The sequence below is a fragment of the Populus alba genome, chromosome 6 (genome assembly GCF_005239225.2).
Source record: "Populus alba chromosome 6, ASM523922v2, whole genome shotgun sequence".
Taxonomy (NCBI): Eukaryota; Viridiplantae; Streptophyta; class Magnoliopsida; order Malpighiales; family Salicaceae; genus Populus; species Populus alba.
Window position 1 is genome coordinate 4,975,534 of NC_133289.1, and position 71,246 is coordinate 5,046,779.

At 33.9% G+C, this 71,246-nt stretch overlaps 7 protein-coding genes and 1 pseudogene across 9 annotated transcripts; 4 read left to right on the top strand and 4 right to left on the bottom strand.

Moving 5' to 3' along the window:
• Positions 1-2,203: 2,203 nt before the first annotated feature.
• On the top strand, positions 2,204-2,524 carry LOC118032518 (egg cell-secreted protein 1.4). The gene has a single exon (XM_035037228.1). It carries the CDS (start codon positions 2,204-2,206, stop codon positions 2,522-2,524), a length of 321 nt encoding a protein of 106 aa, XP_034893119.1.
• Positions 2,525-7,402: 4,878 nt separating this feature from the next.
• On the top strand, positions 7,403-10,822 carry LOC118032623 (heparanase-like protein 3). Its single transcript, XM_035037386.2, has 9 exons — positions 7,403-8,066; positions 8,285-8,321; positions 8,440-8,623; positions 8,717-8,865; positions 9,040-9,270; positions 9,363-9,552; positions 9,631-9,756; positions 10,103-10,202; positions 10,278-10,822. The coding sequence occupies exons 1-9, from the start codon at positions 7,806-7,808 to the stop codon at positions 10,692-10,694; spliced, it is 1,695 nt and encodes a 564-aa protein (XP_034893277.1). The 5' UTR covers positions 7,403-7,805; the 3' UTR covers positions 10,695-10,822.
• A 268-nt stretch (positions 10,823-11,090) lies between these two features.
• Positions 11,091-19,450, bottom strand: LOC118032624 (probable anion transporter 6, chloroplastic). Its single transcript, XM_035037387.2, has 15 exons — positions 18,881-19,450; positions 18,569-18,714; positions 17,294-17,393; positions 16,965-17,017; positions 16,180-16,254; positions 15,750-15,830; positions 15,413-15,474; positions 14,570-14,637; positions 13,992-14,107; positions 13,807-13,843; positions 13,041-13,136; positions 12,820-12,961; positions 12,670-12,722; positions 11,878-11,964; positions 11,091-11,424 (listed from the first exon to the last, which is right to left on the bottom strand). The coding sequence occupies exons 1-15, from the start codon at positions 19,280-19,282 to the stop codon at positions 11,323-11,325; spliced, it is 1,620 nt and encodes a 539-aa protein (XP_034893278.1). The 5' UTR covers positions 19,283-19,450; the 3' UTR covers positions 11,091-11,322.
• A 1,947-nt stretch (positions 19,451-21,397) lies between these two features.
• On the top strand, positions 21,398-23,281 carry LOC118032517 (protein SRG1). The gene is made up of 5 exons (XM_035037227.2): positions 21,398-21,692; positions 22,101-22,348; positions 22,541-22,868; positions 23,110-23,181; positions 23,270-23,281. The coding sequence occupies exons 1-5, from the start codon at positions 21,462-21,464 to the stop codon at positions 23,279-23,281; spliced, it is 891 nt and encodes a 296-aa protein (XP_034893118.1). The 5' UTR covers positions 21,398-21,461.
• A 744-nt stretch (positions 23,282-24,025) lies between these two features.
• Positions 24,026-27,987, bottom strand: LOC118032618 (arogenate dehydrogenase 1, chloroplastic). 2 transcript variants are annotated; one of them, XM_035037382.2, is made up of 3 exons: positions 26,661-27,987; positions 24,911-25,910; positions 24,026-24,648 (listed from the first exon to the last, which is right to left on the bottom strand). In XM_035037382.2, exons 1-2 carry the CDS (start codon positions 27,764-27,766, stop codon positions 24,935-24,937), a joined length of 2,082 nt encoding a protein of 693 aa, XP_034893273.1. In that variant the 5' UTR covers positions 27,767-27,987; the 3' UTR covers positions 24,026-24,648; positions 24,911-24,934. The 2 variants fall into 2 exon arrangements, with proteins under 2 accessions (XP_034893273.1, XP_034893272.1); XM_035037381.2 differs by having other exon boundaries at positions 24,026-24,594; positions 26,661-27,986.
• Positions 27,988-32,861: 4,874 nt separating this feature from the next.
• Positions 32,862-39,471, bottom strand: LOC118032620 (CBL-interacting serine/threonine-protein kinase 23-like). Its single transcript, XM_035037383.2, has 15 exons — positions 38,733-39,471; positions 38,408-38,470; positions 38,238-38,309; positions 38,024-38,131; positions 37,784-37,864; positions 37,630-37,683; positions 37,416-37,541; positions 36,597-36,686; positions 36,362-36,481; positions 36,139-36,273; positions 35,622-35,738; positions 35,201-35,257; positions 35,045-35,119; positions 34,142-34,226; positions 32,862-33,170 (listed from the first exon to the last, which is right to left on the bottom strand). The coding sequence occupies exons 1-15, from the start codon at positions 38,916-38,918 to the stop codon at positions 33,145-33,147; spliced, it is 1,395 nt and encodes a 464-aa protein (XP_034893274.1). The 5' UTR covers positions 38,919-39,471; the 3' UTR covers positions 32,862-33,144.
• A 4,360-nt stretch (positions 39,472-43,831) lies between these two features.
• The window catches only part of LOC140954267 (uncharacterized), a 28,485-nt pseudogene continuing 1,070 nt past the window's right edge, over positions 43,832-71,246 (bottom strand).
• On the top strand, positions 61,965-66,232 carry LOC118032615 (cuscuta receptor 1-like). Of its 2 annotated transcripts, XM_035037377.2 has the most exons (9): positions 61,965-62,381; positions 62,470-62,625; positions 62,730-62,804; positions 62,901-63,059; positions 63,146-63,220; positions 63,374-63,544; positions 63,769-63,918; positions 64,044-64,193; positions 64,274-66,232. In XM_035037377.2, the coding sequence occupies exons 1-9, from the start codon at positions 62,018-62,020 to the stop codon at positions 66,058-66,060; spliced, it is 3,087 nt and encodes a 1,028-aa protein (XP_034893268.1). In that variant the 5' UTR covers positions 61,965-62,017; the 3' UTR covers positions 66,061-66,232. The 2 variants fall into 2 exon arrangements, with proteins under 2 accessions (XP_034893268.1, XP_034893270.1); XM_035037379.2 differs by lacking the exon at positions 64,044-64,193 and having other exon boundaries at positions 61,967-62,381.

Below are 71,246 nucleotides of genomic sequence, written 5' to 3' on the forward strand. Positions count from 1 at the left end.
GATAATCAGCTGGATCCTGTATAGATGTGATCTTAATTAACATATATTATTATATAATATATATGCATTTACTGAGCTGATTGAATATTGAGAATAATAGTTATATTTTCAAGTACTGTTATATATTGATATTTCTAATCAATTCGTCTTTTTAATTCTCATAAATCGCCCGTCTTAGATTCAAAACAATACTTCAAGGAAGTTTTACAGATTCAGGTGCATGGCTTGCTCCGACCCCCGAGAGATATGAATTGGCACGAGACTGCCTAAAAAAAGGAAATTACATATATATATATATATATATATATATATATAATGTTGAGAGTAAGTCTTACCAAATCTCTTTTCTCTATCTTTAAAAAAGAATTAATTAAAATCAACAATGAATTTATAAAAAAGGCTAATTTACTAACAGATTTAAAAAACATAAGGATTAAATATATATTTTATAAAATCACAAGAATTAACTATTAGTTATATTAAACAATAATAACTAACTAAATTATAATTAACTTTATGAAAAAAGTCTATTCATAAATATGGCGTCCCTTGCGGGATTGCTACTCTATGTCAACTTGTTTCGAGGACTTATGCGTCGACGTATGCTTGAATCCTTCTAATTTTGGGCCATAACTAGCTAGAATGCTAGCAATGTTGTCAACTCTTACGCGGCATTTAGCATGGGGTTGGAAAAAGTCAAGGTAAATTATTAATTATAAGAACATTTTTAAGTGTATAAAAATGATTTTTAAGGATGTTTGATGTATTTATAAATGAAAGATTAAATATTAGTAGAAACAGAGAGAAAATATAATTATATTATCAGTAATGATTGATGGGAGACAATTAAAAATTGTAAAATATTAAATCTTAACTTTCATTTTCCTTGTACTCAAGACAATTTTAAAAACAAAATCAAACCATTTAATTTAATTTAATGTATTTTAATTTTTTAATAATTTTTATAATTATAGAGTTAAAAAACCATGTTCAGCCAAAAAAATTAAATTAAAATTAAAAAATATTTAGTCATATTATGGTTGAATAAAATATATATTTAAAATGTGTTATAAAATATATATATTAAACAAAATCTACCATTTAATCTCATTATATTTGACACATCATAAACGACTAAGTATTAGTTTTTATTCTAAGCATATTCTCGATATAAATAAATATTCTATTCTATATATATATATATAGAATACATCAATAATATCCAATAACAAAATGTACATATCCACGAAAACATAGATAGACAAGAATTTATATAAAAAAAAACATAAATAAAAATAAAATGACATTAATTTAACAACCCAATTTCGGATGTAATATCCATTCATAAAGAAAGTTAAAATTCAAGGAAATGATAAACAGTATCGATTTTTCAATATAATCTTACTTTATTTGATTTTATATATGACAAGTTTAGGGATTCTTTATCTATATTACCTTCATATCTAATTCTATATATGCCAATCCTATACATGGTACTTATGATTTCTACACCGCAGATAGTGTGGGATCGTCGTAGAATTAGACACTAGATTAGAGCTTTAGATCTTAGATTGGATGGGGGGATATTTGAAGTCTAAAATGTTAAAAGGTACTTTGTAACTCCGTAATCAATTAAAGAGCTCATGGGAGGCATATTAATTGATATACATGCATATCAAAAAACAATAGTAGCCCCTTGTAATATATATTTATATATATATATATATATATATATATATATATATATATATCATAGCCTTTGTAAACAATATTTTACATGTTAGAATAATATAAATTATATTCTGAAATCTTAAATAACTATTTAAATTTTTGAGTTGAATTGATTATTTAACATGATATTAGAATCTTGATGATCAAATTGTCACAAGTTCAAATTATATCATCCTTATTTATTTGATAAAATTAAACATAAAACATGTACTGTAAGTCTATACAAATTTCATATTAAAAAAAATTTTTTTATTTAAAAAGATATATTAAAAAATAATATAAATCATATCATAAAATCTAAAGTTTTATGTTAAATTAATTTTTTAATAGCCTCTACCACAAGCGCCCGAAACTAGTATAAATCCCCCTTAAGCCACACCATTTTTTCTACACAATCCACAATATAGTTAAACATTTCAAAAACAGAAGCAATAACACTCCCAGAAAAAAATTCCGATTTGCCTTGTATACAATGTCAACACAGACCATAGCAATTCTGTTGGGATTTTTGTGCATGGGAACGTTGATCCCATCTGGGTTAGCCCAGAATATTCCAACACCTCCATGCTTTTTACCTCTCACAATTATACCAGGGTGCTCTAAGGAAATTTTAGTGGCCATTTCCGCTGGCACTGGCCGTATCGGTCCTGCTTGTTGCAAAGTCATCAATGAGCTTACCGATGTCTGTTGGCCTCGACTGTTTCCTTCCCTGCCTGCCACCGGTAAGTTTCTTCGAGGCATCTGTTCTCGCAGTGGAATCAGCCCTGCTCCGGCGCCGGCACCTAAACCGTGATCGTGTTGATTGAATAAGCAGCATATAGTGTGTGGCTTTCTAAAATAAGTGTACGCTTGCATCTTCAAGTGAGTACAACATCCTAGCTATTAACAAATGCATGTAATACATAATAATAGGCTGATTAACGATGGTGATGATAATCAGCTGGATCTTAGATGATCGATCTTCATTAAGAAATATTATATGATATGTACTTCCTTAAGTTAATAAAATCTTGAAAATATTGGTCATATATATTTTCAACTGTTGTATTGGTATTTCTAACTTTCTTTTTCAGATTTTCTTTGAATTATAATTAAGAATATGAATCGTGGTACTTGACTTGAAAATAACTTGGTTTATAACAGCAATAAAAATTAATAGATTGCTTCTACAGCTCAACTAATTAATGTAGATAAAGTAGTAAATATTCTCATAAACTATCCATCTCAAATTTAGACTATATCATGTCCATCATCATCAATAATAATAATAATAATAAAAAAACATCATGAGAAATATAACTCAAATGATCAAGTCTCGAGTTTGTTTTTCAAAAATCACTAATCTCAGGGATTCAGGGTTACTAGAGGTTTATATAATGATTAACTTTAGAGTCTCAAGAGATTAATTGAGATACACATAAACTGATCTGAATACCTGTAATTTAAAGAAGAAGAAGAAATAAAGTTCCAGATACCTATGCAATAAGCTTTTCATTCCATAGAAGGCTCAGATTATTATGGTAAATAAAACACGTTAGACCTTGTATTAATATGTTCAGCCAAAACATTCCAAATTTTGCGTTGTATCCATGGCAAGAATATCTACACGGGCCCATGAAATTCTTTTGGCATTGGCATGCATTGAGGCTTTGGTTTTGTATGGGTTTGCTAGAGACAATCCACCTGAAACCCTTACAAATAAACCAAAGAATGCAAGCATTCCTGACTGCTAGCTAGGCACCTTTCGAAAGTGTAGTAGGGTTTCTTGATTCAATCAACGCAGCTCTTTCCGGCGATGGAGATTTTGTCGATATTGCAGTACCTGATTGTTGCGAAGTCGTGACTTCAATCGATAAAGAATGCTTTTCTTTCCTGTTCCCGGCGACCTCTTCAGCTCCTTCTATTATTGAGGGCATTTGTGATATATTATTGGACGTAAGAAGGTCGCACACCATCTCCGTCAAAATGAAGCATCTAAATTTCCATAAGATGCATGAACATTTATGAGACCTAGCTCGTAGCAAATCTCTACAATAAAGGGTCTGGTTCCTTGTGACAAATCAGCTGCTAGCTATATAAATATTGGATTAAAAACAGTTTTGTGAGATTTCTATATTAATGGATGCATTTATGCCTCTGATTTTGCAGGGAAATAATTGCCTTAATGAATAATATTATAGCACTTTTTTAATGTTAAATTGATAATTTCCAATAGAATATTGCTCCTCAATCTTTTGCAATTTTAGTTTTAGAATGTATAGCTTATAATTTGTGTCCCAGCAGTGCCTTACCGGATGTTCTATCTATCTCCTTTGTTTCTTGCTTATCAAAACCAATAAACTTGGATGACGGGTTTTGAATGAGCTGTAATTGAAATTAGAGGGTCCATTCAATCAATTGTCTAAAATAAAGTGACTAAAATATTATAATTTTTAAACCCGATTCTCCAAGTCATTCTAGTGATTCGTTGACATACAATTTAGCCTTGCTCAAGATGAAATTTTATTTTTCTTAATATAAATAGATGTTGACGTGGATAACAAACTCGTGATCTAGTTAATCTAACCAAATTCAAATCTGAGTAAATTTAAAAAGTTTAATTTCAAGGATTTTCTTTTAAATTTTTTATATTTCAAATTATGTTATTTTTTTTTAAAATGATATTATTTTAGGATAGAATCTAAATGACCATCAATATTTTATTTAAAAATATTATTTTAATATATTTATAAATTACTAGATGAGCCTGTTATCGGAAAATAAATATTCAGGTGGATTCACCAAATGGGCTTTGGTTCTATGTTTAAACTTGCAGTCTCTTCATCAAGCTTTGGGCTCTCTGTGGTTTCTCGATCGGATCTCTCTCTTTGTAATTTCCAACACATTTTCATCTTCCCATTGCCCTAATTAGACGTTTGCATTATTTGTCCAAAACGACCTGTTTGCCTCTCGACTCTTGCTTTGTTGCCCGTAAATAATCTGGTCAAATCTTTCAATGGATACACAGATGTATACCCAACCAAAAGAAACGAATATTAGGTATTAATAAATCCAAGAAATAAGGTTCATTTTCAATGCAATAATAGGCCAAAGAAGACATTAATAATGTTTATCTCCTCTTGAAGCCCCAATTTGTCTTGCATCATGGGTGTGGGCGAGGATTAGATGGAGACATGCCATGAAATGGACTTTTAGTGAATGATACATTACAATTACTCTCACCTTCGAGGATGAAGATGAGTTAATCTAAAGTTTCCATGGGCTAAAACTTGTAAAAGAAAGTTGGAATTAAGACAAATTCTTCATCATAATTATGACATGCAAGAAAATTATTCAACTCCCTTCTTCTAGTTCAAGAACAATAGATCACAAAATCCACAGGTCCCTTTTGTTTTCTTGGGTTCAAGACTACGATAGAGGCAAAATTGGATTAATTCTCAAGATACTTGATAAATTAACAATAAAAACTGGTAGAAATTAATGTTGCCACCATTTAATTTAATTCACTAGATCTCTCCATAACCCAAATATAAAATAAAATAGTTTGTCATGATATACCAGAATCAGCCAAATTATCTTGGATTAACTATTACTTTTGTATTTTAAGCATCATATCAAATTATGTAGTGATTGCTTCCTATCTCGAGATGGGTATATTCTGATGGAGATTAAAAAAAAAGAACAAAAGAACAAAGATAACATGCTTCTATTCGCTGTGTTTTTTTTTTTTTTCAAAATAATAACTAAAAAAAAACCCGACATGGATAGAATCTTGAAAGAATATCTTTCTACACACGAAGCTTTCTTTTCAATGGTCATAATATTCTTACCAGTTTTCACACATATCAAAATCATTTTCTTTTTTTCAACGAAATTTAAGCCATCCCCAGCCAGATTTAGGGCCAGAGGAGAGAGTGGCGAGTGGGAAGCGTGTTCACTTTATGGTATACTTTATTTCCACGCTTTTCCCTTTTCAGTCAAAAGCAAGGGGCGGCAGCGCGGTGGCAGCGCCCTCGGAGAAGAGGAGATCTTGATCCTATAAACAGCAGTCATTTCCTTGTATTGGGGGATTAGAAATGGGCCATGAGAGGCAGTGTAGTGGGCAACAGCTTCACAGAGTCATATTTCCAATGGTATTAGGTATGGAATAAAACTTAATGCCACCAAACCTAGATTTCTCCCTTTAACTAACATTGAATGGATTAGGTCTGGGTGGATCCCCTTTTGCATGCAGAAACCGATCCCCATGGAAACAAGATAAGGTGGGGAGGATGCTTCAAAGCCAAACTAGTAGTTAGAAGAAAATGCAGCAATGGACCCAGCTCTGTGAAAGGGAAATACAAGCCTTAGGTTTATAGCATACTCGACAAATATCCAGTCTTAGGACACATGGCTTTAGATTGTGTTGTGAGTTTGCAAAAATTAGGTGTAACTTATCATCACATATTCTGATGTTTTGTTTGTTAACCAAGACACCTTCTATGATTGGTAAGTGAGGAAACTTGTTTTACAAAAATATATTAAAATAATATTTATTTTTAATATTAGTATATTAAAATAATTTTAAAAAAATCAGATTTTTATAAAAAAAACAAATTATACTGCAGCCCGAATCGAGCATTTAGTGCCTGTTTGGCATTGCGGCCAAACCGGCTTTTCACCAAAATTCAATTATTTGTTTTTGCTAAAATTGAGTGCGGTTTGTACTTTTTGGATCGTTTTGATGTGCTGATGTCAAAAAATAATTTTTAAAAAATAAAAAACATTATTGCCATGCTTTTCGGCACGAAAAACTATTTGAAAAGCAACCGCTACCACACTTCCAAACACCTTTTTAATGAATTGGGTTGTGCTCTTTTTTTTTTTTTTTTCTTCCTTTTTTTTTAATTTTTTAAATTTTTATAAAATTGGATTCTATTGATTTATGTGTCCTTTGACATTTGACAACAAGTTTTGACAAATGCTTTGCCCATTCCATAAAATAAAGGTGGGAAATGGTATAAGGGATTGAGTGGCCAATTGAAAATTTGAAATACCAAAGTACAAGTAGATGCCATATTTGCAACTTTTAAGATCACATCACATGCACCTCCACCTTGTTCTATGCTTTGCTTCCTCATGTTTTTCTTTTTCCCTGCCTGTCCACTCTTCTTCTTCTTCTTCTTCTTTTTTACAGTAATTTGCACGCCATGGTTTTTTTTTTTTTTTTTTTTGACCTTCTTATATTGGTATAATTTTTCGTGCATGGATGTGTAGATTAGAGCCATCGGTTATGGTGGTAAAAAAAAGTACGAACGGCAGAGAGTAATAAGAAAGAGAGAGGGGTTATTTTAGTAATTTCCACCTTAATTAATAGTTTTTAAATAAAAGATTAATTATTACCCTCTCTTCCCAAGTTCCAACATAATTAATAATTAAAAGTGTGTTGGTTAACGTGGTTTAATTTTAAAATGTATTTTATTTGGAAAAATATTAAATTAGTTTTCTTACAAATTATTTTGATATGTCATGTTAAAATAATACTAAAAATATTACTTTAATATATTTTTAACTAAAAAGTATTTTAAAAGAGCATCTTTTTAATTCGAAAACTACAGAGTGTCACAAAAACTTAAGAACTAACCAAACAAGTGGGTCTCCGGATCACACACATTCATAGAGAAGCAAGGCACAAAGGCCCTTGAAAATTGATCGGCAACTAGCCGCTTTCATGAAAAGCCATGGCCCACTTTGCAACAAACCTCTCATTATTCTGACCTGCAAGGTTCCAAAGGCAAAAGATTTGAAGGAAAGAGAACCAAAGCTTGAATGTGATTACAAGTTGCAATGTATTTGCCTATCAAACAAAGCTTCAATAATTACCAATAAATTTATTTTCCTTTATAATATCGTCAATCATATTTATATCTTACTTGTGAACGTACGTAATCTAAATTTTTTCTATCCCTTATTAAATTCTGTGGCCTGCTGTGGCAAAACCTCTGGTAACCCCACATCCTCTGCCACTTTCATGGCTACCTTACCCATTTATACAGAAAGCCTTGGATCTTGAACTTGTATTTGCTTACAAAAAGATGAGTTCTTCGCAGAACAGGGAGATGGGGTTGTGCTTCCTGGTGTGCATCGTTAGCTGCAGCTTCATTTATGTGAGTTCACAAAGTGCTGTGGCTGGAAACGATAATAGCAGTGTTAGTGAAGGAACTGTTTTCATTGATGGAAAAACTTCCATTGGAAAGATTGATGAAGATTTCATTTGTGCCACCTTGGATTGGTGGCCACCTGAGAAATGTGATTATGGGACATGCAGCTGGGACCAGGCTTCTCTCATTAATCTGGTAATGATCCATTTTAGTCTGCTTTTCTGCTTTTGAAGTTGTTTTAGATATCTGATTATGATGTTGATAATTGAAGCTGAGCTTGTAATGCTTGTCCTGCCCTGTCCTGCACTTCTCCAAACTTCACTGGCATTATACTATTACATATGAGTTCTTAGGAAATTATTCTCTAAACATTTATTCTTTTTGAAATTTGTTTTATATTTTCTCTTATGCAGGATCTCAACAACAACATCTTGTTAAATGCCATAAAGGGTAAGAGTCCTTTGAAGCAAAGCAACTTTTTCTTCTTCAATTTCATGTTTTATTTAGCAAGAACTCTTTTTAATGCTTTTTAGGATTCTAATTACTTTTTCTTGGCGCAACGGTCCAGCTTTTTCACCATTGAAAATCAGATTAGGAGGCACTTTGCAAGATAAGGTCATTTACGACACTGAAGATAATAAGCAACCTTGTGTTCAATTTGTTAAAAACACCAGTCAGATGTTTGGTTTCACTCAAGGATGCTTGCCCATGTATAGATGGGATGAACTAAATGCCTTTTTCAAGAAATCTGGGTAACAACTAAGAACAATACTCTCTCCTGTTTCTTGTTAACCATACTTTACAATTTCTAGGAGTTGAACCACATCTTACTTTTGCAAATTCAGGGCTGAAATTATATTTGGGTTAAATGCTCTCGCTGGCCGGTCCATAAAATCTGATGGTTCTGCAGTAGGAGCTTGGAACTACACCAATGCAGAATCGTTTATAAGCTATACTGTCAAAAAGAACTACTCTATTTATGGCTGGGAGCTCGGTAAGAACACTCTCCATTGCTTTCTCCTGATTAATGCTAATGCTTAATGTTTCATGAAATCCATAGAAGTATCATTGATTATTGACCATATGGGAAGTGGGAACTGACTATGATCAATTTACATTGCTGAGATTAATTTATCTAAACCAACTGTAAGTAATTTTTGCTGAACAGGAAATGAATTGTGTGGAAGTGGCGTTGGAACAAGAGTTGCAGCGGCTCAGTATGCTTCTGATACAATTTCCCTGTATAACACAGTGAAAAAGATTTACAGCAGTATTGAACCGAAACCACTAGTTATAGCACCTGGAGGATTCTTTGATGCAAATTGGTTCAAAGAGTTTGTAGATAAAACAGGCAATTCTGTAAATGCGATCACCCACCACATATACAATCTTGGTCCAGGTATCTCTTTGAAGAAAATGATTCAACTTCTGTAGCCTTACACCTTGTACAGTAGGTCTAATCTGACATGATTATATCCTTTTCTTGTGCAGGGGTTGATACACATCTCATCGAAAAGATCCTTGATCCATCCTATCTTGACGGTGAGGCTGATACATTCAATAGCCTCCAAAGCACCATCAAGAGTTCTGCAACTTCAGCAGTTGCATGGGTTGGTGAATCAGGTGGGGCTTACAACAGTGGCCGTAACCTTGTTACCAATGCGTTCGTGTTTAGTTTCTGGTAAGTGAGGACAAAATTTATAACAAAAATCTTCAGCTTTTCTTGTGTGGATTTCTAAGTCCAGGGATGTCAAAACAGGTACTTGGATCAGCTTGGGATGGCATCAGCTTATGATACAAAAACATACTGCAGACAGTCATTGATTGGTGGCAACTATGGTCTACTTAACACTACTACTTTTGTTCCAAATCCGGATTACTACAGGTATTCCAATACTGGTGTTCTTATGCTGGCAGGTGATCTGAAAAAGTTAGATATTAGGATAGAATCAAAGAGTGCAGTGAATTCTCTTTTTATTATTATTATTATTTTTTAAGAAATTCCTTTGCCTGCAAAAAGAATGAAGATGAAGTTTTAAAATAGGCATACTAAATTAGGAACGATATTCCAAATTTATGCTGATTATGAAAATAATTTGATCAACCCTGGCTTCATCAGCAGTCAGAACAGGCCAAAGATGAAATCCCTTGACTCCCATTATGGAATATCTATTATAACTCGGTCTTACGAGGTCTCTAAGAAATTCTAATGTTCGCTATCTTTGATGCAGTGCTCTTCTTTGGCACCGATTAATGGGAAGAAACGTTCTATCAACCAGCTTTTCTGGAACGAAAAAGATACGTGCTTATACTCATTGCGCGAAACAATCCGTAAGTTAATTCCATAACACAATCATCACACAAGTGGAGGCCTTTATTATCTAATTTGATTAATAATCTTTGCAGAAAGGGATCACATTACTGATAATCAACCTTGACAATAGCACAACTGCTGAAGTCACTGTAACATTCAACAGTACTTGGAGATTGCACCAGAAACACAAGCACAAGCTCCACAAACCTCACAGGTCTCATAAGCTCCACAAACCTCACAGGTCTCATAAGTCCCATAAATCAAAGGTCATTCAGCTACCTCAACGGTCCACAAGTGGGATAACAAGAGAGGAATACCATCTAACAGCTAAAGATGGAGATTTACACAGCCAAACAATGCTACTTAATGGGAACATTTTAACTGTAAATTCATCTGGGGACATCCCTTCCTTGGAGCCTTTACATGTAAATTCATCCAAGCCAATAATGGTTGCTCCTTTCTCTATTGTATTCGTTCAAATGCCATATGTTCTCCCTGCTTGCAGCTAGGTAGCAGCACTACATGGAACTGAATTCGGTTCCACGTAGTAAATAGTGATCCGCCAAATAAGACAGAATACAAGCACATGTTACATTCTTTCTTGGCGAAGAATACAATGACAAATGTTTTTGGTAAATTATTATGCCATGGTTTATTTTTTATAACCAGTGCCCATGTTATGGACCAGAATACAACATAAATCTCTTTACTGCTTTGTGGCAGCTGGTCCCGCAATGAACTGCCTTTGGACATTTCCTTTGATTTATAGCGTAAAATGCAGAGTAATATTGGTGTAACAGAGTTCTTGAGGTTTAAAGGCATAACGTAAAATGCAAGCCCTAAAGGCTAAAACACAGCTACACGACAAACATGTTAAGTATATGTTTTTGGTGGCCAACCAAGACTACAAAGTCAACTATGCATTTTGCTTGGTGGATTGCACTTGAAGTCAATATACATAAGGTATTTTCTGTGTACAGAGATATACAAATGACACTAACTATTGGTAGATGAGGCAATTCCCACCAAACGCTATGGAAAAAGGAGTAAAATGTATAACATAATGAATGGTGTGCTCTCTCTTTCTCTCTAATTTGGATGCTTCATTCAAGAAAACTGATCCAAAGACAATCGAAGTCAATCTGTGTTGGAGAAGTTTTGAGGCTTGCTGCTGGCAAATGCCAACCATACAATCGTACCAGTCAAGTAGAAGAAAATTGATGGTGCGAATAAAGAAATCTGCGGAGCACAGATATGAGAAACAAACAGTTAAAGGAAGAAGTAAATAACAGCTTATCCAGAGATTATTTACTTGAAAATAGATGTAATGTAATGTAATCAATACTAAATTTCATTTTCAGTCCCTAAAGTTTTCAAATAAATTACTTTAGTCCCTCTATTTCATTTTTTTTAAACAAATTGGTCTTTATTTGAAAGTTTTTTGGTTCTTATAATTTTTTTTTATAAGACAAAACTACAGTTTAGTCTTTAATAAATTTCTTTATAATTACATCTTTGCATGATTACTCTTAATATGTAAAGGTTCATTACATAGCTATTTTTTTTTAATATAAATTATAATGATCCATTTTATTACAGTTTTAAAAATTACAAAAAACAAACATAAGAATATAATGGACCATGATCCATTACATTCAACCAAATATTCTGTAAGAGGTAGAGGTAACTTACACTCCACGAATGAGTTGTATCAAGAAGATAACCAGTCAAGGCAACACCTACAATTCCAGGTATTGCTCCAACGGTGTTGGTAATGCCCTGCGTAGGAAAATTAGACAGATAGAATGAATATAATGGTTAAAGGAAGGTCTTTTTCTTTAAAAATTCAGGTGTCGACCTTGAACTGACGGCAAGCTTACAGGAGTCAATTGATCATGGATCCAAAAGAATATATTATGTGCTTGACCTGGAGCTAAAATTAGAAACACTACCACAGGAATGTTTCACGGAAGTTTAGTCTAGAACTTCCAGTTCAATACAATTTTGCATAACAGCATGAAGAATCTACAGGCAGACCGGAATGCTCATTGGTGATAGGAGCAAAATCCACGCCAATAATGGTTTTATTAGATAATTTAGAATGCTAGACTCGCGATCAATTTTATTAAGACAAGTGGCTAGCTGGAAAAACAAGATAACAGATCACTGAGAAAAACCCACTAAATGAAGTGAATCAACATGGTTTTTTATTTTTCAGTTTCCAATTTTTCACCTGAAAACCCTACTCCACTTTGCAAGAGGTATATTATTGGGTATGTGGGTTCTACAGATCCATGTCATAAAAAATGATGCACAAGATTCAGGAACCATGTGCTGAGTTGATTTGAAGTAGACATAAAGTGAGGAACATGTGAGAAATAAGCTAATAATCCATGTTTATGACACCTAAGATCAATCTCACCAGGAGACTGATAAGAAAATGCATAGCATATGCAACAAAATTATGATTTGCAGGCCACATACCAACAGTATACTTGCATATTCAGGAGACATGTCTTGATGTGTACAGTAAAGTCCTGCAAGATAGATCATTGAAATAGAAATTAACCTAGCACAAGTCAATTTGTTCCAATTCACAAAATGAATTAAATAGGTTCTTAAATAGTCCAGTACCTGACAAGGCAAAGCTTGAGAGGGCCAAGCCACCAGTGAGAATCCCCACAATCTCCCAGGGTGGAAGTCCTAGATCAACAGAGGAGAGCGTCATGCAAAGAGCAGGAGACAAGAAGGCAATTGTTTGGCAAATCTTTCGCACCTGCAAGGTCAAAAAGGTCAAGCTTCAAGGTGATGCTTATAAATGTGCAGAACTATAATAGATGTCTGGTTTTACAGACCGTAGTGGTTTCAACTCCATTAGCAATTAAGTTGTCAGCAAGCTGTGCGGCAAAGCTAGTCACAAAAACTGAAGCCAAGGGAGGAAGGATGGAAACCTGCAATGGTTAAAAGTTACTTCATAGGAAAATAAAATATAAAAAAAATGTTCAAATGCATTTAAACAATCAAATGACGGATGACTATCTAATATTCAGACTTTTTGGAATGGCAAGGCATTCTCAAGTTTGTCAAGTGTTATCACCAATGCTTTACATGTTAAGCTCCCAAGTATTTAGGGTACTAACTAATCATTTTACCAGGATAATTTAGCAGAAAGCATTCATATTGTACTCGCTTTCAGAGTACAAAATTTGGCCAAATTACTGCAAGGAAGATTAATTCCTCTCAGATAAAAAAAGCATGCTGTCTTGATATCACCAAAGCTTCTGATATGTTATTGGACCTGCCTTTCACTGTAGCAGTGTTTAACATCGAAAGATGCATGAAGATGGATGATTTCAAACCAGAACTTATATTTCAATCAAATCGTATCTAGGATACCAAGACCAAAGCATGAGATGTTGAAACAAGCAATTTCTTCTACAACAGCGCTCTTTTTCTTTTTGGAATGCAAGACTCCCCTAATTCATTTCAAGACGTGAGAATTTAATTTGTCAAATTTTAAGCTACAGAATTATTCTTTATATTTACAATACAAGTACTATAAATGACTAAAGTGTGAGAAGGACTAAAAGTTGTAAGACAATCGTACATCTTCAAACTTACCCATGCAGCTTCTGTCAAATTCAGGCTCAGCTCCTCACTGCATGGCATATCGATTGAAAGTTAAGTTTCTTTTCCATTACAGCCATAATGACAAGCACATTGAAGATATTGATATAGAAGATTATAAATGCTTTTCTTCCAGAACGATGAGAAAAGATTTTCAGAGAGTAGAACTGCAAAGATACCTGAAATAAGAAGGAAGCCAAGATAAACAGTTATAGTGACCCCAACTTCCACAAAAGTGAGCATATATCATTGCCCATACAGATGGGGTTCGGAAAAAAGCCTTCCATGGCACATCCTGCCACAATAGAGCCAGTAAGGAAAGTGAGGGCAAAAGTTAACACAAAAGTTTTAGGAAGGTTCTTTTAATTTTGTTATCAGGTATCATACAGTTCACAAAAATAGGAAAAGAAATAAAAAACCCCAACATGTTTAAACTCATGTAAGAACAATCAATAATATGAGAGTGATGGTAATGGCATTCCTAGTGAAAAATGTTTCAAACCATTTTGTTACAAAGAACAGTCAACAATAGTACGTTGAATTCAGGCAGACTTATTGGCTATTGCCATTGACTATACGAGTATTGAATGACCCCTAAGCCTAGTTACTTGGGTTTAACTTGACAAAACAGTGAAACATGCCACTTTTCAAGAAGTATTGCGTTTAAGATACAATCAATAGCTTAATCAGTACCTTTTCCATCTTTCAAGTTTCCAATCTTATATAGCCGAATAAAGAAAAGGAGAAAGCATTGTACCTTCAGTGAGCCACCCAATGCTGCAAGAGAATTACTAAATGATTTTTCCATGTGGATAGATTGGGGCCCTGTCAAACATATCAAGGAAAAGTCCACTCATGACTATGCAGAAAGGATCTCACGGAAAAACAACATTTTCACTACCAATCATTTTTATGTAGATCATATCAGTACACCACCTAAGAATTGAGCCTTTCCTAGGATGACCCTCCAATGAGAGGTCAATACTGCAGTTGAGCATAGAAGGTCATCTGAAGACTCGGGAAAACATGCTACTGGTGTAAAAGTAATATGCTAACTCCATTTAGAAGATGAGATAAATCCTAGTGGATTGTCTCCGAGGCAACAAAATTGATCAGTTCAAGTGTACCCAGTTGAAAAGAGATACAGAGTATGCTTTGAATAATACGGAGGACATATTTTTTCTGACAAAGCTGATATTTGGCCTATAAAGTGGGTTATTCTCTAGCAACTCAATATGACAATACGTGAACTATTGTTCGAGGCTACCCATACAATAGGGTGTTTCAGATATGCCACTCCTTTAGCTTAAATAATCTGTATCTTCTGCTGTGAAATTGCTAAATTTGTATAAATTAGGGAAAATATTCATCATACATGCAACATCAGGTAGACTAACCAAATAATTTACATCAGAAAGGCAGTGTAGAATAAGGTATTACCAGTACATGAAAAGAGATGCAAAAGAAGACACCATATGATTTTGGCAATTATATAAAAGTAGTCAACCAATCATTACCTACTTATCAATAAACTAAGAAGCTTTATTCATCAAATCAAGAATAGAAAAAAAAAAAAAAAACAATAGAAGTTAATGCTTACGTGAAGCAGGCTTGGTAGCGTGTGAAGCTTGCCCCTCTTCAAGATATTGAAACCCCAAAAACCTTCATAATTTTTGGTGTTGCCACAAGTATGAAGTCAACTTTCATTCAGTTGTTAGCATTAGCAACTTAAAAAACTGAATATAATCAAATAAACAAATGCAAGTATTAAACAGTCAATTCCGAATCACAGTGAACCAAAAAGCCATGAAATATTATCTTTTTATTTAACATTGAGCGAAAAGCCTTTTTATGCATCACCAAAGTGTGAAATTCCTTCTGTTCAAGGCAGAAGCAGGTAAGCATTGGAATCCAAAACATTAGTGACAGATACTTACCAGGCTAACCCAAGAAAGCCAAATATATAAAATACAGATGCCCAACCAAAATTCTGAATAAGGGGCGGAGCTAAAAGAAGCCTGCATGAACTTTAAAACTGTTAGAAATGACTAGCAATTGAAGCCAGGTGCTCACTTTAACTAAAAAAAAAGACTCAGAAAAAAGAAAAACATTAAGCATAACTTGAATTTGTCTATTAAATGTGTTTCACAGACCTAACACACTTAATTCTATCAGTTGCAATTTAACACCAGGAAGATGAAAAGCTGTGTTAGTTTCTCTAATAATTGACAATCACCTATGCCAATGGGTTGAATATACTCTATGGTCAATTTTTACAGTTAACATTCTGTAAATAAAGTGGTAAGCAGTTTCCTGATCAGTAGAAAAGAATTGTTGCTATCACAGACCAAATTTAGAAAAACATACCCTATAACACTTCCTACACTCAGTCCCCCAAAGACGAATGCTACAGCTCGTGATCGCTCTTCCAAAGGTATTGACCTGCATGCAATGTTGGTCAATACCAATCAAAAGGAGAAAATAACTCTACATCATCTCTTCAACAGAGATTAGCTTTCTACAATACAAGCAACATAAGAAAGCAATCTATGGGGCACTATCAGTCAATGAGGATGCAAAATATAACAGGTTATAACAAGCCAAGGAGCACAAGTTCAGTAGCAGAGAATAAGAGAACAGGACAGAGCCTACCACAAAATAGGCAAGACAAGTTTCATACAGATAACAAGTTAATATGAAACAGAAGAAAGCCAAGAAGAACCTCAAAAAGCAGAGATGGGAGACATCAGTGTCTAAGTGTAAACAAGAATTAATATATACAATTAAGAGATTATTATTGTACATATATAAATTGTTAAGAGGTGGGCAGGGAACTCTATAAACCACAGAAGAGTCATAATGTTCCACATAACAAAATTAACTTCCAAATATTCCACATTGAAATCTCTATGAAGTTTTTCACAAGACTACCAATTTTACTCAATAATGTAAAAGAACGCAATCTGGACATGAGCATGAGCATAAGAAAAATCAAGAAAAGTGCAAAGGAATCCAACTCTAATGAAACACATGAAAAAAACCAACCAAAAACCCGACACAAAAACATAGTCGTGGTTGATTGTGTTTCAGCAAATATTATCTAAAAGGTTCACTAAAACATGCTCCTATAGAGCTTTGGAAGTCATACATGCCTGGCAATGAGGTCTGTTGCTGCTGATGGTGAAACTCCTTCTCCTATTCCAACCTAGATATGGAACATGTAAGAGAAAAGCTCAATAAGACAAGAAACAAATTTAAGCAATTTAACATTGAGTAAAGGAACATCAAAGCAAAATGCACAAGAGTATTATGAAAGACAGAGAGAGACGGACTAATTAAGAAAGGGGGAATCTCTAAAGTATTATCAAATGCTTATGACACATGCATAAGTACTAAACAATTGCAGCTTCATGAAAAGATGTACACAAGTTGGACTGAAATACTAGTTCAACACATGGAGTATGGGAGAAGCTGCACATACCAAAACCCTTGACAACATAAGTCCGGGCATATATCCAGCAAGAAAAGGAAGAAGTGCTGTGGCCACTGACCATGTCAAAACTCCAAACTTAAGAACTTTTCTGAAAAATAAATACAAATAAAAAGGAAGGCATTAGGCATGTATCATACAATTTGCACCAAGCCCAGAAGACAGGTGAAACGCTTGCAGTGCATTGGATCTCTAGAAAATTAATTTTACTCCATAAAACAATTGGTTTCTGGAGTCCTCTCTTTCTGAATTAGAATGCTAGAAAGAGTTGGGTGTCTATTACGGCATTATCCTCAATCTTTAAAGAGACCCTGTACATCCATTAAAACCATGAACTGCCCAAGTGGAGTCAGCCATATTTCCATAAACATATACCTTTTTTACTGCTTTAATAGATAGGATAATCATAGAGCAATCATTCAATTACATTGAGCTGACACAATAACTTGTGCAAGAACATAAACTGTTTACAACTTGTACATTTAAGCTCTAGAGGGGATGGATTAAGTATGAAATCTAAGGTTATAATGGAACTGTTTGCTGTTCTTATTGCCCAAAACTGCTATAGTTGAGGTGTCACATTTAGAGTTTAGAAAGTCAAATGGAAATGAAGTATATCAATGCACATCAATGAAAATGGGATGTATCAGCATCAATGAGCAGAAAGTTAGGATCATGATCAAACAAAAAAAATAATTTTCTCAATCTTAATGGAGGGGCTACTTGAATAAAGCAGATAAATTGATAGATTGCAATGACCTAATATTGATTTTTGTTAAATCAGAAGTAGCTCCACCTTTCTTAAGGGAATTTGAGCTCGTAAAAGTAAATATAGCACTCAACTCCAACACCTAACACCTCAATTCAACCCAACACATCAATGACAACAAGTTAAATTAACCATATAAATCTCTTCTTCTTTCCTGCTATGTTCAATCATCGGATAAACTTACTGTGATCGAAAACATTCTTCGGCCAGTAACCAATCATAGAAGATCATTCAACTAGATCTTAATCAAGAGTTAGCAGAACTTATACCAGTTTAAGTAAGTATATAGGAGGAAGAAAAATAGCTCAAGGTCAAATTCTGCACAGGAAGATACTAATATAGCCCTCCTCATGCATCAAAGGATTATATCCATTACCGGAGCTTAAACAAGAGGTTTCTCACTGCTGGAGTTTAGAAAAAAGTAGTTTATTAATGGAAATGACAGAGTCTTCTAACATGAAAGACCATGTAAATACAGCGAGCAATGAGGGACTAACCTCCCACCAAAAATCTTGGCAAGCCAACCTCCTGGTAATTGACTCAAAGCATAACCCCAAAAGAAGGATGACTGCACTAGCCCGGCCGTTGATGAATTCCACCCAAATTGGTGTGACATAGGAATTATAGCAACACTCAAGTTCACCTACCCAATTTAGCAAATTGATCAAAATTAACAACTTTAGCCACAAACACATGACCAAGTAGCTAACATTAGCAGCACCTTAAAAATCACTCCTCTTTTTGTTTCAATCCGACAAGAAAAATTACCAAGGCCTATGAACATATCAAATTAGACCAAATACACTTACCTTGTCCATATTGCAAATAACGAAGGCAAGTGACGTGGTGCCAATAAGCTTATATCTCTGAGGAATATTCTTCCATGGAGGCCAATTCCAATCAAAACCCACTTCACTAGACCCACCATCATTCCCCAATTTTTGCTCAAAATCCAAACTTGAAACCCTCTTGGGGTCCAACTCATCAACTCCTTTTAGTCCGGTGAGTACATCAGGGACCCTCTCACTTTCTGTCACATTCTCTTTCTCTTTAATACTACACCAAACCCTGAAAGTCAAGCTGTTTTTAGAGTGGAATAAACGTAAAGAATTGGCCTTGAATGAGTTGGTCGTGTTCAAGAGTGAGGTTTGTGTGTTTGTGTGGTGTGAGAGAAAGGAAAAGTTCTCTGCTTTGAAGGTCAAATTTGCCATTTTTTTTTCTCGATGGACGAAAAGGAACTATAATTTCTGGAAGTGAAGTGGATATAAAGAGATATAAAATGTTAGCAGCAGCATGTAATGTGTCGAGTTTATGTGATACCCAAGTGAATGGAAGCCATGGGAGATACCCTTTGGCATATCATTTGCAAGGGCCTGAGGGGGCCACGGAGGAAGATGGCTTGTGGCTGTTGTTAGTTAGAGGGACCTACACCAAGTTTTGTGGGCTTCGGTTCGGTTGCTACTTACCTTATATTTACAAAATTTTGTCAATTAAAAAAAAAAAAAACTAAAGGGAAAGGAAAGTTATTATGCCCTAGGACAAAGTATATTCATATTGTAATAATTTAATTATTATATTGTTACTTGAATATTAAAATTTTGAACTTGAATTGTTTTTTTACAAATTATATAATGTTAAGTTGGTAATTTTAGTTTTTTTTAATATACAATAAAACTACTCGTTTAATTTTGGAATTAAATAACATAATGCCCACACTACTTAATGATATTTTTATATTTTTAATTTTTTTAAAAATAATGTAATTATCTTAATGCTTTTAAAGATAAAATCAATCTTTTTTCTTCTCATTTTACATTTTACATTGTTTTTCTTGTAATTTTCAAGAATATTCAGAAACATTGTTATAAATTATATTTATTAAATATAATTAAAAAAAAATTCTCGGATGGTGTTTGTAAATTATCGACGCCTTAACACGGTGCTATGACTTGTTTTTCAAAATTTCAAACCCAACTAGAGAAGCTTGAACCAGTTGTGGCTTAAAGATGAGCAAAGATGGCTCTGAAATTACCTGTCCACAAAGAGAAGCTTGGTACTATCCTGGATACACACAAATTTGAACCAATGGTGAGGTGAGACCCTAAACTCCCTTAAAAATCACAATACTAAAAGGAAAGAGAAGCACACATGATCTGGTTCTTCATCTTCTTTTTATCAGGAAATTGCTCTGCTGTGATACCTTGGAGTGCTGTCTTCCATTCTATCATCTTATTATAGCCATCTAAGAAGAGTTTTCTTCAAACTGCTACAGATTAATATGTGTCCAGAAAATCCAAATGATTTCAGGTTAACTCTATATTCTTGTTTGAGATCTTGCCAAATACGAATGCTGGCTGATATTTCGTTATTCTAATGTAGAAACTGAAGATTCTGAGTATTAAAAAAAAGATTTGACACAAATCAGATGAGATCTGACCAATAAATTATATTAATGGTCTAAAATATATTTTGGTCTTCTCAAGTGTGAACATGCAAACTAATATTTTCCTAAGCAATTACAAATGTCCAATTGAAAGCAATATCATCTTTCTACTTTTTTTTTCTTTTTCTAATAAACAGAATAGGTGGTGATGAACTTATAGTTTAGCCAGCATTTGTATTCTCTAATGAAAAACAAAAACGTAAAGGGGTTAGAAAATTATCCAAAATATCAATAAAAATTGATTTAAAATTAAACAAATTGAACAATTTTTCTAATTTGTTGGATAATTTGGGAATTTAAAAAAAAAAAAAAACAATTTAATTTGGTTTTAGTTTTTCGAGATAAACTGAACCAAAAAGTAATAAACAATAAAAAAAAACTTATTATAAAATAAAGTCCCATTATATCAAAATCTATGAAAACTAACTCAACTAAATGTTCATTAATTTAAATTTATTTGATTTTAACAAATGTAAAACCAATCCGAACAATCAGTTTAGTTCTTTGATTTGATTTGATCTGGTTTACATTTTTTAAAAAAGAAAAAAAAAAACAATCAGTTAGAATATTTTTTATCAAAACCAAGCATGTTCATCCATGCATAACTGCGTTAGATCACATGGTGAACTGGGACTACAAAATCATGTTGACTCCAAGAATAGAATAGTGGATGAAGGCAGACAAAATTGAAGGGGCTGCAAATGTGAGTGCCATTCCCCATTCTTTGACCACAGCTACCAAAAAAAAAAGGAAAAAAATAAAGATCAGCATCATAACAACAGATCAAGTTTGAATTAAATAGATCCTAAACCGCAGATAAATCCATGATCTTCCTTTGCTGTACAATATAATCCACTGGAACAGCTGAAGTTTTCACACCCTTTTTGATAAAACCACCTTTACTGCGACCGAAGCAAGTAGTTTTCTGCAGCTGCTGGTGAGATAACATGGCTGCCAAGGCAGAGTTGATATCAAATTCAGTCCAAGAAATGGCTCTCAACGGGAAAGAACCACCAGTGAAGTATTTCTGTAAAGGAAATGATGTTGGAGTCCTTGATGCTTCTGTTCCGTTAATCGATATTCCAGTTGTTGATCTTGGTCTTCTTACATCTCCATCAACCAGTGCACAAGAACTCGAGAAATTTCACTTAGCTGTCAGCTCACGGGGCTGCTTTCAGGTCCTTTCTTTTCTGAACTCACTCTTGATACAATGTCTATTTCAATATGATTTCAGCATCAGAAGGATAGTTGGAGCGTGAATAAGGAGTCGCATAAGATAGCACAAGATTTGTAGGATATAATCGATACTGGTCAACTGGATTGATGAAGTGATATTTATTCTCTAATTTACGTTATCTGGATTGAGTATTTTAGCCAAGCAAGTTTAGGTCTATCTGCATTTCAGGTTTTTATCTTGATAACATGATTTAACAAAACAACTGGATAGTTATGAAGACAACCCGGATTTTATATATCCTCTTCCATCTAAATTACATGCTTCATTGTGTAAATAAAATCGAGCATGTAGAACTGGCTTACTCTTACAGTTGCTTCATAATCAGAATTGATTAATTTCAATGTTTCAGGTAGTAAATCATGGGATGACAAGTTCCTTTTTAGACAAAATTCGTGATGTAAGCAAGCGATTCTTCGCATTGTCGATGGAAGATAAGCAGAAATACTCCAGAGAAGCTGACAGCATTGAAGGGTATGGAAATGACATGATTCTTTCAGACCACCAAACGATCGACTGGTCTGATCGATTGTATCTTACTATTAGCCCAGAAGACCAGAGAAAGATCAAATTTTGGCCCGAAAATCCGAAAGATTTTAGGTAATTGAATCACACTACTACCAAATTATTCACTGGATTTTCAGTGTTAGGAGAAAAAATGACATATCTATTGAGTTTCAGCACAATGAAGGTAGTAAAACTTACAGTTGATAGTGAGGCAATTTCCATCCAATGCATGGTTAAGACTTTGAGAGAAGTACAAGCTAACTTTGTTCCTAACCATTTCTGCAGGGAAACCCTAAATGAATACACCATGAAGTTACAAGAGATAAATGAAATTCTCCTTAGAGCCATGGCAATGTCATTGAATTTGGAGGAAAGCAGCTTCTTAGACCAGTATGGAGAACGACCACTTGTGGCTGCAAGGTTTAACTTCTATCCTCCATGTCCAAGGCCTGATCGAATTCTTGGCGTTAAGCCACATGCAGATGCATCGGCGATTACCTTCCTCTTGCAGGACAAAGAAGTGGAAGGTCTGCAATTCCTGAAAGACAACCAGCGGTTTAGAGTTCCCATCATTCCACAAGCTCTTCTAATCAATGTCGGAGATCAAGTAGAGGTAAATTCTATTACTTTCAAGTGCTTATATTTCTTGTTAGCAGGAGCGAATGGCATTACACTGTAAACTCTCTCCCCAAATTCAGCTTTAATTATTCATATTTCACTTCACAAGATATAGGCAACTAATCTCCATTACGGAATAGGTTTAGCTTGTGCTTGAAATATTTCAAGCAATTGAACCTATAATATAAGTTCACAATTGACAGACTTACGTAACTGGTAAGCAATGATACACACAGATAATGAGCAATGGAATATTCAAGAGCCCAGATAATGAGCACCGTGATCTTTTTATGTATGGTGAAATCACTGTACAGAGTTATTATTATTTTTATTAAAAACAACAACAAACAATGCATACCGGAAGTTCTAGCCCTGGGAATCTTTGCGGGAGTTCAGAAATGTGCATAAATTTTCTTTGTTCATAAATCTTTTAACCAAACAAACCCAAAACCTAAAAACTCCCAGAATTAGTTAGGCTTCAAGTTGACTATAAAAAGATTTTTCATGGGGAAGACTAAAAAAAGAAAATATATGTAATTGCAAAAACTACTTTGCAAAAGTCCAATACTCTGCAAGAGGCTATGAACAATCCCCCAAGTATTCTGGTGCAAGCAAAAAACCGGGAGTTTTTTTTTTTTTACTGAAAGATAATTCTCTTTTATCAAGAAGAAGAAGAAGAAAGCGCAAAGGACGTCAAAATAAACGATCTCAAAGAGAAGCTTGGAGAAAGTTGACCAATCATCAAACACTTCACCGCTTTAAAACTGGTCAACACATGCCAGCTTGTGAATTAGCGCTAACATTCCAATCCATTAAAAAGGTACTAAAATCAAGATTGTCCGAATTAAAAAACTAGCAATTCACTTAATGAGGCCTTTGCCACGCGCAAAATGATACAAAGTGCAGGGAATCCTGCTGCAAGCCAAAAAAACGTAAAAAAATACGAGACAGACAAGAAAATCGAACTAATGATTCCACCCAGGTATAGATTAAAGACGCTGCGTGCCAACCTGAGTCAAGACCTGCTGTATTGCTCAAACCTATGCAAACCTCAGCTCCTAAATATTCCATTGGACACATCTCTCGCCATACAGACTCAAGGCTAGTACATGCTTGAAAATTGTTGAAAAGAGGAGCACAAAGCTGGTACAGTGACAAATAGCCAAAGAATTTTTCTGGCTCTTTTTATTCATGTAAACATCAAAAGGAACTGGAAACAAAATCTGTCAAAGGAGCTCTTCTGATGAACAAAAATGGAGCTCCCTAACAATTAACAAACGATACAACAAACTCACCTACCAACAAAAGGAAAAAGATATAACAAATAACAGGCTGTGAAACCAGAGAAGGAGAAAAAACCTAAAAATTGCAGGAGAATGAACTTAACGAACTTCATATTAAGCAATGGCTTGTGCAAAAACCCTTTTCTTAACACCAGAGAAAGAGAATCTGTTTGTTACTAAACTGGACCGAGCCCAGGATCTTCTCGCATACTTGAACTTCTGCTTGTCCTTGAGATACTGTCACACTGGATCAATTTTATTCCCCATCTACATCACACGTCCTGGAAGCATCTTCATATACGCCTCATCACACCATCACTCATTGCCTCCAGCAAGTTGCAAAAATATTTTCAGCTAGTGGCTTAAAAACAATGTTTCGAGGATGACTTTCTCTACTGCTGATTCTGATTAAACCGGGGGAGTGGAAACATCGTTTCCCTGAACAATGATGACAAATTTGTTTAAAAATCAACATAACATGGCGACAAAGACCTGATATAATGAGAAAGACCCATCAAAGATTTTACTAAAAATAATATTGATGTTCAAGGTTTTAGACATAGAAAAACTAGAACAACTATGAAGGACGCTTTCCCTTTTAACAGAATGGTTCTGTCATTAATAGCTCTACTTCTAGGATTTCAAGTTTGATATTTCTTGAGGGCAATAATATAGATGCAGTATCAATTATAGATGGAGCGAAAGAAGAATTAAACTTGGAAATGATAAGCAATGAAATGCCTTTGCCACTTACCAATAATGCAAAGGTACATAGATGTTAATTATTTTCACCATTACGAGTCTCCAAAGAAGAAGACACCAGTGCAGCACTATTTTGAGAGAATTTTGCATCCGAAGGTTCCTCACTCAAATCTTGAGAGTTGTCTGAACTCCCAAACAATTGCTTCCTGAGAACTCCGTGCAACCGTCCAAACAGCTGATCCTTCAATGATTCAAAAGCCAAATCCAACCTCTCTAATTGCTCCATTGCATTTACATTGTACATGAACAAACCATAGTACAGATCAAAGCTATCCCCAGCTGTATTTTCCACCAAATTCAACAAAGTTTCATAGCCTTTAGTGTTAACTGGAGTTGACTCCATTCCTAACCTTTCCAAAACCCGTCCCATGGTGTGTGTAATGAACTGTGATCCTGCAGCATACCAATCATGCTCTGCACAAGACATCTCCACCATTCTGCATCCTTCTCGAGCAAAAATATCAAGAAACTTATCGCATCTTGATACTCTTGAACCTTCACTTCCAATCCTGACCTTCTCAAAAACAAACGCCAGCCGGTTCCACCCATTTTTACCACTTTCAGGTCCAAACATAGGATGGGTACAGAGAATATCAAAATGCGATGGTAAATGTTGAAGAAACAGATTCCTTGGAAACTCTTTCACCGAAAGTACATCAACAAAAAGAGTACTTCTCTTCAGTCTCTGAAATGGTAATGACTTGAGAACCTTTTCTGTCGAGAGAATAGAAGTACAAAGAACAATCACTTCTGGATGCTCTTCACAGAGGTCATCTGCATTAGAGAAATAAGAGACCCCAAGCTTTTGAGCCGCATCAGAGTAGTTTGCTCGAGAATAGGCTAAAACTGAGTGACCCTGTTGAACAAAGGTTTTTGCAAGGAACTGACCAAAGTTTCCAAATCCAACAATAGCAATCTTGAGCTTGGAGCTGTCATCAGAGCACCTTGAGTTCTCTGCCTCGTACTTGTATGTCTGGGCAGAGCCCTGAAATCTGAAAGGTTCAGATAAAATTATGTTAATGATCATTCATTTGATTTCGGCAGTCAAAACTATCCCAGAGAGTGCAATTTCCCATCCCTACCCTAACACCAACCACCAACTGAGGACTTCTTGCTCCCTTTTTTTTCTTTTTTCCCCCCCTGGTAAATTGTGAAAACTACCCTATCATTTGGTATATGTGCACTCAACGGACACAAGTTTTCCAGACAAATAAGTGACACCTGCTTTTTCTCTATTAGCAATTTAACACATTCTCCAATACCATTAATTTTCTTGTTATTTTGGCATAACTTTTGCATCTCTGGTATAACATGAGAGCTACTTGAACTGATGGATTCAACCTTTAATTAAGTGAATTAAGTAAAAGAAATCATTCCTCAAGTTTTTCATAATGTATCAAACATTTTTTGTGGGATCTCTTCACTCCAGAATATACAAGCCTTTACAAGGTGATCTTCACAATAGTCAAACAGCAAAATTTAATTCATATCTTTAAACAAGTATAGCACAGATCACCTAAATTGTTAATAGGTAGCATCTATGACAGGCACAAAACTATAGGAGATCCTATACCTAATTACAAGTACCTTTCGCTTTTCAATCTTGAGATGGGAAACTAGAATGATAATCAGCACTAAGAAAGCATATCAATGCCATGATAAAGCAACAGGATGGGAAATGCACAAGAACACCCACATCACTTACTAAAACTAAAAACCCAAGAATTTGCTTAAACACTTACCTCACAGATTTTGAACTGGATGATAATGCAGCAGCACCATTGAGGTGCCCTTTACTGTAATTCTCTTGCACGACTTTACGGCTCTCCGCATTCCCAAACAGCTGCTTCCTCACAACCTCATGTAACCTTCCAAAGAGCTGCTTCCTCAAATCGTCAAAGGCCAAGTCTAACCTCTCCAACATCTCAAGCACATTCCTATTATACATAAACAACCCGTAATACAAATCAAAACTATCCCCTGAAGTATTCTCCACCAAATCCAACAAACTCTCATACCCTTTGGTATTAATCGGCGTGGACTCCAATTTCAACATCTCCAACACTCTCCCCACAGTATGCGTTAAAAACTGTGATTCCGCGGCATACTTGTCATGTTCTTGACAACTCATTTCCACCATTTTACACCCTTCTCTTTCAAAAATTTCCAGAAACTTTTTACACCTATCAACTCTATTTTCCTCATTACCGATCCTCACATTCTCGTAAACAAAATAAAGACCATCCCACCCATGTTTTGCACTCTGGGGACCAAACATGGGGTGGCTACAAATGATATCAAAATCATGAGGCAATACATCAAGCAATACATTCTTAGCAAATTCTTTCACGGATAACACATCAACAAACAATGTGTTTCTCTTTAGTCTTTGTAAAGGCAAAGACTTTAGCACTTCTTCAGTTGAAATAATTGAAGTGCAAAGTAAAATGACATCTGGGTGTCGCTCACAGAGATCATGAGGGTCCAAAAAGAAAGAGACACCAAGGGATTTGGCTGCAAGAGAATGGTCTGATCTTGAGTGAGCAAGGACTGTGTGGCCCTGAGAAATGAGGGTCTTGGCGAGGAATTGGCCATAGTTGCCAAAGCCAATTATAGCTATTTTTAAATCGTACGAAGAGGGATTTTGGGTTTGGTTTTTCGGGTTTGCTTTGGTGATGGAGGGGGAACAGGAGGATTGGAGGCGGGGAGAGAGGGTTGTGGTGGTCATGGGTTGGATCCTGGGAGTGAAAATGAGAGATTTTGACGGTGGTAAACAGAGAGGCACAGGGGGGAGAGAGAGAAGAGAAGGTCTTGAAGGTGGAAGGTGGTGAGAAGAGAAACAGAGCATTTTTTTGGCTTCAGAAAGAGATAATTGTCCCTCTCTTGTCTTGAGAAACAATGGAGTTTGAGTTTGAATTGAAGTTCTTGCTCGGGTCTAAAAAGACAGCTGTGGCAGCTTTGTTCGGCACGTTCATTATACTGTGTTTCTGCACACAGTTGCTAGGACACAGCACGGAGCACATTGCCCATCTCCATTACCAACTTTCTCATGCTTTAGGCCCCTCTTACGTATCTCAAGCCTCTGACCCATTGCAAGCGTCTGGCCCTTTCTTGTTGGGTCATCATCCCAGAATGAAACTATTCAAACACCCATCCTATTAAATTTAATAAATTCTCTGTAATTTCTTTGTGTTCGGATTTAATGGTGGTTGGATTAAATTAAATTAAATTTGCTTTCGTTTCCTCAATTGATTTCATCTATAAGGAAGGATTGTTCCCCCACCTCTACTGCCCTCTCCATCTGCTGCGTTTTCTTCCTCTGCTTCACCTTCTGTGCCCACAAAGCTATGAATGACAAAAATTACCACCAACAATGATCCAACCAGGACGGACCCAACAATTTATCCACGCTTTTAGAATTGGGAGAGCAGAAAGCTAATCCTTCCAATTCCTCAACCTGAACTATAATTAAAATATAGTGATAATTCATGGATAATTTAGATTTTTTTAATTGATTTTTTTTTTGTGATGACAAAAAATGTAACTTTAAAAATTGTTTTGATTTTGTATGTAAAATATGATTCCTGAAAAACTAACTAAACGATAGAAAATTCACAATAATTTCTTCCAATATTAAAGTTAAACCATGGAAAATTCACAAGAACTCAGTGGTTAAGCGCGAGTACATTATATAGAATTCACGGGTTTGAGATTGGAAGGCATGGATTTTTTTTTATTATTATTAATACAAGTACGAGATTAATTTATGTGTATTTTGATTAATATTATAAATTTTAAAATTAACGATTAGATCATATAAGTGTAATTATCATATTAGAAATCATAAAATTTAAATCTAATATTACAAGAAAAATAAATTTTTTAATTTGTACTATTAAATTACCTATAGTTAAAGGGATGGTTTATTAATTCTGAGAATACATATAACCTCTTGCCTGCCTTTATTTTTCTAAAAAAAAAAAAATCATAATCACACGCGTGTGTATAATGTAGAGTTCGAGGGTTCGAAAGTGGGGAGGTGTGGACTGTGGATTATTTATTTTGAGAAGACAAATGACTTGTTGCTTGTTTTTCTTTTTATTAAAATACAGAAAAAAAGCTCTGGGTTGCGGGCCTCCCTCGGACCCACGCACTTGGGTTTTGTAGTGACGAACCCTTTGGATTTTTGTATTGGTCATTTGAATTTTTTGGCCTCCTTTTTTATCTTAATTTTTTTATTTTTCAATTTAATTTTTTAATATGAGATTTTTGTTTTCTTTGGATTTTTAACCTTTTTTTTATATTTTATCATTTGATATAAATTTATATATATGGAAATTATGAATGCTCGATTTTCATCAAAAGATCAAAGTTTCGATTATTTTTTGTCTTTCTCCGACTAACTGTCTCAGTCTTTTTTCAAAAATTAATCATTTTATTAAAAGAATCGAAGGTGAGAGTTTCAAATAAGAGCATCAAAGTGAAACTTGATAAAAACAACGTCGTTTCATCATACATAAGGCAGGGTTTTTTAGGGAATATTCACTATTCATTTTAATTAGAGTCACTTTTCTCTCTCTCTTTTTTTTCTTTTATATTCTCCAAACAAATTTATTCATAAAAGGAAAAGAACTTTCCACCAATATTACCCTCAACCTTAACGTGTCAAGACCGGGTCTATTAATTATTTATATAATTTCTTGTTTTATTAATTAGGGCAAACTACAGATATATCCTCCACCAATATTACCCTCAACCTACACAAAGTACGTAGTCCAATCCCTTCCCTCCACGTTAATCTTCCCTGACATTACTTATGAAACTCATGTATGTGATCTCTGTGCTAACTTCATTATCTCATAACCTCTAGTGGTTAGTTTAGTGATCAAGAAGGAAGGTTAGTGTTTTTCCCCCCTTACCTTTTGAATTCAAATCTTTCATGAGGTTAATATATATATTGAGAAGGTTTTATTAAAATTTTCTGAATGTACTAATGTAGGAAGCGAAACTTAGTTTTGTACTTTGACATGAAAATTGGTATAAAATAGCATTTATCGTGGAATAAAAGAACGAATTATTATGATAAAAGATATCAATACAATTATTTCTTTATTTTTCTCCATAATCGTGAGTTTTTTTTTAAGTTTTTTCTCTTTAACTAGATGCTCGTGATAAAAGATATGAACTTGGAGACAATTGTTGTGTGATAATAAAGTTGGTGTTAAAGATGAATTATAATTATTAAAATCGACAAGGTTAAAGGGAGAAAGCCGGAGAAAAGTCGAGATACGGCAACTTTCTTGTGAAATTTCAGTGTGTCTGCGTCTGTGTGTTTTGGGGAAGAAGGAGATGAGCACAATCCGGACAGGTTGAGGGTAGAATTGGCTGAATTAAGAGAAAATGGACCAAATCAAAAGCTATCAGATAGATGAAGGGCACATTTATAGTTTCCGTTTGATTTAAAAAAGAGAGCTCATCAACAACACAAAACAAGGAAAAAAACAAAGAAGTTTCTCACGTCTCCTTTTCCATGCTCTTGCAGAGTCATTTCTTGGTACCTTCCTCTCTGTAAAACATTTTCCCAGGTAGAGGTACGTCATTGAGATATTTGATCAAATGATATATGTACTTCACTAAAGTCTTTAAATGATATTAGTACAGAAATGGAAAGTAAATCGCATTATTATAATTTTCCAAGATTGCTAAGAGATCACTTTTCAAATCCTCCAAACCTGTGCTCAAGTTGCAATCTATTATACTGAAGAGGGATAGCGGATTGGCATCAGAATAGGCATCAGAAGATTAGCAGTTGGCTAGAATGATACCTCAATTGAAGGAAAAGTTGTCGACTCATGAACGTCACAGCTTGTTACACCTGTTGAAAAGGCACCGGGAAAAAGGAAATGGCTCTAAAAAAAAAAGCCAGGAACAGCAAGATAAAGAAATCGCTCACAAGAGAATAACAAGTGCTTGAGAATTGTTGAAAAAGAAGCAGTTCCTTGGAGGAAATCAAAACTGGTAATTAATTTGTGTTTACTTGCCAGAAAAAAGATGAAATATATAGCCAAAGAATTATTTTCTATTTTCTATTTTCTTTTTATTAATGAAAATATCAGAAGGAAATGGAGACAAAATATGTCAAAAGAGCTCCTCCGATGACCAAAAATGGAGATCCATAACATTTATTAAAATTAATCATACAATAAAACTCTGTAGATTTTTTTGACAGAATAAAGCAAGGCTGGCAAAACAAACTTAATTTTGAAACTTCTCTTTATGAATATTTTTTATTGATGATCAAAGTACTTATTTATATAACTTGTCAAAAGAGAAAGAGCATTAAATGTTTTCTTCTCAAATGTTTTGTTTTGCCATGAAACACAATTAAAATTGTAGCTTGGCTGTCTACAAGTATCTACGTGCTTTCCTTTTTCTCCATATGCAGGTCTGCCATTAATTTCCTAATCTAGAGAGCTTGGTTCATAGCAGCAGCAACATCTACGTATTCTGTTTCCGTTGTGAGCTATGACTTCTTGCTTTTTAAAACATCATGAAAAAAACAATATGAAATATTTATCATGTCATCAACACAACCATTCTAATCATTATCTGGATAAACATGGAGGGTAAATTTTTTAACTTGACAGAACCTCAAACCATAATTAATCATACCCTTGAGCTTGATATATCTAACAATTGTTTTTGCTACTTGAAAATGAATTTCACTAGCAAAATACATGTACCTTGAGAGTAGATTTATAACATTCATAATATATAGTTAGTTGCAATTAGGTACATCAAGCAACCTATTAAGATTTTGTAAAGTTTTTCATCAATATTTGCAGCTCCATTTTCTTTGCAAAACTTCTTCTTTTGATTTATTAGGGTTTCGAATCACGCACGTTCCTTGTTCCAAGTAATTATTTGAAAAAAATCTACACACAAAATAATACAAATAAAATCTTGGTCCATCATATTCAAATACAAAATCCAACCTCTAGCTAGCTGGCTCATTGCATTGTTCATGAACATATCGTAATAAAGATAAAAGATGTCCCTAACTGTATTTTAGATTATATTTTATTGGAGAATAATATAAAATTATTTTAACTAAATGATCAGGATTCAAATCCCATTACTCTTATTATAATTAATAAAAAAAATAAGCACAAAATAATACAAACATATACATGTTTCAAGTTTAAATCTCCTTTCACTTAAAAAAGTATATTAAAAAGTAATATAAAATTATTTTTGAAACCTTATCTAATAACAACATTATAATATTTTTGATTGAGTGTTTGATAGCCAATAAAGTTAGTTGGAGTTGATTTCATTCTTAACTTCTCCAAAATCCATCTCATGGTGAATGTGATGAACTGTTGTGAACCTACAGCATGCCAATCATGTTCAGCACGGGACCTGTCAACTATTCTGCATCCTTCTACGTAAAAAATATCAACTTATTACATAGTGATACTTTTGAACCATCAATTCCAATCCCTACCTTATAAAAAACAAAGGTCGGTTGATTCCACCCATTTTTACCACTTTCCGGCCCAAACATGGACGAGCACAAAGAATATCAAAATATAATGGCAAATGTTAAAGAAATAGATTCCTTGGGAAACTCTTTCACTGAAAGTACATCAACAAAGTTCTCTTCGATCTCTGGACTGGCATCAGCTTGATAATGTTTTCTGTCGAGATAATGAAAGTGCCTAAAAGAGTAGTAAAATTTGTAAAACAAGAGTATATTTGAGGTTAAATTTCAAAAAAATTCAACTCACTTTTGTATTAAAACTTTGTTGAAATTTAATCTCTAACATAAACTCATTAATTTCTAATTTAATCTCCATAGGTATTATACTTGACCCACTACCTCTCTTCAGACATCAAGTGGCCTCCCACCCCCATCTGCAGAAGCAAACATTACAGAGAACTTTCTTTAAAGGGGTCTATGATACATTCAGAATAAAACCGAACTGTGCAAACATGTTACGATACATTCACAGTTTGGAAAAAAACCAGGCCAAGAGTTTGAGTTTGTTCAGGGTCACAAGGAACATGTCCTTGAAACCTACAGTATGTTCCCCCCATTAAACTTCATAACATTGAGGGAGGAAAAAATACATACAAACCAGACAACATTCATATGAATAATCGACATTTGGATTTTTACAGGAAAACCACTTGACGATTCTTGATTTCAAGGAAGGAAGCCAATTAATGTGCAGTAACCCGAGCAACACCTGCAGAGAAAGATATCCAAAATAGAACTAGTATGATGCCCATACATAATATGAGGTGCAGGAGCAAATGCATACTGAAACTTGACCAGCCTATAGTTAACACTAGTTGTTGTTAATGTTGTTGTTATTTGCAAAATTAACATCGCATTTGATTAGTGTCCCGGGATGAATGAAACAGAAACAACGCAGAAAATAAGAAATAAAGAAATTTGTATTTAGTAGTGATATGCAAGATAAAGTTAGTATCTTCGTATCCTTTGTAGTTGATGGTGCTTGTGTGCATTACCCTTAATATATATATATTATTGTCAAAGTTACAAACATGTAAAAAAATAATTATATTTTTTTTTCTTAGCTTATATTGAGTATTGAAATTAATAATAGTATAATAACATAGCCATAAACCTGGACTTGCTTGCAGGTCGACCTAGGACCCGGCCAGCTTAGAGCCTGTACTAGTCCAGGTTTATGAAAATATAAGGGATTGACCGAGCCCAACCTAGTCAAAAACTAAGTCGACCCACAACCTGATCAACCCAAGATAAAACCCAGTAAGAACCCATTGATTAAAAAAAATAGTCAAAACAATGTTGTTACGATCCTTTTTTATTAAAAAAAATTAGGTTAACTCAAGTTGACCCTTATATGCCTCTTGTTTTCTAAGTACATAAATTTACTCCAAAATTATCTCAAGAACAGATTTATTTTTGTCTATATCTTGGTCTCCTCAACCTATCCTGAAACGTTAACCAATCGCTACCTAAAACCCAAATGCTAAAAAACCTACTTCCATTTCATCGCACCCATATAAATTCTAACTGCAATAACTTTAATATACTTCTCTCATACACATACCATCAGCCTAAAACATCTAATGTCATTTCCCCTCTACTTTTTATTTAGTTACACTTTTTTCCTCAAAATAATTTCTTACTTCTCATTATAACACTCCACAGGTAATAACTACTAACCATTTGTCGCTGCCTCTTCTTCCTCTTCTTCATCAATCGTTTTCCATACGATGTCTTTCAGCCCAGTTGAAAGGTTCTTGTAAAACTGTCATTCAAGCCAGATGATTTCAAAATTACACCTTACAACAATTAAAGATAAAAGAAAGAATTAACTGGTAACATAGTTTTGGGACAACAATGCCAGTGGAGGGAGCTACATATTTTATGGCCTGTTGGGTCCACCCAACAAGACCAGACACAAATCTAGCCTTCCGCTCACTCCATGAGATTATAAGACCCAGAAAGCAAGCAAACCAATTTAGCTTCACCTTATTCTTGAGCTAACAATGCTATAGTTAACTTTTTTAACTTTGCCTTGTGCCTGGGAAAAATTTAAAATTCAACTTGGCCTAGAATGTTTAATATCATAAGCATTTTTTCAGTAATAATAACAACAACAACAACAACTGGAGGATTAAATTGGTGAAGCTGGATCATATGTTGCAGTTATTGACAAGTTCTTGGCATCAATGTGTATACCATCAACCATGGTTGGGTATCTCACATACCCCTCCCAGTCCATGAAAAAAGCTGAATCACACATGATATACTTATTGGCTAAGCCATCAACTGTGGTTGGGTATCTCACAAAGCCCTCCCAGTCCACCCTCCCTATTTACCAAAAAGGTCACTTGTCATAATTTTTTTTTGCATGAAAAATGAAATAAGCAAACCAGCTGACTAAATACTTTTCAAGAACAGATCCATTCAATTTGCAGCCAAACCAAGGGTCACACACAAGACCTAACTACACACATCAACCTGATTGACAAAAAAGAATACAAAGACCAGAAACGTTTTTGAGGGAGGAGAAATTCTTCATTACTGTTTTAATTGCCACAAGAGCACCAATATTTAAATTACCTTATGAAATTCCAGGGTATCACCATCAGACTTGCGAACCTCAACCATATAAAGAGAAGGGGCCACTTCAAAGACCTGAAAGAAAGAGAATTATGTTAGGACCCAGTTCAAACCACTACAGACAAGTCTATCAGTACAGATTTCCTAGATACATACCTCTGTTGAAACAGATAAACGACCCTTGCGTCCGTCCTTCTCCCCTTGAAGCTTCATCTGTGATTTGAAATAGAAGAGTTGTCTCAGCAGAAACAATAATTTAACAGTTGACTGATAACAAAATCAAATTTCTGAAGGAATCCTGTTTCCTCACACACAAAATCAGGAGTCCACTGAACCATATAGAAAAAGCTCAATAATGATAAATCAATTTCCTTATGAAGGTGAAAGGACAAGGAAAAAAAAAAAGAATGCAGATTTCATTCAGGTATATTAAGGATTCCAGTTTGGTGGTAGCTCTTGAAAGCCATACAGACATCACAAGAAGTTGGATGCCGGAAAACCACAGGAATCTTGCTAAACATGAACTAAACATTCCACCAAAAACTCTCATTCATAAAAAAGGAGAAAATTATCTGACCTTAAAGTTATTTTTCTTTACATCAAAACCCAGAGGCGCTGCTGCTGCTTCAATTTTCGAGATTATCTCACTAGCAGAATGTTTGGAAGTGAATCTCGTTTCCCGTTTCACAAGCCCCTGGTTGCCAAAGGAAAAGAAAGTCTCTTAGGTTCATGGTTGTGAAACTCAAAGATACACATCCAAGGAGGTGGTAGTGGCTCGTTAAACTCTGATATTTCAAAAAACACACACTGGGAAAACAGTTATCTGATTTTTGCTTGGCAATTATTTCATAAAATTGATAATGCTAAATATCAGAACAAAGTTGGAATATCAACTAAAACATGCTTTTAAATGATAGAAAATTGAAGAGTATAATGCTACAGTTGGAGTATTCAACCATTAATCTTTGGTATAATTATAATTTAAGAAGATTTCAGCATAAACAAATGTACCAAACTGTCAGGCTCTCTCAAATTCCAACATTTTCCAGATTTTGGTTTCTTTTACATAGAACAACAACGAGTTTAAAACTTACCATTTGTTTCTCAAAAAGACTACTAAGGTTGAGACCCTGAGAGGTAGAGATAAGTTCAAACGCATTCATGGTTACAGGAGCCATAGGCCCTATAAACCCTTCTTCTCGCCTCTCCACAACAAGGTTTTGAGAATCCTGTTAACCATGAGAAACATCAATTACAAACCCACAGATGGTGTACTAAGTTTGAAAGCAGGATGCACAAATGAAACACAAGAATTACCATTGATTCATTGAAGATAGAGTCCACATCGTCGAGACTAACATTAGCCTTTTCAAAAGTAGGTGGCTTATATCCTTTCTTAAACCATTCATTTTCAATAAGCTCGGAAATGGTAATACGCTGTTTCATACAATTAGCTTGTACAGTAAGACATATACCTACTATTATACGGCATCCTTTCTAGAGAAGGAAAGGTGTACAATAAATTTATACAAAGAGAAGAGAGGGAACAAACTGTTGAGGGATTAGGGTCCAGAATTCTTTTGATCAGTTTCTTTGCACTTGAGGAGAACCATGGAGGACATGTGAAGTCAGCCTTGAATATCTGCAGTCGCACAAAAACCACATTTAACCTAGGTAAAATACAATAAAGCACCTTCCATTCAGGCAATGCACAATGACCACATTTCACTTATTTTACACAGCAACTGAACAGGTTTACCAAAGCAGATATGCACAAAGGCTCTGATTTCAAACCATGGGTCCATGATTTTACAAACCAGAATAAGATATCAAGCTGCCACTTGATTCCCTATTTAATTTTTTAGCACATGCTCTCAGATGTAGCAAATAGCTTGTAAGAAGATGTCAATGGCATAAACAGCACTGTTGATCATGACATTTTGCAAAACAATCAAAGCCTGCTCATGACCGGGCCGGTTTTCTGAAAGCTCCCTCAAGCTCATGTGTACATTGAATGAGCCAAACTCCAGCAGAACTTTGGGTCATTTTCCAATCATACTTTCCATGGAGTAGCTCCACCCGGTACAAAATTGATTAATGAGCTTGTGAAATTATGGTTAACTTTCCAATCATAAAAGTTGATAATTGTTAAATGTTTTCATAGAGTAGTTTCTGAGAGGACATTAGAGATCTAGAGGATCTTTTCTACTCAGCTGTTTTCAGGTAAACATGATAGAATTAATAGGCAAAAAAAATGAAACTTGATGCAGTCTTTCTCTATAGAGGGAGCTTCATTTCCCCAACTCTAGCATTTTATACAACTATAACCAACAACTACAACAATGCAATGAGAAAGAATGAAAACAATCACCTTTTTGTATAGTGCCATAAGGTTGGATTCTTCAAAAGGCAAGTACCCAGCCATCAAGACAAAAAGAATCACACCACATGACCACAAATCTGCCTTGGCGCCATCATAGCCTTTATTGTTGATCACCTAGAAAAGTGAAACACCAAGCAATGAATAAAATAACATGTATGGTTGGAGCATTAAGAAATATTGATGGCACGAAAAGTTACCACACCTCTGGAGCAACATAATTTGGTGTTCCACACGTTGTGTGAAGTAACCCATCTTCCTAAAAAGAGAAATAAAAGATAAACAGTCAGGAAATCTTCTGGAATGAAGCGAAAATAATCAATGTTTGGGCAGAGTTCTCGGGTCAGAGGTTAACATACTCTAACTTGCTGAGGTAGTGCACTCAATCCAAAATCCGAAACTTTAAGAGCCCCACTAGCATCCAATAGCAGATTCTCAGGCTGTAGTTTTACAACCAGATGTAAAAAACTTAGTTCATTACCTATACTAATAAGAGATTGATCAGTCAGCTCAACTAAAGAGATTTGTGAGGGTCATTGTCATTTTTACATTAAAATAAGAATAAAAGCAACAAAAGAATGAAAGCAACAAACTCGCACCTTTAGATCTCTGTGGTATACACCTCTGCTATGGCAGTAGTCCACGGCATTGATAAGTTGCTGAAAATACTTTCTCGCTTCATCCTCCTTCAACCTCCCTTTACTTGCCTAACTCAAGAAAAATAGCAAAAAAAACACAGAAAAAATTAGACTTTTCATTAACATTAACATGCAGAATAATCCAACACGTCAATTTCAGACATATTCATCTTACAATCTTGTCGAAAAGTTCACCACCCGTCACAAATTCTAAAACAATGTATATTTTGGTCTTGCTCGCCATCACCTACAACACCAATACTGCTGCAAGTTATTAAAACAGTCTCGACAATAACATAAAAAGAATAATAAAAACTTGCTAATTAAAAAAAAAAAACTTCCAACCTCATACATGCGGACGACATTCGGGTGTCTAATTAATTTCATTGTTGAAATCTCCCGTTTAATCTGCAATGAAAAAAAAAAAAAAACAAAAATATAGCATAGCAAACGACTAGTCTCCCTATTCAAATTGACTTTTCTTTCTTCTTTAATTGTCTACAACTAACAGCTCTAAATTTTCAGTTCGATTTTCTCGGTGACCAAACATAACAACTAACAACGAGAAAAATCATGAGCTAAAATTAACACAAAAATAAGTTGAATTTGATGAAATAAAACTTAAGAATCCACAGAATTTTATGAAATAAAAAAAATCAGAAAGAAATACCTGACCGATCATTTTGTGTTTAAGAACTTTCTCTTTATCGAGAATTTTAATAGCAACATTCTCTCCCGTCTCAACGTTCCTAGCAAATTTCACCTTCGCAAAAGTTCCTTCTCCGAGAGTCCTTCCGAGCTCATACCTCCCCACGCGTGTCCTGCTTCCGCTTCCACCACTTCTAGAAGACGACATTCTCTGGAATCAATCAAAACTCCTTTCCTTTCCCTCTCTTTCTCTCTCTAAAACTGAAGTTCCTGTTTTTATTTTCTATCTATCAAGATCTCTTCTTCTTGCATGGTTGCCATACCTGAGACTTGGCTACACTCATATTCGCTTCTTCTTTTTTAATTCTACTTTTTTAAAAAGAGAAAAAAAAAAAAAAAACTAAAAAAGGAAACAAATCAATTTATGATGGAATCGAAAAGGAGAAAATAGAGAGACAAAAAGAAAAGTCATGAATACTGACGGTCGGATCAGACCCCATAAAGTCAGATAAATCGACAGAGAAAATACTGCAGAAGAAAAAAAAATTTCTTTTTTTTCAAATGAAGAAGAGATTCTACATACAATCAGAGATCTCCAAAAAGATTGGAAACAAAACTAATCAAGCAAAGACTGAAATAAATAAGAAGACTTCTGCTTCTGTTTTACAGAACAAAAACCAAATCTTCTAATTAAGGCTTAGGCTTGAAGAGAGTTGGAGAGAGAGGTGATCGAAATCGAATAGTAGTGGAAATAATTAAGGCTTGGGCTATGACGATAAAATCAAAGTCACTTCATTCTAATCCTGTCCCGAAACAGAACAATTTATTAGTATTGTCCCTAATGTTTTACACATTTCTCAATTTGATCCTTCTATCAATACTTGTTACAAAACGTTTGTTATGTGAGGAAATTAGTCTTATATTTCGCTTCTCTTACTTTCTTGAATTTTATTACCAATTTCTTTCCTCTTTTCCTTTCTGGAAAATAAAAACAAAATGAAGATATTTGATCAGTTCTTAGACATATTATCAACTCAACTCAGTAAAAAAAAAATAAAGCTAAAAAGAAATGAATTGGTTATAATTTGTAACCTTAGACTGTGTACAAATTCTATTTTTAAAATTTTATATATAAATGTAATAAAATGTTATAAATAAATAAATAAAATTAAATATATATATATATATATATATATAATTGTTAAATACCGATGGTGTGACATGTATAATATTTAGCTGTAAAGATGATGTAATTGTGATTTAAGAAAAAATGTGAGTATTTCATTAACATTCAACAATTTTTCACTGTAAAAATGTATATACAAACGTATAAAAAAAAACCATTTTATTATTTTATTTTTACTCTCTTAACATTTATTTTTTCCAAATGTTCTATCAGCATATCAAATGTAGTCTTAATATTTCTGATTCTACGCAATAAAATGATGTCTTTAATTTGAAGAAAAATCGAGCAGTAAATTAACAGGCTCGGAAAGAAGCACCTAATGAGAAACTTCTTAAGCACGGAGGACTTAATTGATAAAGTGTTTTTATTAGGACTCCATTAGTGACAGAATAATATATTAGGGTCTGATTTGAGGGTTTCCCTAAAATCTAAGCGCGTGTTAATTTTTAGTTTCCAAATTACGAAACCAACCTTGTTGATGGCAACAATCCCCGTATGATTTGGGACCTTTTTGGAATTGGGACATTAAGCAATTCTTGTGGGCCCCTTTGTCATTTTAAGGTTTCAACTGGACAGGGCCTATTTCACGACATCATCACCTAACCTGGCCTGGGCATTATAACTTCCGTCTCGAATCGGAGGCCACGCCACGACAGTTGTGGGTGACGTTTCTGTAAATATATAGTCACGATAACTTTAGGCCGTTGGATTAAGATCAGGTGCCAATGTACGATTGGATGAAATAAAGGTTGTTTGGATTCCGTTAATTTAATAAGACAACCGAAGTATCTTTTTTCTTTCTTATTGATTGGGTCAGACACCTTTTATTATATGTTTGGTATGCTGGTATAATTTGATTTTTAAGAGTAAATTTTTATAATTTTTTAATCACGTCATCATTTGAAAAGGAAGTAACTTTTATTTTTTTTAATTAATTTTAAAAGTATATTTTACTATAAAAAATATCAAATCACTTTTTTTTTTAGTATTTTTTATGATTGTGATGTTTTGATATAAAAAATTTAAAAAAATATAGAAAAAAATTATTTAATATATTTTTAAATAAAAAATATTAAAAAAAATCATGCATCACAATACTAAACAAATAATATCTTGATTGCAATATGTTGAAACAATGTTTGTTTTTGTGTTTCAAATCATGTGTTGATATTAAAAATAATTTTTAAAAAATATTATTTTAATATATTTTGAAATGAAGAACAATCACAACCACACTCTCAAACTTCATATTAATATTTATTTTGTTTTTTATGATTAGATAATTTCTTTTAATTTTTATGGTTCAATTTTAAGAAATTAAATGAGATATAAGACAGTAATATTTATTTTACCGTCAAGCTTAGAGATTAGATGAGGTAATTTCTTGAATTCATGAGAATGAATGTTGAAGAATCAATCATTATCCTGTGAAATTAAAGAACAAGGCGTCCATGGAGTAGCTATCATGAACATATAAATTGAGGATCAACAGTCATGTGGGCAATCAACATTTTCATGCTTTCTTTTTTGCAATTCATTCGCAAGTTTTTTTCTACTGTGGAGAAATATGGCAATTATGTTGAAAAATATTGAACATGGTAGGCATGCATTTGCATATCTTTTACAATCATGTACTTTCAAAAATCAATTTAATTCTTTATTAAATAAACTTTAATTTAGTGCCACTTGAAATCGAGAAATCCTTCAAATATCCAAGCAAGCTTTTATTTTTATTCTTTTGTTTTAACAAAAGTAAACTTCCATTAATTACAATTCCAAATCTATGTATATTCATCAATAATATTAATTTTATGAAGTAATAATTATTTGGTGATAAAATAAATCACTAAAATTAAATGGCATGGTTATTGAATTGAAAACCTATTATGATGATTGAGTCACGAGTTGATAAAATTAACTTAGATCAACTCAAAAAATTCAAATAATAAGTCATAAGTTCCAACTCGAAAAATAAAATCCTAGAGCAAATCTATTGGTCATCAATTCAAAACACCAATTTTTCCTTATCATCAAATGATTATGCATCAAGAAAATAAATAAGAGATCGGACTTTTCATGTGCATTATGAGAGAAAACATTATGGATTCACTCAATGTTTTTTTTTTTTTTTATATAGTTTTTTTTCCATCACTTGAATTTTTTTATTTGATTTTTTTTATTAGATTAATTTGAAATTGAGTTTTATTAGTTGTTTCGTTTTGTTTGGCTTTGTATTGGCTACTTGTGGTGTCGAGAAACAAAATCGACTCTCGATTAATGCTTTGATTTGGAAAGATTAAATGAAAATAAATTGAATTAAAAAAATTAAAGCTAAGAAACCATATTTGAGGATTAGACAAGTATTAAGCTCTTTTTTCTTGCAAACATCAAGGACTAAATTGCATGAGCAAATGAGAAATCCAACCCCTTTGTTTTTGTCCCTCATTTTCTTTTAAATTTGATCCTTTTAAATTGAGTTTACTTGTGATTGGACTTAATTTTTTGTTATTGCCTAGATGCTAGGATTCCATGGTGTTGAGGAAAAAAATTTATATGTGTTTGATTCTCAGTTTTGCAGGACAAAATTTAATTTATTCATCTAAAATAGTTAAGGCTTAGATGATCAAATTTGAAACAGAAAAATACTTTTAGGAACTTAAAAGGACAAGCAAGGTAATTTGGTTGGCGTGTGAAATGCACATGACAACGCGTGGGGTGAAGCCTCCACGCTCTGGCGGCATGTGCAACTTCTTCAGGTGTTGGAACATTGTCGTCCACGGTTCTATTTAAAGCAACATAGCGAGCTCTTGCCAATGGTGTGGTGTGTGTCTCGAGAGAGGCGTTAGCAACCTTTACTTTCTTCTCATTTCTTTTTTCTTTCTCCTCTTCTCGGGATTCGAGTTGGTTTACCAAAATTACTAGGTGTCTTGTCATTTTATTTTTGTGTCATATTTGATCTTCATTCTTTTAATTGTAATTTTATATTTTATGTTTTTTTTTAAAAAAATTCAATTTCATTCTTAAACATTAGATTTGTTATAAGTTGGGCTTCATAATTTTTTGGATAAGGTGATTTTGGTATCATGATTCAGATCATAAATTTGAAAGGTTAACCTAGTTTGATATCGGTTTTCTTAGCTCTCTTTTTACATGAATTTTCCTTTTTAATTTTATCTTTCAATTATGTATTTGTTGAAAGTTGAGCTTCATGATTTCTTAACCTTTTTTTTTTCTATAGGGTTTGGACTTAAAAACAAATTAGGATGAGTCAAATGAGCTTGCTAAAAAAACATATATAATTTTTAATTCAATCATTGAATCTAGTTGAAATTTTGCAATGGTATTTTATAAGCCAGGTTTTATTAGGTAGGTTTTATTAGGTAGGTTTTGGTATGTTGGACATTATTAATTGGACTAGAATGGATAGGACATGACTAAACAAACAATTATCTTGTCTTGTGTTTAACATGCTTTGAACTAGACTTAACAATTTGTTTTATTATGTGTTTCAAAGATAATAGATGGGATCCGACTAACTCAATGCTTTGATCACTTCGAGTTAAAAGAAAAGGAAAAAGAAGAATTGATCTGACCTAACACAATCAAAAACTTGGGTTAACCTTGCAACCTGGCCGACCCATAACAAAATACAAGTTAAAAATCTATTGACTTTTTTTGAATTGTTTTTGGTCAAAACAATGATACTTTGATTTTTATTTTTATTTTCAATTTAGGTTAACTTGGATTTACTTTCCTATTCCGTGATTTAGACCTTGTTTCATGTAGATTTCGATTCAGGTTTAAAGAAAATTATTGTAATTTATCACCAAGAAAATGAAATTACTTAACACGCGGAGCTTTAGGCTTAATCATGATCAATTGAAAAATGAAAGAAGAAAAGAGTAAAAAAAGAAGGAATGACCGAATACCTGCACTAGCAGCAGAAGTTCTACTTTTTCAGGGCAGGTTCATTGATAGCATAAAGGATATTACAGGTTAAACAATGGAAAAGGCAATGCCTTTCTATGTTTGGCAAAGCACCAAGTACAAGTAGCTTCAAATCAAGTACATTTATAGCGATTCATTCGAATCAAGCCTGGCTTAAATGCCTTCCAGTCTTAGCACCAGACTACAAGATGACTTCTATAACATGAACGCCAGCATTTTCTTACAGATGTGAAAGCATTCTGTAGAAATATAATACATGGATGCTAAGCAACCTTTGTCTTGAGTTTCTTGGAAAAGAGAGGAGATTTATTTGGCTTGAAAAGTGACCGAGACGTATAAGTTGAATGAATCATGTCAACGAATAAGCGGAATGCTGCCAAATGAAGAAGATGACTGGCAAAGAAGCAACGACAGCAATAGGGATAGAATATGGTATTAATTTATTGCCAAAAACAAGGAAGAATGTTGCCATAAAGGCTACCATCATTGCCCCAATTGATATGAAAAGTGTTGTGAGTCGATAATCAACCTGTTAGGCAATGACCATAGAAAATTTTGTTCTGCGTACCGAGAAGTGCGAATTGACAAGAAGGTTAACAGGGATGAGGCAGAGCTTACTAGAGAAATTGCATCTGATATGGCAAAGAATTTGAATGCAATTTCATGAAGGAAAACAGGAGTCCCTTTATCTTGTAAATTACCTCCGGTTACGGTAAAAGCTGCTGCAAAAACCACAGTAGCAATAAGTGTTGCTACAAGCATGCATGAATCGGCAGTGTCTCTCATCCATTGCTCCCCTTCTTTCATCAAGTCCTTGTGCTGTTCTATAAATAAAGCTCCTGGAGTTTTCCCGTGAATATTTTTCTCTTCAATGTGCCGTGGTTGAACGACTTTTTTCACTTCCTAGAAATCATGATCATGTTGAGAGACTGTGAGATTCATATATAGAAGGAGAATATAGCATTAGTTAATCGCATGTGCATGTGAACATCTTAACCGCCTATCAAAACGTGATCCACATTTGATGGAAGAATCAGGTTGGCTTAACGCATATGACCTACAATCAAATGTGTTTTGTTGATGGAAAGAGCGAGAATGGTCACCTCAAACCACAGCAATTCGCGTTGCAGTTGTAAAGCTGCTCCTGGTATAACATTAAGTCGACTTGGTGATTCCAGTACTTTTGCAGCCAAATGCAACATATTATTTCCATCTCTATCTTTGTATGTTGTTATCAAATTCTTGATAGAACCAATCTGGTATATAATCTTGAAGATGTCCTCGTGACGATTCAAGATAGAAATATGAAATATGCTATACGTGTTGTGCTCAACTTTGAAGATCAACTCAGGATACAAGCGAATGAGTATTGTTAGAAAGTCAAGATTCCCTCTTTCTGCAGCAGTGAATATCAATGGCCAGGGTTCTCCAATCTGACGAGAAATTGTTGCATCATCCAACAATACAACTTGTTCCCAAAGGTACTGGATTATGTCAAGTGCTTCTTTGTGCATAAGTTTCTTCATCCGAGCCAATTTGAAACCTGAAACTGAGGATTAAATATAACAAAATTGAATTGTGGGAAATGGGTTAATGTTCTAAATCAAAGATGTAAAACATAAATGTAGTTAGCAAGTTTGCAAGCTTGAATATATGCATCCATGAAAAGATGTATAAAGTGCTCATGAATATGATAAAGATATAAAGATATCTTGTGTTTTCATAGAAAAGAGCTTGCTTAAAAATTCGTCACCTACTATTATATTCATTACGAATTCTAATTGAGAAAAAAAAAGAAAAAGAAAAAGAAAAAGCCAAAGCTTCCATGATACTCAAGTATATCAATGTTGACCTAGCTAGTAATGATCACCACCAGGAGGAAATCAAAACCAAAAATTAATGCATTAACAATTGACAGCAATACCAGCATACAACATGGCATCTGCAGAAGCAAGACTTCCAACCAGTTGAAGAACACTTTTGCAGGAACGAAAAACCAGAACGGTCATAGAAAATCATATATAGCAGCATAATCCAAAGCAGGAAAGCGAATGCAGAAATGACAGCAGTATTAAGAACTATAGCAGCGCCATGTTTTTGATAATTCTGTGATCTCTATCCATAAATAACTCCATTACCAGTAGGGACTGCAGTCTCAGGGGCTTCGATATCAGGTTGGCGCCCTTTCTGGCAGTGCATTAATCTTATTGCCACTCCTAATCTCCATTGCTTCCTTGTTTATAAACTACGTAAGGCCTTCAGCGTTAGATGAAGAACTCTAGAGTAATTATATGATCATAAAAGATCAAGAGACTTGCCTCGATCTGGAAAAATATTTGAGTACAGAGGAAGTAATCCCAACGCTGAAGTGAAAGATATGAAGAAATGACGAGAGGACAAATAGAAATATGCCCTCCATTTATTTGGCATGTTTACAAATGGTCCTTATTCTTTTTACTCAACCAACGCTAATATTTTCTCATCCGTTGGTTCGACGTTAAAATTATGCAATAAACTCATCTGTCTCAGTTTTTTTTCTTTTTTAATAATTAGTTCATTCTAGCACCGACTTCATTAATTATCACATAATTTGATAATCAAACAACAATGGTCCGAAAATCCTGTTAATCAAACGACTAATTATTGTTAATTAAAATCAGGGTCTTCTTCTTAGTTAACACTATAAATCAAGAATTAAATCTAGAAAAATCAAGGATTTTTTAAATAGAAAAACTAAGAATTTTTTTAAATTAATTTCTCTTTACTCATACTCATAATTTGTTTAAATTATGTTAATAAAACAGATTTCCAACAAGAGTGTCACGACCTGAATCTCGGATCCGTAACCGGCACATAGGCAAGGTTCCCCTCCAAGGTTCCATACCTATGCGAATCCAAACTTACATACAAAAATATCCTTCAAAACTCAATCAGATATCAACGCAGCACTAATAACAAAACTAACTTCATAATATAATTAATTGTCTTAATACAAGAGTTAATATAATTCATAGTTTTGGAGCACTAACTTGACATAAAAGGAAGGTACAATTTACAATAAAAAAGCAAGTTAGGAAGGTTCAATAAAAGTAACCTGCTATCAAGCTATAAGCCTGAAAAGGATAAATAATGAGAGGGTGAGTTCAACAACTCAGTGAGTAGATAACGTTCAATACACACACACGAGGTAATACAACAATGAGAAATATTATATACAAGTATGACTCTAGGTTCTTATAGAAAGGTTTCTCAAATAGGCCATAACAAGAAGATTATATGGTAAAGCTCGTCAGAAAATCAAAATGCAATGAGCATGAGGCTCCATACTGTGGGATGATCAGTCCACACAGGTTGGTGACTCCCCCGACCAACTAGGGTTCAAATACGATGTGCACAAAGATTAACACTACCATGTTAGTATGGGTATTCTGACTGACATACCATAAGTTCATAATCACAATCAAACATATTCATATTTCAAAGCTCAACTCATGACATCAATTAAATGAGGAGCTATCAATTCAGAAGTTAATTCAAAATATATACTGGTTCATATCAAGAATTTAGATTCAATAATTGATCATGCTTTATTATAACAAGGATAATAATCAGCATATATATTATCAAGAAGCATGATCCAATTCATATTAACAAATCAAATATTTATAATATTTCTCATGCATATGGAAAATTATCCACTCACCTGACTCAAAAGCAAACAGAAGTCAAAAGCAGACACCGAAAAAAATCCTACTAACGTCCCGCCGGTAAAATATCAGGATTATCTGAATACAAATGAGACATATTCAAAAACAACTTGAAAGAACATTTAACCTATTTAATAAACTTAACTAAGGGTGTATTCCGTAACCCTATATGGTTTTTGAACTAACTAGTCAATTTTCTCAAAAACCCAAAATCTAACGGTTTTCCTGAAATCTAATCCATAATAAAAACAACTAATAAAATTGTAATAATTCAATAAATAACCCTTAATTATTCATCAAACTAATCTGAAAAAGCTAATATTGCAGCTAGGGACTAATCTGGAACTTATTATATTTTTAGGGCCAAATTGTAATTTTCATCTAATGAAGGACTAAACTAAAATTTGTCATAAATCCATGAATATACTGAAATTATGACCTTAATTAATCCTCAATTATGTCCAGGATGTATCATAATGCTCCAGGGACCATTCTGGAATTTTACCAAATTTTTAGGGTCAAATTGTAATTTTTGTCAAATTGGAGGACCAAATTGAAAGTCTTAAATTCTCTTATCTATACAGTAATTCTGTCCATAATTCATATGTTATTCTGTTCAGAATCTCGGAATATGCTCCAGGGACCAGTTTGTAATTTTTCCAAAGTTTGGGGACTAAACTGTAATTTTCGCAAATTGAGGGACCAAATTGAATTTTCATCATCTTCAACCTCCAGTCCAGAATTTTAACAGAAACCTACTGTTCTCCCCCGATTTTTAACTCAAAATTCACCATTCAAAGAAAACTATAACTCAAAATCATCACAATCTTCCATAATCAACTAAATCATCAATTAACCACAACAATCAACCTCTAACATTCAATTTAATTCATCAATTAAACTCAAAACACAAATTTCATAACTCTAATATTTATCAGAACTGAAATTAAAGCTAAAGAAAACATATTATACACATTAAAGCATAATCTTACCCCTTTTTACTTATTCCTCCAACTCCTTTTCTTTTTCCCTTATTTTCCCCTCTTTTCTCTTCTGCTTCTTTCTCCCTTCTCTCTCACAGTTTACTCTTAAAATTTCAGATCACTCTTTCCTTCTTTTTTTTTTACTTTCTATTTATATTTATCAACTTTTGTTCAATTACCACAATACCCCTTATTTATTTATTCCAATTTTTAAACCTTCAAAGGCTTTGTTGTATTTTTCAACTCATTAACTCAAAACATTACAAAGAGTTTCTTTAAGAGGGTTGATTTCAAAACGAGTAGAGCTTATAAACAAGTAGAAAATGTGATATATGTTTTTGGTAAAACGCTAAAACATCATGGAAAGCTAATATTTTACGTTGTTGGATTAATAATCCCGCTGTCTCCGTATTGATTGTATGGATATATGTTTAACGGTCTCGAATTAATAACGTCCCATTTGGTGCTTCTTCCCCTCTGGCATGAGACGGCGCGTGTTTTTCTTTTTGTTTCCAGCTAGTTTGATGCCCGCTGGTGAAAACTTTTATCAGTTATTGAACAGAAACTCAGTCGCTGTCACGGAGCACTTTGCGAAATTTAATTATATAAAAAGTCATGAAATATAATTACTCTTGTAAATTTCGAGATTTTGTGTAGCACAGTTTTATATGTAATCAACCGGACTCATTTATTATTTATCTTCACAATCTGCTTTTATTCTTTTTCAATATTTTTTTTTAGCTTTTGCTTTGTTTTCTTGTTATTTTTTGTCAAATAGACTAGGCAGACTAGGTAACAAGCATTTATACTTCTTGAGGTATGCTCCTCGTGCTCTATATAGTTTCTTCCCTTTAATACAATAACTTTTATCTGAAAATAAAAAAAGAATTTTGTTTTGCTATGCATTGCAAGTTTTAATGTCTATTTAATATGTATGCTATGATTTTATTTTGATCAAGATGAACTTAATTATATAAAAATGCATGCAATCTAAACTAAATTATAGACCGAAAACAACAGTTATCCAATTCAAAAAAACCACTCAAAGATTTGAGCTGAACCACTACACTAATGCAAAATTATTCATCAAAGAAATTTAGAAGTGCATTTTCAAGGAAACCAAAAATAATGGATACATGAACCTTGTTCGGTATACTTCTAGCTAAAACAGGATATCATGAATTAGATGACTGTTGATTTCCTGGGTTGGCACTCAAACTTGCAACGCATTGTGCAAATTCTAAAAAAGTGAATTTACATAGCCGGAAAATCTACTGTGTCATGTGCTTCAGGAGAATGGATTCCATGGCCTCAACTTATCATATTCCACTTCGAGCAGCTTAGTGATTTGAAGTTTGAGGAAGCCTGAAAGAACCCCCAGCATAAAGCATCTCATAGACAGGCCTTATCCTCATAGTTAGAATAATGCTCAAGATGGAGCCCAAACCGCAGGCACCAGCCAGAACCAAGAAGGTGAGCCTGAAGCAATTTGGACCCAAGCAGGAGATGCTTGAACTGGACAGCAAATTTGGTACCTGCTGCTTTGCTGCCTCGTCATCATATACATAGCCTGCCAGGCAAATCTTATTCTCAAGCTAGCACTACTATCAGATAGATCATTAGTTTGGTCGTGATGGGTCCATAATGTTTTGCTTAAAGGCAAATCTTTTGGGCATGTCATGCCTCCTTCAACGTCTTCTGAGTCATGGAGAAAGGTTCTACTCATCAAAGATTGGTGTACATAAGAGTTTGTCTGCAATATTGGTAATGAAACTACCACCTCTAAGCTGTTAGACTATTGGTTACTAGATGGGCAACGGTTATATGACCTGGTGTCTTTTAGGGTGCTCGCTTATACTGGGTTTTCATGGAATGCTAAGGTCTCATACATCATTAAAAAGGATACTTGAGTTTTTTTATTGGGTAGTCTAGAGCTCCAGCTTATATGGGACTCGATTACTTTTAACCCAAGAGTGCCTTACCAAACCATTATGTCTAGAATGGTAACTCATTAGGGAAGGTTCTCTATTGACTCGGCGTGGGAGGTTCTTACAGATGTCAAACCCATAGACTCTATACACCATCTTCTCTGGTTTTTAGGTTTCATCCTGAGACTCTCTTTTATCATGTTGTTTACCTTTATAGGTCATCTCAATATCATGAATAGACTACATGCTTTTTAGATCATTCCCTCTTCAACATGTATCCTTTGTGGATTACAGTTTGAAACACATGAACATTTATTCTTTTAGTGTCCTTTCTCTGCTACAATTTAGGGTGCTATCACGAATAGAACCCTTATGGGTTGGCCTTCTTTGACATGACATCATTTACTTTGGCAGGCATACAAGCACTTGAAGGGGGGTGGGGGAGGAGGACTTCAAGCATTTACTTACTTGGCTAGCCTTTTCTACCTCGATTTACTTTATTTAGTGTGAGAGAAATAATCAAGTTTTTCATAAGATTTATTGACCTCATCAGGATGTTTGCAAAGACATTTTTTATTTGGTTCAGTCCCATTTGATAGATCTCAAACCAGGTTTCGTATCCCAGCTACTTTCAAGTCCATTTGGTGCCTCTGAGAGTCATGAAATATAATTACTCTTACTAATTTCAAGATTCTATTTGACACAGTTTTATATGTAATCAACCGGTCGACTGACTCATCTGCTATTTATCTTCACAATTTGCTTTTTTTCTTTTTCATTTTTTTTAGCTTTTGCTTTTTATTTCTTGTTATTTTTTGTCAAATAGACTAGGTAACAAGCATTAATACTTCTTGAGGTATGCTACTCGTGCTCTATATAGTTTCTTCCCTTTAATACAGTAACTTTTATCCGAAAATAAAAAAAAAGAATTTTTTTTTGCTATACATTGCAAGTTTTAATGTTTATTTAATATGCATGCTATGATTTTATTTTGATCAAGATGAACTTAATTATATAAAAATGCATGCAATCTAAACTAAATTATAGATCGAAAACAACAGTTATCCAATTCAAAAAAACCACTCAAAGATTTGAGCTGAACCATTACACTAATGCAAAATTATTCATCAAAGAAATTTAGAAGTGCATTTTCAAGGAAACCAAAAATAATGGATACATGAAGCTTGTTCGGTATACTTCTAGCTAAAACAGGATATCATGAATTAGATGACAGTTGATTTCCTGGGTTGGCACTCAAACTTGCAACGCATTGTGCAAATTCTAAAAAAGTGAATTTACATAGCCGGAATATCTACTATGTCATGTGCCTCATACTTAGAATAATGCTCAAGATGGAGCCCAAGCCGCAGGCACCAGCCAGAACCAAGAAGGTGAGCCTGAAGGGAGACATGATAGCTGAGAAGGATTAGAATGGTGAAGGTTATTCCGCACGGCGACTCTCTGACAAATCTGTCTCCAAGAGCATGATTATTTGCACTTTTGCTATTTGATAACAATATCAAAGAAGGGAGACATGATAGCTGAGAAGGAGTAGAATGGTGAAGGTTTTTAAAAAAAATGAAAGAAAGAGTGAAATTAATTGAAATCTTGTTTTCATTTAACTATATTATTTAAATTAATTTGAATCTTGACTTTTATTTAAATATATTATAAACAAATAAAACGACGATGTTGCTAAGTTAGAATTGACATTGGTAGGATTTGAGAGTTTCTTGATAAACAACCTTCTCAAGTTTCACCTGACCCACAATCCAAGATTTGCTCCAGATCAACCTTGGATAGGGTTCAAAAACCATCGTGAAAAGTAAAAGGAACGTAACAGAGAGACGAGAGTCGTGTGTGTTACCAGCCATTGAATTAATATTGATGTAAAGCAAAAACTTGGGAATTTCCTCGAAGAATCAATGGGACAATAAGCCAAATAAAGAAGACTTTATTACATATGGAAAATCATGTGATGACGACGACCAATTCCATCCAAACCACAGGATCCATTGCGTGGAATTGAAGCTCTACGCCTTGACTCGAAGTCAGCTGACCAATTCCATCTTTTTTTCAGCAGTCTTCTTAGATGGCTTTAAACATGAAGAAGAACACGCAATCATCCGTTTATAAACGCCAAGATAGTAAAATGTGTTTTTCATAGGAGGAAAAAAGCTTGTGTGCACACGTTAACAACTTTCTTTTCTTTTGTCATAGCAGGTGGCCCATCGAGCCATCATCAGGTCAAGCGATGAATGAATGCAGCAACCTTCTTCTTCGTCATAGCGTGTAATTTTCCACAACCACTAACAAGGCTGACAGCCACTGCATTATTCTCGGCCGTAGGGAACACGTCGCGCGCGATGACCAGTTCATCTGTCTCTTGTAAAAAGTAGATCTTGGGGTCAGGGTTTCATCAATCAAATTGTGGGTTGTATTATAATAGCTTATTGGCAAATTGGTCTCTCTGTTTTAAATGCAAAAACAAACATGTTTTTAATAGCTGCGGTTAATGCTTTTTAAATTTTTTATTATAAATCGTTGCAAGTTTGACAGATCTAATGTTTCAAACCGTCCAATAATAAATCTAACATTAATATAATGGGACTATATGACTAGTAAAGAAACTAATCTACAAAGCATAAATGAAAAGAAATGATTCGTTCTGTTGCAACTTTGCTCGGTAGAAACGTTATATATATATATATATATATATATAAAAGCAGAGCTTCGCTGCAAGGACAAAGTTGCAGTCTTGTTAAAATGAATTTTTTTTTTTCTATTTGATAAGTTAATATTAAAAATTTAAAAAAATATTTTAATATATTTTCAAGTAAAAAATATGTACACCATAATATCATACATTTATTTTATATTAAAATACAATATTAATTAACTAATTATACCATTATTATTAAATTCAATTTGACTCAAAATCATATTAATTTAATTTTTATTGTTTTTTATTATTTGATAAGTTAATATTGAAAATATAAAAAATATAAAAAAAATATATTTTTAAGTATAAAACAATTACATCATAATATCAAACATGCATTTTATATAAAAATACAATATTAACTAGCTGATTATATTATTATTATTAAATTCAATTTGGCTCAACATCATATTATTTTAATACCTATTTCAGACTGAACTTTTATAAAAAATATATAAAAAAAAAATTAAAGAAACGATTAGTGAAACCTAAATGATTAAAAATCTTCACTGCAAGACTCTTTGAATTTTCTACTACCATTAACAAGACTGACACTGATGGCACTGTTTTTGCAATACTAGCTAGAGCCTTCCTTCGATTCATGGCGCTCTCAGTGTATTCTGCCAGAGGTGGAAGATTTCCTTGTTCTCCATCTTTACTCGCTTGTCCTCGAATTATCTATCAGACGCCACAATTACAAAGACATGTAAACAATACCAATGTGAGGTTGAAAACTGTAGATGCTAGATGCTTAGTTGGTTACCTTCGATGCTTAGGGTTCAAAAACCTTTGAAAATATTACAAAGCCAATGAAATAAGTGGCAAGATGCTGGTTTTTCAAATATTTCATTAGTTTTCAATTTTTTATTCAAATTTTTGGAATATTTTCAACATTCCTCTTGTAAAAATCTTCACTGCAGCTTTTGGGGAGTGGTGGTCCACAAAGCAAAGGATTCCACTCGTAGCTAGACTCTTTGAATTTTCTACTACCATTAACAAGACTGACACTGATTGCACTGTTTTTGCCGTAGGGAAGACACCATTTCATTTGTCTATTTCTCTATTATTGTAGAAAACAAAAAAAGTTTATCATGTATATTCTCCCCTTTGTACCCATCATATTTATTATTTATTATTAAATTAAAGTTAAAATAGCAACTTGTTTATGTGTGGTTGAGATGTCATTTTCTACAACCACTAACAAGACTGATATTGATGGCGCACTGTCTTTGCCGTAGGGAAGACATTGCATGGAAAGACCATTTCATTTGTCTATTTCTCTATTGACCCAACTCGAAGTCGCGCGGTGGGGCCGTATTTCAGAACTACGGAGGAAACGCTAACAGCCTAGCACTTTCCACGAAGAGAGGACTTTGTCTATGGCCAGTGGAAAGAAGCACCTAATGAGAAACTTCTTAAGCACGGAGGACTTAATTGATAAAGTATTTTTATTAGGACTCCATTAGTGATAGAATAATATATTATGGGTCTGATTTGAGGGTTTCCCTAAAATCTAAGCGTGTGTTAATTTCTAGTTTCCAAAGTACGAAACCAGCCTTGTTGATGGCAACAATCCCCGTATGATTTGGGACCTTTTTGGAATTTGGACATTTAAGCAATTCTTGTGGGCCCCTTTGTCAGTTTAAGGTTTCAACTGGACAGGGCCTATTTCACGACATCATCACCTAACCTGCCCTGGGCATTATAACTTCCGTCTCGAATCGGAGGCCATGCCACGACAGTTGTGGGTGACGTTTCTGTAAATATATAGTCACGATAACTTTAGGCCGTTGGATTAAGATCAGGTGCCAATGTACGATTGGATGAAATAAAGGTTGTTTGGATTCCGTTAATTTAATAAGACAACCGAAGTATCTTTTTTCTTTCTTGTTGATTGGGTCAGATACCTTTTATTATATGTTTGGTATACTGGTATAATTTGATTTTTAAGAGTAAATTTTTATAATTTTTTAATCACGTCATCATTTGAAAAGGAAGTAACTTCTATTTTTTTTTAATGTATTTTAAAAGTATATTTTACTATAAAAATATCAAATCATTTATTTTTAGTATTTTTTATGATTGTGATGTTTTGATATAAAAAATTTATAAAAATATAGAAAAAATTTATTTTAATATATTTTTAAATACAAAATATTAAAAAAAATCATGCGTCACAATACTAAATAAATACTATCTTGATTGCAATATGTTGAAACCTTATTTGTTTTTGTGTTTCAAATTATTTTGATGTATTGATGTTAAAAATAATTTTTTTTTAAAAAAATATTATTTTAATACATTTTAGAGTGAAAAACACTTTAAAAAAGAATCACAACCACACTCTCAAACTTCATATTAATATTTATTTTGTTTTTTATGACGAATAATTTCTTTTAATTTTTATGGTTCACTTTTAAGAAATTAAATGAGATATAAGACAATAATATTTATTTTACCGTCAAGCTTAGAGATTAGATGAGGTAATTTCTTGAATTCATGAGAATGAATGTTGAAGAATCAATCATTATCCTGTGAAATTAAAGAACAAGGCGTCCATGGAGTAGCTATCATGAACATATAAATTGAGGATAAACAGTCATGTGGGCAATCAACATTTTCATGCTTTCTTTTTTGCAATTCATTCGCAAGTTTTTTTCTATTATGGAGAAATATGGCAATTATGCTGAAAAATATTGAACATGGTAGGCATGCATTTGCATATCTTTTACAATCATGTACTTTCAAAAATTAATTTAATTCTTTATTAAATAAACTTTAATTTAATGCCACTTGAAATCGAGAAATCCTTCAAATATCTAAGCAAGCTTTTATTTTTATTCTTTTGTTTTAGCAAAAGTAAACTTCCATTAATTACAATTCCAAATCTATGTATATTCATCAATAATATTAATTTTATGAAGTAATAATTACTTGGTGATTAAATAAATCACTAGAATTAAATGGCATGGTGATTAAATTGAAAACTTGTTGTGATTATGTTGATAAAATTAACTTATATTAACTTAAAAAAATGAAATAATAAGTCATAAGTTCCAACTCAAAAATTAAAATCCTAGAGTGAATCTATTGGTCATCAATTCAAAACACCAATTTTTCCTTATCATCAAATGTTTATGCATACAGAAAATAAAAAAAGAGATCGGACTTTTCATGTGCATTATGAGAGAAAACATTATGGATTCACTTAATGTTTTCTTTCTCTTTTTAGTTTTTTTTTCATCACTTGAATTTTATTATTAATTTTTTATATATTAGATTAATTTGAAATTAAGTTTTATTATTTGTTTCATTTTGTTTGGCTTGGTATTGGTTACTTGTGGTGTCGAGAAACAGAATCGACTCTTGATTAATGCTTTGATTTGGAAAGATTAAATGAAAACAAATTGAATTAAAAAATTAAAGCTAATAAACCATATTTGAGCATTAGACAAGTATTAAGCTCTTTTTTCTTGCAAACATCAAGGACTAAAATATTGCATGAGCAAATGAGAAATTCAACCCCTTTGTTTTTGTCCCTCATTTAAAAAAAATAAAAATTGATCCTTTTAAATTGAGTTTACTTGTGATTGGACTTAATTTTTTGTTATTGCCTAGATGCTAGGATTCCATGGTGTTGAGGAAAAAAATTTATATGTGTTTGATTCCCAGTTTTGCAGGACAAAGTTTAATTTATTCATCTAAAATAATTAAGGCTTAGATGATCAAACTTGAAACAGAAAAATACTTTTAGGAACTGAAAAGGACAAGCAAGATAATTTGGTTGCCGTGTGAAATGCACATGACAACGGGTGGAGTGAAGCCTCCATGCTCTGGCGGCAAGTGCAACTTCTTCAGGTGTTGGAACATTGTCGTCCACAGTTCTATTTAAAGCAACATAGCGAGCTCTTGCCAATGGTGTGATGTGTGTCAAGAGAGAGGCGTTAGCAACCTTTTCTTTCTTCTCCTTTCTTTTTTCTTTCTCCTCTCCTCGGGATTCGAGTTGGTTGACCAAAATTACTAGGTGTCTTGTCATCTTATTTTTATGTTATATTTGATCCTCATTCTTTTAATTGTAATTTTTTATTTTGTGTTTTTTTTAAAAAAATTCAATTTCATTCTTAAACATTAGATTTGTTATAAGTTGGGCTTCATAATTTTTTGGATAAGGTGATTTTGGTATCATGACCCAGATCATAAATTTGAAAGGTTAACCTAGTTTGATATCGGTTTTCTTAGCTCTCTTTTTACATGAATTTTTCTTTTTAATTTTATCTTTCAATTATGTATTTGTTGAAAGTTGAGCTTCATGATTTCTTAACCTTTTTTTTCTATAGGGTTTGGACTTAAAAACAAATTAGGACGATTCAAATGAGCTTGCTAAAAAAACATATATGATTTTTAATTCAATCATTGAATCTAGTTGAAATTTTGCAATGGTATTTTATAAGCCAGGTTTTATTAGGTAGGTTTTATTAGGTAGGTTTTGGTATGTTGGACATTATTAATTGGACTAGAATGGATAGGACATGACTAAACAAACAATTATCTTGTCTTGTGTTTAACATGCTTTGAACTAGACTCAACAATTTGTTTTATTATGTGTTTCAAAGATAATAGATGGATTCGACCAACTCAATGTTTTGACCAATTCGAGTTAAAAAAAAAGAAAAAAAAAAGAATTGATCCAACCTAACACAATAAAAAACTTGGGTTAGCCTTGCAACCTGGCTGACCGATAACAAAATACAAGTTAAAAATCCATTGACTTTTTTTGAATTGTTTTTGGTCAAAACAATGATCCTTTGATTATTTTTTTCAATTTAGATCAACTTGGATTTACTTTCCTAACCCACGATCTAGACGTTGTTTCTGGTAGATTCTGAGTTAAGTTTTTAAAAAATTATTGTAATTTATCACTAAAAAAATGAAATTACTTAACACGCGGAGCGTTAGGCTTAAACATGATTAATTGAAAAATGAAAGAAGAAAACAGTAAAAAAAGAAGGAATGACCGAATACCTGCACTAGCAGCAGTTCTACTTTTTGAGGGCAGGTTCATTGATAGCATAAAGGATATTACAGGTTAAACAATGGAAAAGGCAATGCCTTTCTATGTTTGGCAAAGCACCAAGTACAAGTAGCTTCAAATCAAGTACATTTATAGCGATTCATTCGAATCAAGCCTGGCTTACATGCCTTCCAGTCTTAGCACCGAACTGATTCATCTACTGTTTATCTTCACAATCTGCTTTTGTCCCTTTTCAGTTTTTTTTTTAAGCTTTTGCTTCTTGTTCTTGTTATTTTTTGTCAAATAAACTAGGGTAACAAGCATTTATACTTCTTGAGGTATGCTCCTCGTGCTCTATATAGTTGCTTCCCTTTAATACAATTACTTTTATCCGAAAATAAAAAAAGAATTTTGTTTTGCTATACATTGCAAGTTTTAATGTTTATTTAATATGTATGCTATGATTTATTTTGATCAATATGAACTTAATTATATAAAAATGCATGCAATCTAAACTAAATTATAGATCGAAAACAACAGTTATCCAATTCAAAAAAACCACTCAAAGATTTGAGCTGAACCATTACGCTAATGCAAAATTATTCATCAAAGAAATTTAGGAGTGCATTTTCAAGGAAACCAAAAATAATGGATACATGAACCTTGTTCGGTATACTTCTAGCTAAAACAGGATATCAATCATCGATAACTATCCTCCTCGATTGCATTTTAGCTGTCATATGGAGAGGAAAACTTTATCATCATAACTAGTATTAACATGAATTAGATGACTGTTGATTTCCTGGGTTGGCACTCAAACTTGCAACGCATTGTGCAAATTCTAAAAAAGTGAATATCTACTATGTCATGTGCTTCAGGAGAATGGCTTCCCTTGGCCTCAACTTATCATATTCCACTTTTAGCTATTCAGCTATGTGAAGGGAGACATGATAGCTGAGAAGGATTAGAATGGTGAAGGTTATTCCGCACGGCGACTCTCTGACAAATCTGTCTCCAAGAGCATGATTATTTGCACTTTTGCTATTTGATAACAATATCAAAGAAGGGAGACATGATAACAATATAAATCAAGTACATTTATAGCGATTCATTCGAATCAACATGAACGCCAGCATTTTCTTACAGATGTGAAAGCATTCTGTAGAATTATAATACATGGATGCTAAGCAACCTTTGTCTTGAGTTTCTTGGAAAAGAGAGGAGATTTATTTGGCTTGAAAAGTGACCGAGACGTATAAGTTGAATGAATCATGTCAACGAATAAGCGGAAATGCTTTCAGATCCATTTGGTGCCTCTGCGAGTCATGAAATATAATTACTCTTGCTAATTTCAAGATTTTGTTTAACATAATTTTATATGTAATCAACCGGTCGAATATTACTAAAGAATTTTATATGACATTTTGGCAGAACATGAGCTATGCTTCTTATGCATATGTTTTCTCCGTCTACGAGCATCAATATCTGGAGCACATAACAGAAGAAAAACCGATGCAACTTAATTCTCAGAGGACGCTCGCAATGTCCAATAGATGGAGTGACAGTATTATTCCTAGAACTAAGCCCCATCATGACACAATTTGAGAATGAAAATCATCTTGGCATCCTTTGATTTGGTTTTTCTGTGTTTTATATTTTGTTTATAAAGTCACTGGCTCTAAGCCAAGACTTGCATGGTTTAGATGATTTGGTTTTTTTAACCTTTTAAATGTAGAGCATGTAAATCAATTAGGCATCAAAATGGTGGTTGTTAGGACATAGAAGCTCCTTGGATAGGGTTCAAAAACCATGGTGAAAAGTAAAAGGAACGTAACAGAGAGCGAGAGTCATGTGTGTTACCAGCCATTGAATTAATATTGATGTAAAGCAAAAACTTGGGAATTTCCTCGAAGAATCAATGGGACAATAAGCCAAATAAAGAAGACTTTATTACATATGGAAAATCATGTGATGACGACGACCAATTCCATCCAAACCACAGGATCCATTGCGTGGAATTGAAGCTCTACCCTTGACTCGAAGTCAGCTGAGGAAATCTAAACCATCTTTTTTTCACTAGACTTTTTGGATGGTTTTACTGGGTTCTTGATACACATGACGAAGAACACGCAACCATCCGTTTATAAACGCCAAGATAGTAAAATGTGTTTTCCATAGGAGCAGGAAAAAACCTTGCGGGCACATCGTGGCTGGCAATTTTGACCACTGTTAACAGCTTTCTTTTCTTTTTGTCTTAGCAGGTGAAGCGATGAATGAATGCAGCAACCTTCTTCTTCTTCGTCATAGCGTGTAATTTTCCACAACCACTAACAAGGCTGACAGCCACTGCATTAATATTCTCGGCCGTAGGGAACACGTCGCGCACGATGACCAGTTCATCTGTCTCTTGTAAAAAGTAAGAGTAAAATGCAAGATTTCTCAAGGTGTTCTTCAGCGGTCCCCAGATCTTGGGGTCAGGGTTTCATCAATCAAACTGTGGGTTGTATTAAAATAGCTTGTTGGCAAATTGGTCTCTTTGTTTTAAATGCAAAAACAAACATGTTTTTAATAGCTGCGGTTAATGCTTTTTAAAATTTTTATTATAAATCGTTGTAAGTTTGACAGATCTAATGTTTCAAACCGTCCAATAACAAATCTAACAGTAATATAATGGGACTATATGACTAATAAAGAAACTAATCTACAAAGCATAAATGAAAAGAAATGATTCGTTCTGTTGCAATTTTGCTCGGTAGAAACGTTATATATATAAAAAAAAATGCAGAGCTTCGCTGCAAGGACAAAGTTGCAGTCTTGTTAAATTGAATTTTTTTTTTATATGATAAGTTAATATTAAAAATTTTAAAAAAATATTTTAATATATTTTCAAGTAAAAAATATGTACACCATAATATCATACATTTATTTTATATTAAAATACAATATTAATTAACTAATTATACCATTATTATTAAATTCAATTTGACTCAAAATCATATTAATTTAATTTTTATTGTTTTTTTTTATTATTTCATAAGTTAATATTGAAAATATAAAAAATTAAAAAAATATTTTAATATATTTTTAAGTAAAAAACATTTACATCATAATATCAAATATGCATTTTATATAAAAATACAATATTAACTAGCTGATTATATTATTATTATTATTATTATTAAATTCAATTTAGCTCAACATCATATTATTTTTAATACCTATTTCAGACTGAACGTTTATAAAAAATATATATATAAAATTAAAGAAACGATTAGTGAAACGTAAATGATTAGACTGTTTTTTTTTTTTTAAAATGAAACTATATTATTTTAAATTTTTTAAAAGAAATATTTTGAATGTCATAAATAAAAACAGTAAGAACCCTATAGAAGATTTGTAGAACGAACTTTGAAAGATATATTAAAAAAAGAAAAGTGAAAAACCATTTTGTAAAACCTATGACCAAGCCAATGAAATAAGTGGCAAGATGCTGGTTTTTCAAATATTTCATTAGTTTTCAATTTTTAATTCGATTTTTTTGGAATATTTTCAACATTCCTCTTGTAAAAATCTTCACTGCAGCTTTTTATTTAAAATCCTTCCAACCTCATACCAGCCTAGTCCCAAGTTACGGAGGAAACGCTAACAGCCTAGCACTTTCCACGAAGAATGTGAATTTGGAAAATAAGCCGAAAGAGAGGACTTTGTCTATGGAAAATTATGACATTTGATTGTGATATTGCAAATTGCAGTCCAACGATCTTATTTATACAGAGCCTCTGACCGTTGTTTTTCGATACATAATTTCATCGAGGAGTCCAAATGGATTTAAACAGGTTCTCTTCTTTAGCAGGGACACTGATGATTTATGCTATGGTTTTGTCAGAAAGCTGGTGGTCATGTCACGGCTGTTTAGACGAAGAGAGAAGTGCTCTCTTGCGGATTCAAAGCTCCTTTAATTACCCAATCTTCCTTCAATCTTGGGGAGAAGTAGCCGACTGTTGTTCTTGGGAAGGTGTTGGCTGCAATTTCACTACAGGACGAGTTGTCTATCTTGATCTTTCAGGCATAAGGGAAGAGGGATTGGGAGATTTGTACCTAAATGTCTCTTTGTTTCGTCCCTTCCAAGAACTGCAATCTCTTCATTTAAGTGGAAATTTTATAGTTGGCTGTGTTGAGAATGAAGGTTTATCTCTTGTTTGCAATTTCAACAGGAAAAAAAAAAAAGAATAGATTCTTTATTTTTCAAGCTACTGATTGAAATGCCCATGCAGGTTTTGAAAGACTATCAGGACTTGACAGCTTGGTGGAGCTCTATTTAGACGAAAACAAATTCGACAACAACATCCTTTCATCCCTTGGTGGGCTTTCCTCTTTGATTTCCCTGTCTCTATCTGGTAACCAACTCAAAGGAGCAATTAGTGTTGATGGTAATTAAGCTTGATTACTTCTCTCCTTTTCTTTCTCAAATAAAGCCATGTTAATTACTGCCCTTTTTTTAATTGTTGTACTTGGTACAATTATATTTGGCCAGAACTGAATAATCTAACAAGCTTGCAGTGGTTGGAGTTTGGTGGCAATGAAATTGAAAGCTTTAAATCCATTCATGGTATGAAAGAGTTGTGAGTTGATTGAGCATTTGTTTTCACACATAAGTACTCCATTATCCTTTCAGGTTACATAAAAGTTTATTGTATTTTTATAGGTACTGGTTACGACTTACTGAGGTTAAGAAATCTGGAATACCTTGGTTTGAATCCTAATCACTTCAATGATAGTACCTTGTCATCCCTCAAGGGTCTTTCATCTCTCAAATACCTGGATATAGCGTACAACCAACTGAAAGGATCATTCAATGTGACTGGTAACCTCACCTTTTTCGATTCCTAGAAACCAATCTGTGATTTTTTCTGTGATGTAATATTAAATTTCTGTTTTTCGACAACCTAGAGCTAGATGCTTTGATCAACTTAGAGAGTCTGGATCTAGCGGGAAACGAGATTGACAAATTTGTGTTATCCAAAGGTATTGATTGCTTTCCACACTGATTGATGGTAGCTTTACCTCTTGATCAACCTAAAATCTCATTAATTGAATTGTATTTTCGAGGATTATCTTGCTTTGGAATAAAAGCTCAGAAGGTTTTAAAACTTGTTTTACTTCTGTTGTCCCCTGCAGATACTAGAGGTTTTGGAAATGTAAGCTTCATTTCATTATCTAATAGCACCTCAAATGGAAGAGCTCTTCCATTTACATTGCTGCAATCGTTGACGAAATTCCCAAACCTCAGGACCCTTTATTTGGATGAGAATAATCTTGAAGGAAGTTTCGGAACAACATTAGATAAAGGTAATTTGTGGTATTGATGCCTAAAAGCGATCCTGAATATATGTTAATTGTTCTTTTTTTCTTTGTAAATGTGCTTTAAATCATATTTGCCTAGTATAGGAATTTGATTGATTGTAGTGGGGATATTATAATGGAGCTTCTTGTTGGTTTCATCATCTTGTTTCCTTATCATTATCCGGCTCTTGAATACCGAGCATAATTTCTTGTGGGTTTGATTATTGTAGACTTGGCTTCTCTCAAGAATTTAGAAAAGTTGGATTTGAGTTCCTCCACTGTCGATAATAGCTTTCTGCAAACAGTCGGGAAGATTACTACTCTAAAGAGTTTAAGCTTGCATGGCTGTCGACTCAATGGCTCCATCCCTAAAGCCCAAGGTAAGTCTGACCACCTTTCCCCTCCTTTGGCATTCTGCTTCTTGTTGGTTTCATCATCTTGTTTCCTTATCATTATCCGGCTCTTGAATACTGAGCATAATTTCTTGTGGGTTTGATTATTGTAGACTTAGCTTCTCTCAAGAATTTAGAAGAGTTGTATATGGGTTCCTCCACAGTCGATAATAGCTTTATGCAAACAGTCGGGAAGATTACTACTCTAAAGATTTTAAGCTTGAATGGTTGTCAACTCAATGGCTCCATCCCTAAAGCCCAAGGTAAGTCTGACCACCTTTCCCCTCCTTTGGCGTTCTGCTTCTTCTTTGACTAAAATTTTTATGAATCAATAAATTCTCAGGCCTATGTCAGTTAAAGCATCTCCAAAATCTAGATATCAGTGGGAATGATCTCAGTGGTGCTTTGCCTTGGTGTTTGGCAAATTTGACATCCCTTCAACATTTATATTTGTCTTCCAATAACTTTATTGGAGACATTTCCTTCTCTCCTCTTACAAGTCTCACATCCATCCGAGGGTTATTTCTTTCAAACAACCACTTTCAGATCCCCGTCTCATTGAGCTCATTTCTCAACCATTCACAACTCAAGGATTTCGATGGTAGGAATAACGAAATATATGTTGAAGAATTAGAGGAGCATAATTTGGCCCCAAAATTCCAATTAGAGCGTCTTAGTTTATCTAACAATAGATATGGTGGAGCATTTTCCTTTCCCAAATTCCTCCTCCATCAATACAACCTCCAAGTAATTTATTTTTCTAACCTGAAATTAAGGGGAGGGTTTCCTATTTGGTTGTTAGAGAACAACACAAACCTAAATGAACTCTATTTGGTCAACAATTCTCTTTCAGGGACTTTTCAATTGCCAATTCATCCTCATCAAAATTTGAATGAATTAGATATTTCTAACAATAACTTTGAAAGCTACATTCCTAGAGAAATAGGATCATATTTTCCAAGTTTAACATTTTTATCCATGTCTGATAACCACTTCAGTGGTCGCGTTCCCTCTTCATTTGACTTTTTGTTGTTTCTTCAAGTTTTGGACCTCTCAAATAACAACATCTTTGGAACCTTACCATCTTTCTTTAACTCTTCAAACCTCCTGCATGTTTATCTGTCACGAAATATGCTACAAGGATCCCTAGAACATGCATTTCAGAAATCCTTTGAGCTAATAACGTTGGATCTTAGCCATAATCATTTGACTGGTAGCATTCCAAAATGGATTGGTGAGTTTTCCCAATTGAGCTTTCTTCTCTTGGGTTATAATAATCTTGATGGCAGTATACCCACGCAATTGTGCAAGTTGAAAAAATTAAGCTTCATTGATCTTTCTCATAATAATTTTTCTGGTCATATTCTACCTTGCCTAAGATTTAAAAGCATTATTAGGTTCATCCTCCGCCTAGAATATCCTTCTGAGGTTAATCTTCGAGAACCATTGGTTATTGCAACAAAGAGTCTATCTTATTCTTATTCGCCAAGTATTTTGTACTACATGACCGGATTGGATCTCTCCTGCAACAGTTTGTCAGGTGCGATTCCTCCTGAAATTGGGAATCTCAACCACATTCATGTATTGAACCTGTCCAACAATCATTTAATAGGCCCAATCCCACAAACTCTTTCAAATTTGAGTGAAGTTGAGAGCATAGACCTTTCCAATAACAGCTTGAATGGGGAAATCCCTCCTCAACTTGTACAATTGCATTCTCTTGCCTATTTTAGTGTAGCCAACAATAACCTGTCTGGTAAGACTCCTGAGATGGTTGCACAATTCTCAACATTCAATAAGAGCAGCTACAAGGGAAATCCCTTACTTTGTGGACCACCACTGCTTAACAATTGCACCAAAGAAGTACCACCACCACCACCACCACATGGGCCTTCTAGTGATGAGAAAGAAGAGAGTAGCGTCATCATTGATGCACAAGTTTTCTATGTGAGCTTTGTTGTGACGTACATCATGGTGCTGTTGGGAATAGCTGCCGTTTTGTACATAAACCCAGACTGGCGACGAGCATGGTTTTATTTCATTGAGAAGAGCATCAACACTTGCTACTACTTTGTTGCGGACAATCTTTTTAAGCCATTCAGAATTAGAGTTTGGAAGCCTTTGGTATAAATAAATCTCAACTTTGCATTGTTTCTACATTTCAAAGGGAAGATTTAGATGGTCAATCTTATCTCATCTCAGTAGTATAAATAATATCTGAAAAGCTGTGTTCTTTATAGCAATGTACTGAAGAAAATCATTTCTTCACAATTTTGCTTTCAGCATTCAGCAAGTTCTTTCTCGTATATCTTCCTTCAAATCATAAGAACGAGTAATGGATATTCCCTAAGACAAACCCAAGGCATGCAACTCAGTGTAGTTTATTTGTAGGAGTATTTGTTGAACAAGGCAGAAAATGGTAAAGTTTTCATTTACCCCGTGTTATAATTCGAGGAAATGTCAACTGGAACAGAGTAGCTCTCAAATTTATTTTGTGTGAATGCTCTGGAATTGTTAGTTGGACTAAAGCTTTGAAACGATTTGTATGTACTTCAAATTAGGTAGACTAAAGTTTTTTTGGTTAAATATGGTCCTTGTTCTTTCAATTTTAATTTTCAGCCCCAATTGACTAATTGATCATTAAGTTCCTCTCAAAACTCAAAACATGCTTGATACGGCAAATTAAAAGAAATGTAAACAGAAAATAATATGGCAAGGATGAAATTGAAAATATTAAAAGTTTGATGATGGAAAAGAATCATTGTTCAAAATAAACAACGCAATCCATAATGATTATTTTTTTAAAATAGTGAATGTCACATATGTTTTAGTTGTTATTATTACTATTACTATTATATATAAGGGAAGATATTTATTGAAATCCAATTTTTCAGAAATAAAATTAGAGATATGCACATTATAAGGATTATATATGGAGCATTTTACGAGATACAATAAAGAAAGAAAGTATTTTTTGTATTTTCAGATTATTTTGATATGCTGATATAAAAAATATATATTATTATAATACATTTTTAAATAAAAAATATTTTAAAAAATAATCATTAATACACTTTTAAATACCATCATAATTTACAGCATTATAACTTTGTTTGAGGAAGCGCAAATATTTAATAATATTAGATTGAAAGGTCAAATAGATTACTCATCATTGGGTTCATGATCCCCAAGCCACTCATATATTTTCAATGTTCAAGTTTTAATATCTATTTAGTATGGATGCTGTGATTTTATTTTTGGTCTACCAAAATTATTAGGTGTCTTGTCATTTTATTTTTGTATCAAATTTGATCCTCATTCTTTTAATTATAATTTTTTGTTTTGTGTTTTTTTTTTAAAAAATCAATTTCATCCTCAAAACATTGAATTTGTTGTAAGTTGGGCTTCATAATTTTTTGGATGGGGTGGTCCTGGTATCATGACTCAGGTCATATATTTGAAAGGTTAACCTAGTTTGACATCGGTTTTCTTAGTTTTTTTTACATGAATTTTCCTTTTTAATTTTATCTTTTAATTATGTATTTGTTGAAAGTTGAGCTTCATGATTTCTTAACTCTTTTTTTCTATAGGGTTTGGACTTGAAAACAAATTAGGACAAGTCAAATGAGCTTGCTAAAATATATATATATATATATATATATATATATATATATATATATATATATATATATATATAGTTTTTAATTCAATCATTGAATCTAGTTGAAATTTTGCAAACACATTTTATAGGCCAGGTCCTATTAGGTAGCGTTTGGTTTGTTGGACATTATTAATTAGACTAGAGCGGATAGGACATGACTAAACAAACAATTATCTTATCTTGTGTGTAGCATGATATGAACTAGACTGAACAATTTATATTATTATGTGTTTGAAAGATAATAGATGGGATCCGACCAACTCAATGCTTTGACCAAGTCGAGTTAAAAGAAAAGAAAAAAATAAGGATTGATCTAACCTAACACAATCAAAAACTTGGGTTAACCTTGCGACCTGGCCTACCCATTACAAAATACGAGTTAAAAATTCATTGATTTTTTTTGAATTGTTTTTGGTTAAAATAATGATCCTTTGATTTTTTTTTTCAATTTAGATCAACTTGGATTTACTTTCCTAACCCGTAATCTAGGCCTTGTTTCAGTAGATTCCGAGGTTTTAAAAAAATTATTGTAATTTATCACCAAGAAAATAAAATTACTTAACATGCGGCGTTGTAGGCTTAAAACATGATTAATTGAAAAATGAAAGAAGAAAACAGTAAAAAAAGAAGGAATGACCGAATACATGAACTAGCAGCAAGTTCTCCTTTTTCAGGGGAGGTTCATTGATAGCATAAAGGATATTACAGGTTAAACAATGGAAAAGGCAATGCCTTTCTATGTTTGACAAAGCACCAAGTACAAGTAGCTTCAAACCAAGTACATTTATAGCGATTCATTCGAATCAAGCCAGGCTTACATGCCTTCCAGTCTTAGCACCAGCATTTTCTTACAGATGTGAAAGCATTCTGTAGAATTATAATACATAGATGTTAAGCAACCTTTGTCTTGAGTTTCTTGGAAAAGAGAAGAGATTTATATGGCTTGAAAAGTGACCGAGACGTATAAGTTGAATGAATCATGTCAACGAATAAGCGGAAATGCTGCCAAATGAAGAAAATGACTGGTAAAGAAGCAACGACAGCAATAGGGATAGAATATGGTATTAATTTATTGCCAAAAACAAGGAAAAATGTTGCCATAAAGGCTACCATCATTGCCCCAATTGATATGAAAAGTGTTGTGAGTTCGATAATCAACCTGTTAGGCAATGACCAAAGAAAATTTTGTTCTGCGTACCGAGAAGTGCGAATTGACAAGAAGGTTAATGTTAGGAATTCCAACCGGTGATGTACTGATAATTGCTTAACGGAGGGCAAACACACTGACACAATATTTTATGTGGTTCGGCAAATCGCCTACATCCACGGGAGAGACAATATTATTTAGAGATTAGAGAAAGGATTACAACACAATACATGGAGGAGGAGGATCACTTAACTCAAACTCAACTCCTAGCTCTCTTTGCTGCTCTTTGCAGCTCTCTCTTTCTCTCTATTCTCTTGCACACACTCACGTTCTCTCTCACCTTTTGGCTCTCTTTGCATGCCTCTTTTATAGGCAATGATGGTGGTTGCATTAATGGTTGCTGCATTTGTCAATGGTGGGTGCAACCACCATTGACAAATGGCAAGCCTACTCCTTATAGGGTAGGCTGCACATGTTGCTTAATAATGACAATATCTCAACAATCACCCCCTTTGACATTTATATGGGCAATTGTCCTCTTGCTTCTTCAGCACAATCTTGCATCCTGCAGCTCTTCCAAGCTCACCATTCGGAGAGCGTCTCCGGCCAAGTTTACAGGTACTCGCCAAACCTTTCAATCACCAGAGTCACCAAAGCACACCCTTGCTTACACCAAAGGACCATTTCAACCAAATAGTTTGTCACATCTCATCTGAAGAGTGTTAACGCTTATCTCTAGGAACATTCCCCTTCGAGCGTATCAACCATGCTCGGTCCGGAATGATTTATCAAGCCTCACACCAAGGCTTACAACACCCCCTCAAACGGAAATTTCCATTTCCAAGTGCAACAGTCATTATCTGAGTATCTCAATATGATCACGAGCTCACCACTCTTCCAAGAGTCTACTCGTCCAAGAGTTGCGTCTGCCCTCTGTTCCACCCTAGGAACCACGCCTTACTTCTCCGTGAGTCTCTCGCTCTTAGTCTCAAGAGTCCAGGTAGCTCTCCACCTTTAACCATTGGGACAACCCATTAAGGTTGATCCATATTTGTCTTCATACTGTGAGTATTACAATGCCTTCACCGAGCTCACCACCTTGACAAGAGTCAACTTGTTCCCGGAACCTGCGCATGCCCTCTGCTCATTCATAACAGTCGTGTCTTAATGCTCCACAAGTCACACACTTATTGTCCAAGGCAAATGTACTCTAGCTCATTGATCTTTAGCATGGGGGCAATATCCATGAAAGTCAATCCTGCATTTGTCTTCATACTCATCATAGCCACTTCATTGGCTATCTATCTGTCCACTCATATCCAGCCATCACATTGGCTCTAGGGCGTTCTGAACTAGGCTCATATCGTGGCCCACACACCTTCTCCTCGGGTGTCTCCGCTCGTCGTCATGCGGCGGTCTGAAATAGGGCTCCTCTCATGGCCCTCACACCTTCTTTAAGGTGTCTTTGTCTGTCGTCATGAGACCGCCACATCCTCCTTCATCAGGGATGTCCCCAGTGGCTCCAAGATTCTCTACCACCATGTGGACTTGGTAGAGATCACTGCCACTGATCACATAGAAAGAGAAACTTGCGGTATACTCCTCGCAATCCTCCACCTCGATTTCTATGTTTGGAGCTTCTACGCCTTTCTACTTGACGGCTCCACCTACACCAACTCTCTTTGGTGTCTTCGCCTTTCATAGGCGGTCGCCTTTTTATCATAGGCGTTTGCACCCACTCAATTAGGTGCCTCTGTAACAGCTCATCTTTCCATCCTTGCATGCATTGGAAAGGTCCTCGCATGTTGTCTTCATCAAGAGCACAAGAGACTTCATGTTGTACACAGTCTCTGCTCTGAGCTTCATCTGGGAACTCTTCTTGTGATGATAGAATGATCAATGCTAATTCCTTGTAATACACAAGTTTGCAAGCTTGAATATATGCATGCATCTATGAAAATGGTGTATAAACTAGTGATCATGAATATGATAAAGATATATAAAGTTGATCTTTGGCATTATCTAGCCGGCTGAGATTTTTGGATTGGTTTCTTTCTCGAGAAATAGAGATTTGGAGCATCAGAGAACTAACATGGGTCGAGGCATTTGTTCCAAAATCCTGGAGGACCTTGATCGACAACGTTTGAAGGCATACAAGACTTTTGGGCAAATGCATGCAATGCCGTCAGCTGATGTTCATCACGAGCATAGGCCAACCCGCGATGTTCTCTTAGCATTTTCCACGCTACATCTGGGAACAAAAAGATTCAAAAATATGAAAACAAGTTGGATTTTCAAAGGCTTACGAATAAGTTGTCTGAGGGTTGAATGTTGAATTTCTCTTACGAAAACAGATTGATTTCATTTACGAAAATAAATTTAATATCTAAATGATAGCAAACTATCAAACATAGAAAATATTGCTCACCATATATGTCACTGTTGATCAAAGCAACAAGTAACTTTATGCGATCATCATCGGTTAACTGCTCGTTTGTTTCATCATAA

Bases quoted from the DNA above. Each gene is read 5' to 3' on its own strand.
- LOC118032518 (XM_035037228.1), top strand. From the start codon at position 2,204: ATGTCAACACAGACCATAGCAATTCTGTTGGGATTTTTGTGCATGGGA.
- LOC118032623 (XM_035037386.2), top strand. From the start codon at position 7,806: ATGAGTTCTTCGCAGAACAGGGAGATGGGGTTGTGCTTCCTGGTGTGC. The intron at 8,624-8,716 runs GTAACAACTAAG...TTGCAAATTCAG, and splicing joins GCCTTTTTCAAGAAATCTGG to GGCTGAAATTATATTTGGGT. The intron at 8,866-9,039 runs GTAAGAACACTC...TTTGCTGAACAG, and splicing joins TATTTATGGCTGGGAGCTCG to GAAATGAATTGTGTGGAAGT.
- LOC118032624 (XM_035037387.2), bottom strand. From the start codon at position 19,282: ATGGCAAATTTGACCTTCAAAGCAGAGAACTTTTCCTTTCTCTCACAC. The intron at 17,018-17,293 runs GTATGTGCAGCT...TTCCATATCTAG, and splicing joins TTATGTTGTCAAGGGTTTTG to GTTGGAATAGGAGAAGGAGT. The intron at 12,962-13,040 runs GTCTGTAAAACC...TTGACCTTGCAG, and splicing joins ATGGAGTTGAAACCACTACG to GTGCGAAAGATTTGCCAAAC.
- LOC118032517 (XM_035037227.2), top strand. From the start codon at position 21,462: ATGGCTGCCAAGGCAGAGTTGATATCAAATTCAGTCCAAGAAATGGCT. The intron at 22,349-22,540 runs GTAATTGAATCA...CCATTTCTGCAG, and splicing joins GAAAATCCGAAAGATTTTAG to GGAAACCCTAAATGAATACA. The intron at 22,869-23,109 runs GTAAATTCTATT...TGATACACACAG, and splicing joins ATGTCGGAGATCAAGTAGAG to ATAATGAGCAATGGAATATT.
- LOC118032618 (XM_035037382.2), bottom strand. From the start codon at position 27,766: ATGCTCTGTTTCTCTTCTCACCACCTTCCACCTTCAAGACCTTCTCTT. The intron at 25,911-26,660 runs GTAAGTGTTTAA...TGAACCTTTCAG, and splicing joins TCCAGTTCAAAATCTGTGAG to ATTTCAGGGCTCTGCCCAGA.
- LOC118032620 (XM_035037383.2), bottom strand. From the start codon at position 38,918: ATGTCGTCTTCTAGAAGTGGTGGAAGCGGAAGCAGGACACGCGTGGGG. The intron at 37,684-37,783 runs GTATGTTAACCT...TTCTCTTTTTAG, and splicing joins CACTACCTCAGCAAGTTAGA to GAAGATGGGTTACTTCACAC. The intron at 35,258-35,621 runs GTCAGATAATTT...TTCAAATCACAG, and splicing joins TAAAGAAAAATAACTTTAAG to ATGAAGCTTCAAGGGGAGAA.
- LOC118032615 (XM_035037377.2), top strand. From the start codon at position 62,018: ATGGATTTAAACAGGTTCTCTTCTTTAGCAGGGACACTGATGATTTAT. The intron at 62,626-62,729 runs GTAATTAAGCTT...ATATTTGGCCAG, and splicing joins AGGAGCAATTAGTGTTGATG to AACTGAATAATCTAACAAGC. The intron at 63,545-63,768 runs GTAATTTGTGGT...TGATTATTGTAG, and splicing joins CGGAACAACATTAGATAAAG to ACTTGGCTTCTCTCAAGAAT.